Below are 72,089 nucleotides of genomic sequence, written 5' to 3' on the forward strand. Positions count from 1 at the left end.
TTGTAATGTGTGCAGCAGGTGATTTTGCATCGTCTTGTTGAAAAATACTGGACGTCCCTGGAAAAGACGACGTCTTGAAGGCAGCACATGTTGCTCTAAGATCTCAATGTACTTTTCTGTATTAATGCTGCATAACAGAGTGTAAATGACCTTTACCAAGGGCACTGACACACCCCCATACCATGACAGACCCTGGTACTGACACACCCCCATACCATGAAAGACTCTGGTACTGACACACCCCCATACCATGACAGACCCTGGTACTGACACACCCCCATACCATGAAAGACCCTGGTACTGACACCCCCCCATACCATGGCAGACCGTGGCACTGACACACCCCATACCATGGCAGACCCTGGTACTGACACACCCCCATACCATGACAGACCCTGGTACTGACACACCCCCATACCATGAGAGACCCTGGTACTGACACACCCAATACCAAGACAGACCCTGGTACTGACACACCCCCATACCATGAGAGACCCTGGTACTGACACACCCCCATACCATGACACACCCTGGTACTGACACACCCCCATACCATGACAGATCCTGGTACTGACACACCCCCATACCATGGCAGACCGTGGCACTGACACACCCCATACCATGACAGACCCTGGTACTGACACACCCCCATACCATGAAAGACTCTGGTACTGACACACCCCCATACCATGACAGACCCTGGTACTGACACACCCCCATACCATGGCAGACCGTGGCACTGACACACCCCATACCATGACAGACCCTGGTTCTGACACACCCCATACCATGACCGACCCTGGCTGTCTTCTTTTTTTCACACAGTAAAGTTTTAAGTATCATTTGTGCAGTAACGCTGTATTGTAGAGCTTGATAAAGGTTTGATAAACTAATCTCTCACCCATGTGGTTATATCCTCCCGATTTCTTGAATGGTTTAATGATATTCTGCACTGTAGAGGAGAAATATGCAAATCCCTTCCAATCTTTCTTTGAGGTTCATTGTTTTTAAACATTTCAATCATTTTCTCACACATTTGTGGACAAACTGGATCCTCTGATCATCTTTACTCATCAGAGACTCTCAGCCTTTCCTGGATGCTGCTTTTGTACCAAACCATGATTACAATCACCTGTTTGGAATCACATCATTATTTAATTTTTACACCTCATTATTAGCCCTAAATTGCCCCCGTCCCAACTTTTTTTGGAATGTGTTGCAGGCCTGAAATGCAGGAATGTTTTTGTTCCCTCAACTAAATGACACAAATGTTTGGAGGATTAATAGATGATGTAGAAAGTAGAAAGGTTCCAGTCAGCAGATTGTTGAGGAGGACATTTATTAAAGAAAACACAGGAGTCGAACCCTGAAATGCAAAGTGACACTAAACGTCACTGAGCAGGATTTGTTAGGCTAATGAATCTCTGGCTTTGGAGATTTGCTTAAACTTACTGCATGGACGCTTTACTGCATCACAGCATCTTACAACAAGTCAAGTGTAACAAAGTTAGTGGCTTTAGCACCACACACAGATCTAACTGCCTTAATAATCTTTACTTTAATAATTCAAGAAGTAAAAAACCTGTGTATAAAATTAATTTGGTATAAAATTGGATTTAATTAGACTAGACACACACAGACTGGATTACTACAGTACTGTTAAATCTAAACATCACTTTAATAAAACCTTACTGGCAAGCTGACGTAGCTAAAAGATCGTTACAAGATCAAAACATGAAGACTTTGAGGTCTGGGGGGTATTCCAGAAAGCGGGTTAAGTGATTAAACCGGTAAGTTAACTCAGAATTAATGAAAACTCTGGTTTTCCGTTCCAGAAACTGAGGTTAAAGAGAACCTGTGTCAGTTTCTATAGCAACTTACGCTCAGAAGCTAACCTGCTCGCTGGCAGGTTAACTTAAACCTAACCCGGAGTTACTCGCACTTTTCTCATGTAAACCTGGCGTGTTCTTGCATCCAAGATCCAGTGGATACAGACGCGCTAATTATTCGAACAGATCTTAGTTGGGAACGAGTCATTAAACTCAGATTTATTTGCAAACCTTTCCGTTTTTATCACAGTCAATCAATTTGGGGAGAGTGGGGACGGTTGCCACAAGGGGCAGCTGCAACATTATTATTCACAATAATCACAATAAGTATTTTTACAGCCAGATTAATGAGTGAAAAAGTCTTTGCAAAATTATGTTTAAGAATGATTTTACTACATATCAATAAATGTTGCAACTGCCCTGTTATGGGTCTATTCAAGTATTATTTTTTACACATATTATCATATGTATATATGTTACCGCTGTGTGTGGGTGGGTAGCTGACAGATGTGGATTTTATTTTATTAAAATGTTGTCTTTTATTATTTGAACAGCAGACAGAATATCCCTCCACATACAGGTAGTGACCATTATCTTAAAAAATGAACAAATGTCAAATAAAACAGTGTAACATTTAATACATGTTCTGCAACCTACTGTTCTCCATCTTATGGAGATGCTTTCATTAAGATCTTATGTGATGCTCCCCACATTACAAATATTGAAGCCAAATGGCCAGGCACTGAAAATAAAACAATGCAACAAGTTCATTTCCTTATCCTTATTCTTTAGTGAGAACATTTATATTTATACACCCTTAGCACCGACACCCATCTTAAATTCAAGCAACTGAATTTCTAGCCTTGTCTGTTTTATATGCTCCACCTGAGGATCACACTTTGCAGTTTGTTTCTCCAGATAGACCTTGTATAGGCCATCTTATTTAAATCCCAACTTGAAAGAAAGAGACAAATCATGAAAATCAGAAAGAGAGCATGTTATGATCAAACATAGCTTTTTGTGTTCTACATATTTCAGATATTTGGTAAGACATTTTTACTGTTCTAAGCTGAGCTTTGGATGTGGATGGTCCCTCATTTGATTCAGAACTGCCCATCACATTCTGTTAGAGGACAGTCCTACACATTATCATGGTAGATCAAATGAAATGCCATGCTCTATGTTCAACATATACTGTACCTCTGTAGGCCTCCCAGTATCATCCCACTCTGAGGCAGCTGAGATGGTTTCTTTATCGTCCTTCAACAGTGTTTTTTTTTTTTTTGATTAAATAACATTATTTATATTCATTAGGATCTATAGGGACATTTAGGTCACTAACAATTGCAGGAGGCTCAAAACCACACCACCAATCACTGGAGAGATGGCAATAAAGTGTTCAGACTGCACCAATGCAGTTCTTAATATTCCACAGTTTATGCACTACAGACTAATGATTCACATGTAATGAACAGCCTTGAACACAGACAGTTTTTGTATTTCATTTTTATCTGCTGCCTTGTGCATCTGATTCCACTTGGATTACACCTAGATTGCGTAAATGAAAGAAAAAAACGTTTAAAATCGAGACAAATATTACAACTGACATATTAAACAATTTTACCCTATCCTTCTGCTAAATGTTGAATTATGGTTACGTTTTTTTTTATTAATTTAAACTTACGCACTAACTCTGTAAGCATTTTTTTTCCATTTGCAACGTCTTTTTTTTTTTTACAGACGCTGCTGTATTACTTTCTCGTCTAAAACAATTTCATGATCTGCACATGCAAACATTAAAATGAACAGTTCTATTGGTGTAAAATATGACGGACTACTTTTTCTTTCATTCACATTAGTGGTGAATCGATTTATCGCCACTCCATTGAGAATTCCTGTTTATAGGTAACCATGAACGCGCTTCTGCTGGGTTTAATCTACTCAGGCTTGAGTAATCTAATGCTGAACCGCTTTTGTGGAACTGAAAACTCCGGCTATGACCTGGTGAGATAAGTCAACTCGGAGTTCAGGTTTAAGTTTGAAGTTTGTTAAACCCGCTTTCTGGAATACCCCCCAGAACAGAGGAAGCTGCCCATCAGATGAGGAAGACTTTGATGTCACACCTCAGTAAAGTCAGCTATGTCACCACCACTACAGATTGTTGGACAGCACACCATCAAAGTTACATAGGGGTCACAACTCGCTGGATAGATGAGGAAACCTTGGAGAGGAAATCTGCTGCCCTTGATGACATTAAACCCCTGATTAAAAAACCTAATCTTGATCCACATGTACTAGCTAATTATAGGCCAATTTCAAACCTTCATTTTGTCTCCAAAATATTAGAAAAAGTCGTTTCCAAACAATTATGTTCTTATTTGAATGAAAATTGTATTCATGAAAAATTTCAATCAGGATTTAGACCCAACCATAGTACCGAAACCGCATTAATTAGAGTAGTTAACGAGTTGTTAATGTCTTCTGATAATGGATGTGTCTCTTTTCTTGTTCTATTAGATCTTAGTGCAGCGTTTGATACGGTCGATCAGAACATTTTACTGGAGAGGCTAGAAAATACAGTAGGTGTTAAAGGACTCGCACTCTCTTGGTTTCATTCATATTTGACTGACCACTCGCAATTTGTTTATGTAAATAATAAATGCTCGGAAACTACAAAAGTAAAGTGTGGTGTTCCACAGCGGTCGGTACTGGGACCGCTATTATTTACACTCTATATGCTTCCACTAGGTGAAATTATTCATAAACATGGCATAAAATTTGCAGATGACACACAGCTGTATATATCAGCCAAACCAAATGATACTGAAACAATCAGTAAGATAGAAGATTGTGTAAACGACATAAACAAATTGGATTTTGTGTAATTTTCTTTTACTTAATTCAGATAAGACTGAGGTTTTACTTGTTGGCTCTGAAGCTGCAAGAGACAAGTTGTCTAACCTGGTGCTAAACTTAAACACGTTCTCTGTTACTCCCAGCCCAGATGTAAAAAACTTGGGTGTCACAATAGATTCAGATCTCTCCTTTGATACACACATTAATAATATTACTAGAGTTGCTTTCTATCATTTGCGTAATATCTCTAAAATAAGAAATATACTATCTGTTAATGACGCTGAAAAACTGATCCATGCGTTTATAACTTCTCGGTTAGATTATTGTAATGCTCTTCTAACTGGATGCTCTGGTAGATCCATAAACAAACTCCAGTTAGTTCAAAATGCAGCAGCTCGAGTGCTAACTAGAACTAAAAAATTTGATCATATTAGTCCTGTTCTATCATCTCTACACTGGCTGCCAGTTAAATTCCGCATTGATTACAAAATACTTTTACTAACCTATAAAGCGCTACATGGTCTGGCTCCACAGTATCTGAGTGAACTTATTAATCACTACAATCCAGCACGTCCACTTCGTTCACAAGATGCAGGGTTACTTATAGTTCCTAAAATTAAAAAGACCAAAGCTGGTAGAAGAGCATTTTCTTACAAAGCTCCACAACTCTGGAATAATCTTCCTGCCTCTGTTCGGGATTCGGACACAGTCTCAATGTTTAAGTCTAGACTGAAAACATATTTATTTTCTCAGGCTTTTGATTAATATAGACAAAGGCGCAGAGCTTGGGGGTTCTTGGTGATAGAATCTTGTGGTGATCAGGGATGTTGGGTTGCTGTCGTCCTGCCTTTCTTATCCGATCACTCAGGTTTGATGACGGTGGGGAGATGGGCGCTGATGTCCTGTGAAAGCCTTCATGACCTTGTTACCTGCTCGCTCTCCCTTTTAGTTCTGCTGTAATAATTAGGGCTGCCGGAGTCTAAAACTCTCTGTAAAACTGTTTTACTCAACTAGCATTGTACATTATTAACTACATTCTTTGTTGTTTTACTCCAAAGGCATTCTGATGGAAACCTGTTTACCCGCCGAGGTTAAGGATTAAAGTCGAGACTGCCGTGACAACTATGCTGCTCCTGCCGGATGTGACGGGTCTGGAGTAATTGCGCCAAGAATGACAAGAACTCACTACAGACTTTATTGGCTTTACCAGAAGCCGTGGGTGGATAAAACCGTCCGCGGCGCTCTGAACTCTCGCACCGCTGCCTACAACGTGGGGCTCATCAGCGGTAACATGGAGGAGTATAAAGCTGCGTCTTACCGAGAAAATAGAGACACAGTTCCAGCAGAGTGACTCTAGAACCCTGTGGCAGGGACTACGGACCATCACGGACTACAGAAGCCCACCCTCCAGACTGGTGAGTGCGGACGCGTCTCTGGCAACCGAACTGAACACTTTCTACGCTCGCTTCGAGGCTTCAGCCGGCAACGCCAACAGCGCTAACGATGCTAACAGCGCTACCGGTGTGACCAGCATGCAGACGGAGCTCGTCAGACCCCTCATCATCAGGGAGAGTGATGTACGGAGAGCTTTCAGGAGAAGGAACACCAGGAAAGCAGCAGGACCGGACGGGATCGCCGGCCGAGTCATCAAAGCCTGCGCGGATCAGCTAGCACCGGTGTTCACGGTGATCTTCAACCTATCCCTGACCCAGTGCATCGTACCAGCGTGCTTCAAACAGTCCGTCATCGTTCCAGTCCCGAAGAAGAACCAGCCAGCCTGCCTCAATGACTTTCGCCCAGTGGCCCTGACATCAGTCGTGATGAAGTGCTTCGAGAGGATCATCAGAGACTTCATCACCTCATCACTTCCGGACTCTATGGACCTTCTACAATTTGCATACCGCCACAACCGCTCCACAGATGATGCCATCACCAACACACCATCATCATCATCACTAACACACCTGGATGCTGGGAGGGGTAATTATGTTAAAATGCTGTTTGTTGACTACAGCTCAGCATTTAACACGATCATCCCCTCTAAACTAAACATCAAGTTGGAGAACCTGGAACTTCATCCATCCTTGTGTCACTGGATCTCTAACTTTTTGACGGACAGAACACAAGCTGTGCGGGTAGGAAAACACATCTCACCCACACTCACCCTTAGCACTGGTGCCCCTCAGGGCTGTGTCCTGAGCCCCCTGCTGTACTCACTGTACACATATGACTGTGTGGCCACTTCCAGCTCTACCACCATTGTCAAGTTTGCTGACGACACTGTTGTGGTGGGCCTGATCTCTAACAACGATGAGAGGGCCTACCTAGAGGAGATTAAACACCTGGAGGACTGGTGCCAGGACAACAATCTACTCCTTAACGTCAGCAAGACAAAGGAGCTGATAGTGGACTGCAGCATAAAGCAGGAGAGGAACTATCACCTCGTTATGATCAGTGGCACCGCAGTGGAAAGAGTAGACAGTTTCAAGTACCTTGGAGTTCACATCTCTGAGGACCTGTCATGGTCCTGCCACACCACTGCGCTGGCAAAGAAGGCCCGTCAGCGTCTTTATCACCTCAGACGCTTAAGGGACTTCAAACTACCATCCAAGGAGCTTTGTAACTTCTACACCTGCACCATTGAATCCATCATAACGGGAAACATCACAACCTGGTTCGGAAACAGCACCAAGCAGGACGGGCGGCTCTACGGACTGAGCTTCCTGACCTGCAGTCCATATACAGGAAACGGTGCTGGACAAGGGCCAGGAGGATAGTAAAGGACGCCAGTCATCCCAGTAATGGACTGTTTTCTTTGTTACAATCTGGGAAGCGTTTTCGTGCTCTAAAAGCCAAAACGGAGAGGATGAGAAGAAGCTTTTTCCCACAAGCTATTCGAGTCCTCAACTAAAATAGCATTTAGGACCAATTTACACAACTTGCACAATCTATTTTATACGTATATGTATGTGTATATATCTGGACATATGTATGTGTATATAAGTATATGTATATGAGTAAATAAGTGTATGTATATGTATAGATTAGCATTTGTGTATTTATTATTTAGCACATCTGTATAGCATTATGTAGCATTATGTTGCACAGTTTCTGCACTACTTGTCACGTTAAATTGCCCTTTTTAATTATATTGATATTTTTTCTAATGTTTACTTTACTTTAAATTGCTCTTTTTAATTATATAGTTAATTTTTTATTTTATATTGTTTTTATATTGGTAATTTTATTCTTGCCTTTAAAAACATTCTATATTTTTTGTATAATATATTTTTTAACTATTTTGTAGTTTTTGTAATGACTGTGGCGGAGCAGTCACTAAAGCATTTCACTGCCAGTTGTACTGTGTACCATGTATGTGACAAATAAACCTTGATTTGATTTGATTCATCAGTCCACCCTTAATACCCAACGTACACAAAATCAGACCAACCAACATGTTCATGAAGGCACTTTATTGTTATTTTGATGTTGGAAAAGTCGGCGTGTGATTGGATGATCTCCGGATCGTCACCACCTCAGTTTCAGACGTTGAAGAACTGGAACCGTTTGGTTCTCAGGCTGGTTCTCCTCGACTTCGGCATCGGGACACCTACACAGCAACACAGAGCCGACATGCACACGTGTTAGAGGAAACTCCAGCGTTACTCCACCTAGCGTGTATAACGTGTATTTCTGAATCTAAACCAGACCTTCATCTTCACACGCGCTCTCCATCAGAGCCCCGGACTCTTCAGGTTGGGCTTCGACGATGGGAACAAGAACGTCGTCCTGCAGCTGCTGGGGGTCTGGTTTGTTTGAAGACACCTTGGAGACGTTCTTCAGTGGATCTGATGGAGAAATGAAACCTAATTCCATTTTTAATGTTCACCTTTATTAGATCACCACCATCTATCTATACAATCCTTCAAACGTACCTTCAGTGCTTCCTCTATCCAGGTTCTGTTCTTTCAGTTTCCACATTTTGTCCTCCAAAGCTGCTGGATCCTTCTTCATGTCCTGGTCTGGTTGTTCCACCAGGTTCAGCGGGGCCACCTGCCTCTCCTCCTTCTTCACGAACTGGTCTGTTTTATTCACTGGGTCCACCTGCCTCTCCTCCTTCTTTAGCTTATACTCTATAAAACTAACCCTATTTTTTACCTGTCCCTTCCCCTGCTCCTTTAGGATGACCAGCTCTGGTTCTTCCACCAGGTTTAGGGGGTCCACCTGCCTCTCCTCCTTCTTCATCTCATTCTCTATAAAACTAACCCTATTTTTTACCTGTCCCTTCCCCTGGTCCTTTAGGATGACCAGCTCTGGTTCTTCCACCAGGTTTAGCGGGTCCACCTGCCTCTCCTCCTTCTTCATCTCATTCTCTATAAAACTAACCCTATTTTTTACCTGTCCCTTCCCCTGCTCCTTTAGGATGACCAGCTCTGGTTCTTCCACCAGGTTTAGCGGGTCCATCTGCCTCTCCTCCTTCTTTATCTTATTCTCTATGCAATGAATCTTATTTTTTACATGTCCCATCCACTGGTTCTTCAGGATGACCTGCTCTGTTTCTTCAACCTGCTCCACTGGGTCCACCTGCTCCACTGGGTCCACCTGCTCCACTGGGTCCACCTGCTCTAACTTCTTCATCTCAATCTCACAAACCAAAACCACCTTGTTTACTGGTTTCCTCCTCTGGTCCTTTACAACGACCTGTTCTGGTTCTTCCACCAGGTCCCGTGGGGCCACCTGCATCTCTACCTTTGGTGTTTGGTCTGCCTGGTCCTCTAAAACCTTCTGCCCCACTCCTTGCCCCATCTCTTCACCCTTTACCTCATTTCCCTTCTCACCCTCCACGTCCTGCATCTCTACCTTCTGGCGTCTCTGCCACCATTTTGTCTTCTTTACTTTCTTCTCAGGTTTGTTTTTTCCCAGAACCCCCTGCTTCTCCATCTTTGGTGTTTGGTCTGCCTGGTCCTCTAAAACCTTCTGCTCCACTCCTTGCCCCATCTCTTCACCCTTTACCCCGTTTCCCTTCTCACCCTCCACGTCCTGCATCTCTACCTTCTGGCGTCTCTGCCACCATTTTGTCTTCTTTACTTTCTTCTCAGGTTTGTTTTTTCCCAGAACCCCCTGCTTCTCCATCTTTGGTGTTTGGTCTGCCTGGTCCTCTAAAACCTTCTGCTCCACTCCTTGCCCCATCTCTTCACCCTTTACCCCGTTTCCCTCCTCACCCTCCCCGTCCTGCATCTCTACCTTCTGGTGTCTCTGCCACCATTTTATCTTCTTTACCTTCTTCTCCGGTTCGTTTACCCGCCTGTGCGGCTCGTCTTGGTCAGATGGAAGAGTCCAACAGGAGAACATGTTCATGCTGCTTACTGTCTCGGCGTCTCAGATCAAATGAGCACAAACACATGAAACGCAGCAACTTATACCAGAGGTGTGGAGTGTGGTGATGTCATCATGATGATGTCACAATGTGTGCATGTAGCTGAGAGTGGTGCTGATCATCATCACTGCTGCTCTCAGCATCATTAACCTCTAGTGTAGAGTGGGACAGTGGTGGCCTAGTGGGAGGAGCTTCGGGCTATAACCCAAAGGTTGAGGGTTCGAATCCCAGTTCTGCCTTTTAGCAAGACCTTTAACCCTGTTTGCTCCAGGGGCGTAACAGCTGGAATACTGCACACCTGTACATGTAATACATGACAAATAAAGGCAATCTATTCTATTACCATATACGTATTTACACACACACACACACACCGACCAGGCATAACATTATGACCACTGACAGCTGAAGTGAATAACACTGATTATCTCTTCATCACAGCACCTGTTAGTTGGGGGAAGGGGGGGGGGTATATTAGGCAGCAAGTGAACATTTTATCCTCAAAGTTGATGTTAGAAGCAGTTAGTGAGCGTGAGGATCTGATCGAGTTTGACGAGGGCCAAATTGTGATGGCTAGACGACCGGGTCAGAGCATCTCCAAAACTGCAGCTCTTGTGGGGTGTGTCCCGGTCTGCAGTGGTCAGTATCTATCAAAAGTGGTCCAAGGAGGGAACAGTGGTAAACCGGTGTCAGGGTCATGAGCGGCCAAGGCTCATTGATGGCCCGTGTAATCCGATCCAACAGACGAGCTCCTGTAGCTCAAACTGCTGAAGAAGTTCATGCTGGTTCTGATAGAAAGGTGTCAGAATACACAGAGCAGCACAGTTTGTTGCTGCAGATCAGTCAGGGTGCCCATGCTGACCCCTGTCCACCACTGAAAGCACCAACAATGGGCATGTGCACATCAGAATTGGACCACGGAGCAATGGAAGGTGGTCTGGTCTGATGAATCACGTGGACGGCCGGGTGTGTGTGTGTGTCGCTTACCTGAGGAAGACACGGCACCAGGATGCACTATGGGAAGAAGGCGAGCCGGCGGTGGCAGTGTGATGCTTTGGGCGACGTTCTGCTGGGAAACCTCGGGTTCTGCCATCCATGTGGATGTTACTTTGACACGTAGCTCCTACCTAAGCATTGTTGTAGACCATGTTCACCCTTTCATGGAGACAGTTCCCTGATATCTGTGGCCTCTTTCAGCACAAAACTAAAATGCTTCAGGAACGGTTTGAGGAGCAAAACAACCAGTTTGAGGTGTCGACCTGGCCTCCAAATTCCCCAGATCTCGATCCGATCCAGCATCTGTGGGACGTGCTGGACAAACAAGTCCGATCCATGGAGGCTCCACCTCACAACTTACAGGAGTTAAAGGAGCTGCTGCTGACATTGTGGTGCCAGGTGGTGTGGAGTCCATGCCTTGACGGGTCAGGGCTGTTTTGGCAGCAAAAGCGGGGGACCAACACAATATTAGGAAGGTGGTCATAATGTTATACCTGATCAGTGGATTATTATTACTATATTTGTATTAGCCCCAGTCCCTGCCACTGAGAAGCACCTTTATATACTGATGCTGCCACCACCATGTTTCACAGTAAGGATGATATTAGCCTCAATCAAGTACAAGCCAAGCTTTTTTATTTCTATTTTGTCACAATTAGCACAAATTCCAACAGACACACTGCAAAATCTTATGGAAACAAGGGTGGAGGTATTTGTATATTTGTATATTTATGGCATTGGTATCGGAATGGGATGTCCATCAATCTGATGCTCGTCCACACCCTGTACAGTCCCAGATTTGGCAGTATTAATGACCCTGATCTCTCCGGTCCAGGATCAATTCAAGCTCAGTGTGTGGGGCTTTAAATCAGCAAGTTAGCATCAATTATATCAGTCATGGGTGAGACGGCGGCGCCTGATAGCCCAACGCGTTTTACGGCTGATGATAAAAGCTAAAGAGCCGAAAAGAAAACGTGCACCCTGACATGAAAAATGCGGCACGTCCTTCTCTCGTGCCCTTGAGGGGCATTTAGGACGGAGCTTGTGGATGGGGGGCAATAAATCAGGAAGCAAAATTGTTAGCTCACTAAGCTAACACAGTTAGCATCAGGATGTTCAAACCGATGGGCTCAGGCTGCACAACCCGCTAGCATGCTGGCAACGTCTCCCTCCATGTACCGAAAACAGTTAAACTGTCCCTGATGAGCCTGAATTTACAACCCGAAATCAGTGCAATAAAGAAGCATTATGTTGATTGGCAGTATTTGTGCTTTTATATATAAAACTGATGATGTATATATGTAAAGTACTTTATTATAGTATTTTTTGAATAGATTTTATTGCAATATGACTAATATTCTAATATTTCAGAAACAATGATTTATGTTTAAACTTTAAACAATTTGTAAAAAATGCTAAATTAAAATTAGTGCATGTAATTTGACTTTGGTAATTATGCATTTTTAGGCATTTATTCTTTTTTTATTTATATATTTATTTATATTTGCAGTAAGAGCTCAGTACCTGGCTAGGAGAAGACAAAGGTTATGTTAAACATGAAGCATAAATAAACAAACATAAAGTACACATACTTGTGTGTATTTTAGTTATTTCTATTACCTGGAGAAAAATAGATTTTTCATTAACATGCTCTTCTGCTGTCTGTCATTAGTCCAAAATAAAATGCACCCTATAATTAAGGCATAACACTATTCACCGACCAGGTATAACATTATGAGCACTGACAGGTAAAGTGAATAACACTGATTATCCCTTCATTACGGCACCTGTTAGTGGGGGGGGGTATATTAGGCAGCAAATGAACATTTTATCCTCAAAGTTAATGTTAGAAGCAGGAAAAAGTTTGACGAGGGCCAAATAGTGATGGCTAGATGACTGGGTCAGAGCATCTCCAAAACTGCAGCTCTTGTGGGGTGTTCCTGGTCTGCAGTGGTCAGTATCTATCAACATGGTCCAAGCAAGGAACAGTGGTAAACCGGCGACAGGGTCATGGTCGGCCAAGGCTCATTGATGTACGTGGGGAGTGAAGGCTGGTCCGTGTGGTCCGATCCAACAGATGAGCTACTGTAGCTTAAACTGCTGAAGAAATTAATGCTGGTGCTGATAGAAAGGTGTCAGAATACACAGAGCATCACAGTTTGTTATGTATGGGGCAGCATAGCCGCAGACCAATCAGGGTGCCCATGCTGACCCCTGTCCACCACCGAAAGTGCCAACAATGGGCACATAAGCATTGGAACTGGTCCATGAAGCAATGGAAGAAGGTGGCCTGGTCTGATGAAGCACGTTTTCTTTTACATCACGTGGATGGCCGGGTGCTGGTGTGTGTGTGTTGCTTACCTGGGGAACACATAGCACCAGGATGCACTATGGGAAGAAGGCGAGCCAGCGGAGGCAGTGTGATGCTTTGGGCAACATTGTGCTGGGAAATCTTGGGTCCTGCCATTCTTATGGATGTTTCTCTGACACGTAGCACCTACCTAAGCGTTGTTGCAGACCATGTACACCTTTTCATGGAAAGTTTGTGAAACATTTCTATTCATGTCAGTTCGATAAAATGTAAATAAAATCTGGTTTAAATCTATTGTTTATTGATCTCTTCAAATAGATTTTTAACAATAGGAGGTCTTAATGTCATTTGGGGCGACCACTTATCATGTGGTGCAACCAATAACAGAAGTAACTAAATTAAATTATAAATAATAAATCTTACTTATGTTGCTGAAATATTAATCACTGATGCAGTATGCCTAAGTTAATGGTAATTGTAAAACATTTTAATGTGTTTGTGATTTACAAGAAAAATAAGTCTGTTAAGTACATTTAAGGAAGTGAATTTGATGTTATACAACAAAAAATACAAGTACAGTGGAACCTCGGTATACGTCTGCTTTGGTATAAGTCGAACTTGGTATACGTCCTGTTTGGAGGCGAAAAATTTAGCTTGGTATACGACCTTTATTTGGAATACGACTCGGATGCTAGAACTTGTACGGGTCAAAATCAGTCACGACACCGCCTGCTACTCTTGTTTAACTCTCGCGAGATAAAGCCACGAGCATCATTACGCCAGTTGCTACCATTCAGTAAACAACCCGCGCTATAACTCTATAGCTATAACGCGTTATATAATGTTCAGGTCCCGTTAATGGTGCGCCGTGTTGCTAGGCAACATGAGGGCGAACATAACATTCGCAAACTATTACACTATTTCTTGGGCGAAACATCCGCTTAATGATTAAGATTACTGTTTATATTAATCTGGACATTTCCGTGTATAGTACATGACTTAAAATAGTGTTCAAGCAAGTTTGTACTTGTTCTTTTCAGTGGTGTATTAATATGGAATGATGTGAGGTGGTGACAGGTGCGCTTTTATCAGGAGTTTTACAACGGCTTTAAACGCTGCTCAGCCAATCAGATTTTAGGACCGGAACTATCCGTTTTATAAATTATTTTATACAACCCCATCAACGTATAATATGCCAATAACAATAGGATTTTTTTCATGGGAACGGATTAATCATTTTCCCTTTATTTCCTATGGGAAAATTTGTTTGGTATACGTCCTGTTTGGTATAAGTCCAAGGTTCTGGAACGGATTAAGGACGTATACCGAGGTTCCACTGTACATTATTTACAAAACTCAAAGTAATAACAATGTGTTTCTAAACACATTATATTATGAAGTACTTGCAAAAAAAAAACCTCTTAAGCATGTTGATTTAATTAATTTTAAAATAAATCACAGTCGCACCACATGACATTTTGTTAGGCCACAGCCAATTAATCTGGATAAAAAAAACACTAAAATTACTTAAGTGTTTTAGTAATCAAAATTTTAATAGGAATTTACATGTACACAACATTCTAAATGTGTGAACAATTGCAAGAAACACTCTTATTTTTAGTATTTTAAAATTGGCCTGTTGAAATTCGTTATACGTCATATATACATAGTGTTATTTAGGTATAAACAAAATGGCATCTAAAAGGTTTTGGGAGTCAGACAACGCAATGATCCTATTTTTAAAGTTTTCCAACAATTGTCTCACAACGAGCAAACAGTTTGTCTAAACGACGAGTATGCGACTGCTATGGTGGAGCTGGAAAGCCTTATGCAAAATAAGATGCTCCAGCCACAGACATGAACTCATACATATCCTATATGTACACAGTACACTATCAGAAATGTTGTTGTTCTCCAGGGTGTTGGCTGGTGATGGTGGTATTATTGACATCACCCTAAGAGGCGGTAGTTTAACATCTGATGTTAATACTGTGTTGTCAGATGCTATTGAAAGGGTTATGCAGAGTAACAAAAGTATTAATACAGACGATAGACTGTCTCAATAGTCATGAGTAAAAATGGTGGTGTTCGTCGTAAGGTGCGTGACCTAGCACACAATCAGGTGATCGATAGGAACAGACTGAATCTTTTCTGTTCAACAAATACCTCAAATAACTTGTGTTTTGTAATTTGTATTGCTCATATTCTAAACCCGAATATCCCACATAACACATTAGAAATTATAGCTGAACAGATACAGACAAATGTTGGCTTTACACGGGTCCACAGAGTCGGGTTTAATGACATTGGTCGTTTTGAATATAAGTTTGATGTTAAAATAGTCGTTTTCCACAGAAGTAGTTCGGGTGATTTAGAGAAGTACCAAACTAATTACAAGCCACATACCAAGACTGTGTTTCTGTACCTCCACGATGGTCATTACTACAAAAAAAAAAAAAAAGTGAAAGCATTCATGGGTGTGCTGTATGTTTGTACGTTTTGTTATAAGGGTCACACCAATGCCAGAGATCATAGCTGTAAATGCTGCTGTGATGTGTGTCAAGATGCGTTTTGTCAGAAGTATCCCATACTTATTAAATATTGCGATGACTGTTTACACTACTGCAAGTCCACCAACTGTTATGAAGAGCATAATAAACAAAAACAACAGCCTCAGGAGTGATGACGCCCTTATGCAATCGAATCAAGTATTGTAAAAAATGTGGACGTCCTTATCATGTTAGTTTAACAAAGCCAAAACCACACAGGTGTGCATCACTGTGGTGAAGATTTAATATCAGACACCACACGGGTGTTACATACAACCAATCAAATTAAAAGAACCCAGCAATTAAGACATCTTTTTTGACTCAGATAGGATTTGAAAATGGTAAGCATGAAGCTAATTTTGTCTGTACAATTACATTTGATGGTGCAGAATTCACAGCTGAAGGATCTAACTGTATAAAACAGCTCATCAAAAAGTTTAGACTCCCTAAATATCAGAGTTACACATGGTTAGAGCACAATGCAAAATCACCATGATGGGGTGTAGACTGATCTCCATGTATGATAAAACATACAAACAACGCTACATAGACTCGTACTCATTCATTCCTATGTGCAACATCACAACATCAGCCTTCAATCTAACATGCTCAGATAAAGGGGATTTTCCACATGAATGTAATTTAAAGCAAAATGAGGATTTATGTGGGTTTATACCCAGCATTACTAGCATTGCTGTTGTTAGCAGGTGTAATGTGTTAGGAAGAAGAAGATTGTGTGATTATGCAACACTTCACACATATGAAAGAATAGAGCTGATAATGTAAGATTTAGTTTTTAGCAGTTGTGCCTCAGCTCCAACACAACCAGTAAAACCAGTACACACAATAATGAAGCAAATGGTGGAGAACATACTGAACCTCCTTATTTACTCTCATAAGATTTTAGGTTTAGAATAATCAGCACTAAATCTATAAAGATTCATGTTATTCTCATCTATTTATTTTTACTGTGGTTGTAACTTGTAACTCCTCAATTCACCAGAGGGTCACAAACCAACTGAAGCAAACAGCACATGGAGATAAAGTAGTTTCTACTAGATGAGCTCCAGCTGCTGATTGTTAGCTGTAATAAGGTGAAGTTCAATCCTATTGGTTGGGTATGAAGGTGTGCACCAATCAATGCAGGAGTTACCACCTCCAGACCCGCCCCCAATCCCAACCAAAGCCAGCAGCTCTGTTCAAAATGTCCTACTGCCCCAGTATATACTGCATACTAATCCTATAGTAGTGTGTACTATAGTATGATTAAACTGAACCATCTTCTGATTTACTGCTTCATCTTGGAACTTGCTGTCAGTTCAATTCTCTTTTAAGAGTTCTTCTAAACTCAAGTCCTCTCAGTGTTGTAACATCTTTAATTAACATGAGCTAAATAAATAATAAAAGGTCGTTCCTTTCTCTTGCCAGTTTCGGCATAATTTTACTATTTCATTATATGAAATAATTCAACACCTTCTGTAATGCAAAAGGTGGATTGGCTGCTCTGAAATGCATCCTCCTGGGACTAAATGAACAAGTAAATGTGGCTGTGGTCTATACCAGCTTTACACCACTGTGACCCTGATCAGGATGAAGTGGTTGTTATTATGTTAATAATAAAGCTTGTATTTAGGAGAAGTAGTGAGTGAGTGAGGTGTTTCCTGTACAGAGTGAATGATTGTACTGTATCACATCCTCCCCCTCAGCACCTGCAGTCGGTCCCAGCTGCAGCAGTGCAGTTACTGTACACTTCCACTCACCCAGGTTTTTGTACCACCATATAACACTGTGTGAAGATCCAGCTACCACTGATCTCATGTTCACTCTGACAGTAATAATCTCCTGCATCTCCAGTCTCAATTCTACTGATGGTCAGAGTGAAGTCAGATCCAGATCCACTGCCACTGAAACGATCTAGAATACCTGATGCTCTGCTGTTAGCCAAGTAGATCAGGAGTTTAGGAGCTTCTCCAGGTTTCTGCTGATACCAGGCTAAACGATTAGCACCATAATAACTATAAACATCAGAACTGGTTTTACAGCTGATGGTGACTGAAGCTCCTGGATCAACATGTTTTACTGCAGGACTCTGAGTCACAGTCACCTGACCTCTGGATCCTGAAAACAATAAGAAGAATAAAGACGTTCACTACATGAATAACCATGTGGGGTTTGAAGTTCATCAGTGGATCTTCTCAACATGGCAGAGCCTCCTCACCAGTAGAACAAAAAGCATCGTGTTACCTTGAGTGCAGAGAGCCAGCGTGCAGATGAAGATGGAGATGAAGGTCATGGTTGATGTGGGTGAAGATGCTGGTCAGCAGCTCTCAGTCATGAAGTGTTAAACTCACAGAGCTTTAAACACTGACAGAGCACTGAAGCATGTAGTGTGTGTGTGTGTGTGTGTGTGTGTGTGTGTGTGTGTGTGTGTGTGTGTGTGTGTAGAATCACTGTAGTGGAACAGTGTGAATGTGTCACTCAGAGATGCAATACTGCCACCTTATGGTGAAAGAACAATCAGCTGCTACATATGGAAGTATCTCCTGTACTGTCTCTTATTCTCCCTTTATTTACTATAGTAATTGTGACCTGCACTCATGTACTCAGTATTTAGGAGGGGTGTCCACATAATTTAAAATACTCCATATGATCTAAATAAAGACAGATGATAGTTTGATATAAAAGTTGTAATAAATGATCAGAAAGAGTTACAAGGTTTAGCTGAACTGAGCTGGAACTGAGATGCTGGTCTGTGGAACAAACAGACCATTTTAACCATCAACAGCAGAAACTGGAACCAGTCAGTATTTCATCTTAAATATTCTGTAGAATCCTCATGATCATCTGATCATCAGCTCTCATTTTATATTGGTGAGAACTGGTTATGTTTAAAACCACATCAAATGATGATCAGCTTTTATTTTCAGAGTACAGAGAGTGTAGATGAAGATCCTCCTCCTCCTCCTCATATCCACTATTATGTGTATCTACCATATGTTCACATTGTAGGTATACTGTTACTGACTGTAGCTCATCTGTAATTCTGCACAGTGTTACGTGTTCAGTGATTTATGGGGTAGAAAGGAATCGATTCAATCATGAAACGACCAATCAGGAGATTTGATCTAAGTGATGAATCGTTCTCAGCACATTTTATTGTTTGTATGAACTGATACTTGAATTGATCAGATCATACACTATATGACCAAAAGTATGTGGACACCCCTCCTAATTATTAGGTTCATGTGTTTCAGCCACACTTGTGGCAGCAGTTTAGGGAAGGCCCCTTCCTGTTTGAGCATGACTATGTCCTTGTGCACAAAGAAAGGACCATAAATAGTGGAACATGCTCAGTACTGTAGTGCTTTGTAGATGATGATGTTCAGTGGAGTGCAGCTTTATCAGCTCTGCAGATGTTCTCAGATCAGTGTGTGTTTCAGGGAGGTTTTTGTACCAGTAAATAACACTGTGTGAAGGGAGTGCTGTAATGCTTCTGACAGTAATAATCTCTGGCATCTTCATCCTGGACTCCAGTGATTGTTAGAGTAAATTCTGTACCAGAGTAACTTCCACTAAAACGTCCAGGAATCCCAGACTGACGACTAGTTGCATAATAAATCAGGAGTTTAGGAGCTTCTCCAGGTTTCTGCAGGTACCAGCCATGTTCGTAGTTAATGCCCTGACTGGCTCTGCAGTTGATGGTAACAGTTTGTCCTGGAGAAACCGAGTGAGATCCTGGAGTCTGAGTCATGATGATTTCTCCAAACGACTGTAAATAGAAGAAGAAAGAAAAGTTGAAGGTGATAAAGAGACGGTGATGGTGAGCGGTGATGTTGGAGGACTGATATGAAGATAGTAAATAAACAGTGAATCTCACGTTGAGTGAGGAGGCCGAGTGTATTCAGCAGTAGAATCAGAACCTTCATCATTGTGCTGCGTCTCAGTGACTCTGAAAGTCCTGAACCCAGTCTGATCAGAACTACAGCTCTTATAGTGTGTGTGTGTGTGTGTGTGTGTGTGTGTGTGTGTGTGGAATCACTGGAGTGGAACAGAGGTTTTTGTACGACGGCTTCATTGGAATGTATCACTGTGCTACACTTTTGGTGGAGGAACCAAACTCAGTGTCAGTAAGTAGTTTTATTTCTTCTACATTAAAAACATTTTTATTATTAATAATAAATATCCAGTAACTAATATTTAGTAATTTTGTGTCTGTTGACGAGTGAATATTAAAGACTGAATAAATGTGCAGGTGTTTTTGATGGTAAATATAAAGCTGGTCTCTGGTTGATGAAGTTTGGTGTAAACTGGTACGAGTGACTGGTGCTGATGTAAAATCCAGACGAATGCTGCTGTGTGTTTGTGCTAAACAATGAATATTTCTGTAATCAGCTACAGTCATGTGAAAAAGTTAGGACACCTCATGAGAACTTTTGTCTTTTCGAAAATATTTAAACATAATGAACATTTGAGCTTTATGTGAACAGTACTGAGAGATTGAGGTTATATAACTAAACAAATAAAAATGGAAAAAAAAATTCTTTAACACATAAATGGAAATTGATTGTGAGGAAAAAGTTAGGACACCCTGTGCCCTAATAGCTGGTATTTTCTCCTTTGGCTAAAATAACCTCAGTTAGACGTTTCCTATAACCACCTACCATCTGACATCGACTGGGAGAAAGTTTTCCCCACTCCTCCATGCAGAATTTCTTCAGCTGTGTGAGGTTGGAGGGGTTTCCTGCATGTACAGCCCGTTTTAAATCACCCCACAGCATCTCAATAGCATCAAGATCCGGGCTTTAACTTGACCATTCCAGAGCTTTCCATTTCTTTCTTTTGATTCATTCCTTGGTGGATTTACTGGAATGTTTTGGGTTGTTGTCATGTCGCATGGTCCACCTTCGCTTCAGCTTCAGTTTTTGGGCAAATGGTCTCCATAAAAACTGGTGTGAAGACGTCCCTCTGGAGCGCATGAAGCAGAAGTTTCCTCATTCTCACTGTTGCTCACCCAAATTAGTTTTTTTTATTGGACTTGAAATGTTGAGTGAACACAGTTGTACTCGTTTACTAAACCTAACATTTTAAGTTGAAGAGTGAAACTACTACAGCTGACGGCACAACACATTTTTTGATTTTGGACCAACTATTTCCATAATTCATGTTATGCCAACATCTATTTTTACATTCTCAGAACATAACCAAACAAGGATTTTTTTTTACAGTGTAGGAGTTTTGAGTCGAGTTAAGGTTTCATCATCACTGGAATCATCTGATGAGGATGAAACATCTTTTATTCTTTTTCTTCTTCGCTTCACAGGTCTCTCTACAGATGGCTCATCTAGTGTACGCATCTGTGTAAATGAGTAAGTGAAACAGTTTTGCCCCCGATTCCATTTTTGTTATTACCTTTTGTGATTCTGGAACAATTTTTGGTAAGGGTGAGTACAGCAGATGCATAAGCTCATCTTCACTTTTATGAGGCCAAACAGCTGACTCTTCTGCCCCAGAACCCTCATGTGACTCTTCCATGAGCCCTTCTCCTGCAGATCCTTCGTTGGCCAGAATCTGCTGGGTGTGGGTCTGCTTCTCACTCATTATGCTCGGATGACCACCGTTTACCCGTTTATATATGTATAGATTAGTATTTGTGTATTTATTATTTAGCACATCTGTATAGCATTAGGTAGCATTATGCTGCACAGTTTCTGCACTACTTGTCACTTTACACACTTGTTCACTTTAAATTGCCCTTTTAAATTATATTGATAATTTTTCTAATGTTTACTTTACTTAAAATTGCTCTTTTTAATTTTATTGATAATTTTTCTAATGTTTACTTTAAATTGCTTTTTTTAATTATATAGTTAATTTTTAATTTTATATTGTTTTTATATTGGTAATTTTATATTGTAAATTTTTCTAATGTTTCTAAATTCTTACCTTTAAAAACATTCAATATTTTTTGTATAATATATTTTTTAACTATTTTGTAGTTTTTGTAATGACTGTGGTGGAGCAGTCACTAAAGCATTTCACTGCCAGTTGTACTGTGTACCATGTATGTGACAAATAAACCTTGATTTGATTTGATTCATCGGTCCACCCTCAATACCCAACGTACACAAAATCAAACCAACCAACATGTTCATGAAGGCACTTTATTGTTATTTTGATGTTGGAAAAGTCGGCGTGTGATTGGATGATCTCCGGACCGTCACCACCTCAGCTTCAGACGTTGAAGAACTGGAACCGTTTGGTTCTCAGGCTGGTTCTCCTTGAATTCGGCATCGGGACACCTACACAGCAACACAGAGCCGTCATGCACACGTGTTAGAGGAAACTCCAGCGTTACTCCACCTTGCGTGTATAACGTGTATTTCTGAATCTAAACCAGACCTTCATCTTCACACGCGCTCTCCATCAGAGCCCCGGACTCTTCAGGTTGGGCTTCGACGATGGGAACAAGAACGTCGTCCTGCAGCTGCTGGGGGTCTGGTTTGTTTGAAGACACCTTGGAGACGTTCTTCAGTGGATCTGATGGAGACATGAAACCTAATTCCATTTTTAATGTTCACCTTTATTAGATCACCACCATCTATCTATACAATCCTTCAAACAAACCTTCAGTGCATCCTCTATCCAGGTTCTGCTCCTTCAGTTTCCATATTTTGTCCTCCAAAGCTGCTGGATCCTTCTTCATGTCCTGGTCTGGTTGTTCCACCAGGTTCAGCGGGGCCACCTGCCTCTCCTCCTTCTTCACGAACTGGTCTGTTTTATTCACTGGGTCCACCTGCCTCTCCTCCTTCTTCACGAACTGGTCTGTTTTATTCACTGGGTCCACCTGCCTCTCCTCCTTCTTTAGCTTATTCTCTATAACACTAACCCTATTTTTTACCTGTCCCTTCCCCTGCTCCTTTAGGATGACCAGCTCTGGTTCTTCCACCAGGTTTAGCGGGTCCACCTGCCTCTCCTCCTTCTTCATCTCATTCTCTATAAAACTAACCCTATTTTTTACATGTCCCTTCCCCTGCTCCTTTAGGATGACCAGCTCTGGTTCTTCCACCAGGTTTAGCGGGTCCACCTGCCTCTCCTCCTTCTTCATCTCATTCTCTATAAAACTAACCCTATTTTTTACCTGTCCCTTCCCCTGCTCCTTTAGGATGACCAGCTCTGGTTCTTCCACCAGGTTTAGCGGGTCCACCTGCCTCTCCTCCTTCTTTATCTCATTCTCTATGCAATGAATCTTATTTTTTACATGTCCCATCCACTGGTTCTTCAGGATGACCTGCTCTGGTTCTTCAACCAGGTTCAGCGGGGCCACCTGTTTCTCTACCCTTTTCACGACCTGGTCAGGTTTTTCCACTGGGTCCACCTGCTCCACCTGCTCTAACTTCTTCATCTCAATCTCACAAACCAGAACCACCTTGTTTACTGGTTTCCTCCTCTGGTCCTTTACAACGACCTGTTCTGGTTCTTCCACCAGGTCCCGTGGGGCCACCTGCATCTCTACCTTCTCAGGTTTGTTTTTTCCCAGAACCACCTGCTTCTCCATCATTGGTATTTTGTCTGCCTGGTCCTCTAAAACCTTCTGCTCCACTCCTTGCCCCATCTCTTCACCCTTTACCCCGTTTCCCTTCTCACCCTCCCTGTCCTGCATCTCTACCTTCTGGCGTCTCTGCCACCATTTTCTCTTATTTACTTTCTTCTCAGGTTTGTTTTTTCCCAGAACCCCCTGCTTCTCCATCTTTGGTGTTTGGTCTGCCTGGTCCTCTAAAACCTTCTGCTCCACTCCTTGCTCCATCTCTTCACCCTTTACCTCATTTCCCTTCTCACCCTCCACGTCCTGCATCTCTACCTTCTGGCGTCTCTGCCACCATTTTCTCTTCTTTACTTTCTTCTCAGGTTTGTTTTTTCCCAGAACCCCCTGCTTCTCCACCTTTGGTGTTTGGTCTGCCTGGTCCTCTAAAACCTTCTGCTCCACTCCTTGCCCCATCTCTTCACCCTTTACCTCGTTTCCCTTCTCACCCTCCACGTCCTGCATCTCTACCTTCTGGCGTCTCTGCCACCATTTTCTCTTCTTTACCTTCTTCTCCGGTTGGTTTACCCGCCTGTGCGGCTCGTCTTCGTCAGATGGAAGAGTCCAACAGGAGAACATGTTCATGCTGCTTACTGTTACAATCCTTAATATCTATTGTGGCTTCTTCTGGGGATCCACCAAAGAGCACATGCAGGATTGCTGGGCTTAATCCACCTAGGCATGGCCCACCATGTAGAAATGAATGACCAATCATTCGGCCAGCAACAACAAAGAAGTCACTCTCCAAAAGGAAATGGGAAGTGGAGGGAATCAAGTGGTCTTTTTCAGCCTCAAAAAGAAGAGTTCCTCCTGGCACTTAACATAAAACTAAATTCTAAACACATAGGTAGTAATCTAAAGGACACTGATATTCTGCTTCCATACTAGGGCTGCACAATACTGGAAAAACTTACATTGCAATATTCACTATAATGCCAAAAGTATTTGCTCGTCTGCCTTCGCACGCATATGAACTTGAGTGACTCCCATTCTTAATCCATAGGCATTAATATACAGGTGGTTCCCTTTTTGCAGCTCTAACAGCAGGTTTGGAACTCTGCAGTTATTGAGTCAGCAGAGCGTTCCAGACTTTTATGCAGTACGAGCCGCCTCAGCACTTGGAGACCACGCTCTGTAACTTTACGTGGTCTATCACTTCGTGGCTGAGTTGCTGTCGTTCCCAATCACTTCCACTCTGTTATAATAGCACTGACAGTTGACTGTGGAATATTTAGTAGTGAGGAAATTTCACGACTGGACTTGTTGTACAGGTGGTGAAACAAAATATAGTGCAGCCCAGAGCCGTAGATAGAGAGAGTTGCGACACTCCTTGATCTCGCCGCTACGCGGTCACGTGGTTCATGTAACCCTCCAATAGTTCCAAACAAACCCGGCGCTGTCATGTTCTCATATGGGACCGGCAGCAGTGACTGAAATATTAAACAGTAAATAATAAACATTTGTACAATTTCTGGGTATTTTCAACTGCCTTCACATTTACTGCATCTGTTAAAAGTAAATTTGGTATATGAAGTGGAAGATTGATGTTTATAATGACTTGTTAATAGGTCGTTCTTGTTAACACACAGTACATTATATTAGCATACATTACATAATGGGCCAGTGATAGCTCAGTGGTTAAGGTACTGGACTAGTAAACAGAAGGTTGCCGGTTCAAGCCCCACCACCACCAAGTTGCCACTGTTGGGTCCCTGAGCAAGGCCCTTAACCCTCAATTGCTCATTGTGTTCAGCTCATTGTGTAAGTCGCTTTGGATAAAAGCGTCTGCTAAATGCTGAAAATGTAAATGTAAAAATAATGTGATATCATTAAGTAGTAGAGACAATATACAGTATAGAGATTAGAGAGTTTTTATGTTTTGTTTTTTTACATAAACTAATCTCCCTTCACTTTCCTGAGGATTCATAATAATAATCATGAGTGTTTGTTGGTTAAACACTAAGTCATGTGGCTGGATTCATAAGGTATACCTGCACTGAATGAACAGATTCATAAACACACTACCGTACCTTTAACATTATAGTGCAGGTACATGAAATAGCTTCATTCATCTCTTATTTCATGAGTGATTAATAATTGATTCCTACATGTAATACATGAATGAATTCATTAAGAATATGCACAAGTTCATTTTGTCTAATGTAAGTGGTGGACAAGGTACACAAACCATGTAGGTGAGTTGAAGTAGAGATATCCAAGGTAACATATTACTCCAGTAAAAGTACTAGTAAAAGTAAAAATACTCTTTACCTCCACTAAAGTACTAAACTAAATTTACCTTCAAATGTACTTAAGTATGAAAGTAAAAGTAGCATGTTTTATTATCATTTCTGTAACAAAACTCTTGATTAATCAACTTTTAATTAATCAATTTTAGGTGAAAAGACTCTAGTAACTGAAGCTAAATTCAGTTATACCTATTAATTACGATAAAAATATAACATTTAGTGCTGAGCAAAAGCTAAACAATAACAGTATTAAGTATATTGATGACATTAAATTCATTATTTTTTTTAAAACAAAGCAACATACAGCTGAAAATGCTTGATAAGTACTGTAGTGGAAATGAATGGAGCTCTATGGGATGTTTGGAACTATTCAGAGCTCCACAACCCGGAAGCTGTGCAGAAAAAATGTCCCGCCCCCTTTCCAACGGTTCCCTATGGGAGTGTCGCCACTCTGTTCTCTCTACCGCTCTGGTGCAGCCCTATTCCATAAAGCAGTAATAAAGGAAATATCAGTCAGCCACAGGTTAAAAACAGCTACATTCACATGTATGTGTTAGGAATCAGGCAGGGTTAGTGTACGGGTCTGCGACTGTTGATCATTTCTTTTTTTTTTTAGCCTGGAATTTGCGTGAATCACATAACATGATAAAACACGTACTGACAGATAAACAGTGATTTAAAATGAGAAATCATAAAAGCATCTGTGAAATAAATGGAGAAAAAAAATATTTTTTTACTTACCAAAACAAAAATCAAAACCATTCTGAAGTTTGGACATGGCTGTTGCAAAGCAATGACGAATCACACCATCACCAGTTGCTGGATCACCTGAACAAACAAAATAAAATGCATACAACAGTAAACAGAAAATAGAGCTATTAAAATAGAATTTGTTAGTCTCTACCTTTATCTTGCTGTAACTTCAAACATTCCCAGTAACCGTTTTATACCCCCCCCCCCCCCCCCCCCCCGTTTCATTTAACCATAAACATTGTGTTGCTATAAACAAGCATATATGTTTTGATATCATACCCTGTATAAAATGTCTTCTTTGAATATCCTTGCTGCCTCTGTGGGATCTGGCTCTATTTTCCAATCTTCCAACAGTTAAAAAATAAAGACTGAATTCATATTTAAGCAATATTTTGCCCTGTCTCTAAAGTTTTGTTATACATTTTGCCCTACATGGTTAGTCCTACATTCACATGCACAGACTATCAAGCATGCCTTTTGGCTGGGGATGGACTCACTATGCCTCATGCCACATGTCCGATGTATGACAACACATGCAGTGTACTAACAGATGTGATGTTTTAGCTGTGTAGAGCAATACCTCATGCATTCATCACTGTGAGCCTTGATTTGTGAAAAAGGGAATTCTTCTCCACATGTCACACATTTCTGAGGTGGTGGAGATATCTACAGAGGAGATCATGTAACAATTAAATACAAGAAATAATGACCTGATTTTCAGAAGGGAAGAGCAGTTTTAAAGAGAAACTTACAGGCTCCAGATTCAGGTTCCTCTGAAGTGGTCGAATGAAAATGGTAGCATGACCAATCTGGGTCTGTGGATCTTTCAGATGTCTGACATGGTAGCCCTCATTGGGACAGGGGATGAGGTTCAGTTTGCGACTTCCAGTTGTTCCAGAAACTTTGAGCAATTCAAATCCGCCCCCTTGTCTGAGTTTTGGAAATGCAGCTAAAAGGAATTCTTTGAATTCATGTGGATTTGTCTGACTACCTAAAAAGACGACAGATAACAACATGCAAAAAAGTGCGATTTCTAAAGTTTCACTAAAACCTGAGTGTGCATGGTAACCGTGATGCCGTATGTAGCTTTAAACGTAAGACGTTTCTCCCCTAATCCTGCAGCAACAAGCCTCTGTTTGGAAAATCGACTGGGGACTAAATCCTCATTTTTGTCCTCAAGACAACAGAAGACATGAGTGTAAGAATTAAGTTGTGCGGGCACAGCAAGGCATCGCTGACTTGTTGACCTTCTCCCCCCATGTGTGTATGGCCCGAACAGTCTTGAAACCTCGGCTAAGTGAGGAGCAAAGGGTAGCATCAAACGTTAGACAATAAAGAAAAACAGCTAAACTAGATACATCACCGGCGATGGTGTATATTAGTCTAATATCTAATCACATATCTAATTTTTTTTTTACAATTGTTTGGTTAAATTTTTTCGTATTTAGCTAATGTGTAAATTCTACAGGGTGTATCACAGTCTGGCATTTAGCATCACAAACTGTTCACTGCAGAAACCTACCGTCCACTGGATGACTTGGTGTCATGGTATGTGACGGCGTAGCAGGCAAACTTGGCGCGTTTGTGGTACCCGGTGGTGCTGCACAAGAAATATTGAACACCACATTGTTAGCTAGTTCAGTTTATGTTAATACAGTACCGATATATCAGTAAGTGAATCTGGTCACACTGATTATTTCATCTATCTGAGAAATATGAACTTACTGTTTTCAAGCTGGTCAGCTACATCCCGCAACAAGTCTGCCAGCGGCCTCCCACTCGAAGCCATTGCATAGTCAATTGAAGGTTAGCCTAGCTAGTGTTCATGTAACGTTAAGGTTGTTAGAAATCGGCTGCTTCTGCCTAGTTCGCCGACCTGACCAATCCTGCTGTAGAGTGAGGATAGGACCGCCTACCTTATTAACATAGACACAAAAATACAGAAATAAATAAATGCAGAAATGTGGAAATATAGAAATAAATAAATGTATAAATAAAAAAATAAATAAATGTAGAAATAAATAAATACATGTAGAAATACAGAAACATCCCAAATAAAATCGGATGTAAGGAAATATAAAAATAGATTCAAGCCATTTATTTAAATGTCCTTTTTCATGACGAAAATGTATTTAGTAGTTTATTTATTTTTTTATTGCATTATTTATTTGTGCATTTATTTATTTATATTTATGTCATTTTTCGTCCTCCATGATTTACAACTAGTCAAGCCCTCTGGGTAATCTGTTCATGAGGAGGAACAACACTTTAAAACATGGAGCAGGTTTGTGTTGAGCTAAAATCACACGGCTTAGTGAACAGTGGAGACGTGACTGTAAATCATGTTTAATGTTATTACATCACAATCATCAGAAAATCACTTGTTTCATTAGTGTAGCAGTGAAATCAGGATACGAGCTCAGTACACTTCAGCTTTATTACCTTCATCACATTAACAGGAATGCTACAAAGCGACAACTACTGACTGTAGAACCCCATCTGCTGGTTGAGGAACCACAACTGCTGGCTAGGAAGCCACAACTACTGACTGTAGAGCCACAACTGCTGACTGTAGAGCCACAACTGCTGGTTGTAGAACCACAGCACTGCTGTGTCTGATCCACTCATACACACTAAAAAACAGAGGTACGATATAAGTACTGTCTTGTACTCAGAGGTACACTTTTCACAAATGTACCCTTAAAGGTATAATATTGTACTTTTTAGGGTCACATGTGAACCTTTTGGTTTTCTGATAAGGTACAAAGTCTTTCATTACAGCAAAAGGTACAGATTTGTGCCTTTTAACCACCAACTAAAGGTACTTTCAGGATAGACTGCAGCATTAGCACAGAATTAAGACACTGCAGCAAATTATCCCACAAGATATATTTAACGATTGTATAGGTTTGAAGTCATGTTTATTAATATTTTGTATTTTATAATATTTATATAATTAGCAGTATATAAATTAATTAGGAAGATGTGTTATATATACTTATTTCTCTGTACTTTTAGCCCTGTTTATCCCACTGTTCTTCTTTGATCAGGTCAGCCACAGGACCACCACAGCTATTATTTGGGTGGCAGATCATTGTCAGTAATAATCAACTACACCTAATAAAATAATCAAAACACCTTAAATTAAGATTTTCCTTAAGGCTTATTTTTAAACTTACTTAAAATGAAATCAGAAGACAACATTAAGTTTTCTCTTTAAGGTTTCTTTATGCTTTAAAATAAGCCCTAATGAAAACAGTCCTCCGGTGTTGCCAGATTGGGTGGTTTTTGACCAAATAATAATAAATACATTAAAAACCTAATATGGTGTACATGTTTAAGATATCAGCAGTTTATTATCAGGCCATATTGTTTTAACTTGTTTAATACTGATGAAATACTGAACATCGGTAGTTTTATGTGTATTTTTGGGCATTTTTAATGCACCTCTGCATTTTTGCTGGAAACCACTGTAGCACTCTGGCAACCCTGATCTTCCCCCTCAAATTTTAATTTTTAACGGTCGCTCACCTGCGCGAGAGGTTAATTAAGAACGGCGTTGAGGGAGCTTACAACAGAGGAGCTTTTAAAAAAAGCTGGTGGCTGCAGACATTAATATAACATCGGAGGAAGCGCAGAAATTTAGAGGTAAGTGCTCTATACTGTTCATAAATTACTTTAATATTGGCTAGCTAATCCAATGGTAGTGAATTAGTTAAATTTAACGTTAGCTAATTTACCTCGTCAGTGAAGGTTTAGAGATAATTGTTAGCACCGTCAATTTTAATCAAATTCTCTTTACTTAATACGTAAGCTTATTGTAACACACAAAGCCAGAATTGTTCATGTAACGTGAGAGTTGTAGTCACATTAGTGTGCTCCCATGTTCTAAGACGTGGTTGAGGGAAATTGAAAAACTGAGCAAATAGGTGAGTAAACACGATAAATACTGATGTGAGTTAGGAAGGAATGTTTTGGCCGTTGAACAGCGAACGCTGGCTGGCTGGCTGGCTAACGTAGTAGCGTAGCCTAGTTAGTTTTATGCACCTGAATGGTAAGCAGCCTCATTAATGTTACAGAATTCGCGCATGTGAACATGGTTTGTATTTTACATTTCCATAACTTGTATGCCAATAGTTTAATATCATAACACCACATGGTGTTAAGGTGCTTGATAGCTGTCTTGTTACTTTGAGTGCTGGAGTAGCTAACGTTAGCTCAATATGTGCAATTGTAAACATTGTGCAGAGATGAAAAGAATCATTTAACTGAATCGGTTCTGTTTTAATGTCCGGTTCACCGAATTTATTTTGTTGTGGAATCACTGTTACCTATTCGAATCTTTGTGAACTCAAAAGAATAGCTGAGCGATGGTTCAGCAGAACTTCGATTTAACACAATATTTTAATTTACTTGCATATGATGTTACATGTCTTGCTGTAATGTCCACTTTAGTGTAAGTTAACCTAATTTAAGCTGCAAGAGTAAACCAAAAAACAGACTCTGTATTTTAAACCTTCTGTGACTGGTCTCATTTAAACCTGTTTTATCAGAGAAGTAAAGTGTTATCATGCCAGTATTCAGAGGCAGGATTTGAAAATATTCCTGTTTGAAAATTGCTGAACTATAGCCCTTTATTTTAGCGTATTTGCTTGCTTTGTGTTTACTCAGTTTTTTATTGGTTTAAAAAATATTTAAGGTCTAAAATTAAACACAAGCCGTACTCGATGAACAGTCGAATTTTTGGATCCATCCCTTGTACTGTACTTTTGAGTTGCAAAAGTACTATAGTTTTGTACATCACTGTACATTCTAAACTGCATTAAAATTGTATGATTATGTTTAAATAGCAAAACTACCTGCCAATTGTAAAGTTATTTAGCTTTTGACTTTTACCTACAAGAGTAATGTAATGCCAATCTTTTTTCACCCATTTTAGACAACGATGTGGACGGAGAGACTGTAGATCGTGAACTTACAGAAGCCATGATTGCCTTTCTTTTTGACAAGTCTTTCAAAAAAACAATTAAAATTTAGAGACTTTGTGTGTCAGTACAAGAAGATAACTCTTAATTTGGAAGAAGTCACAACAGAAGTACACCTGATTCAGAATTAATGGTAAGCATCTTTATTAATTGATACTATTTTTCAAAAATGTACTGTATTAACCATCTGTTTGCAGTGCCTTATTTTTTTATTTCCTTATCAAGTTAAATGTGATTAAACCAGCCTCTGTTCTTCCAGTTGGCACCAGTTGTTTTTAGTTTTGAGTTTAACAATCAACCTATATCTGTAGTTGGAGACAGTTATTTCTTTCTTATTTTGCAGAAAAGAGACAGTTTGCCAATGACTGCCTGCCATCATATCCATTTCACGTTTTCCTAAAGATGTTCACAGCTGCCTGGATGCCAAAGAGCATTGTGAAAAGGTTCCAAGAGATTGGAACAAAATTATTAGAACGCTCTATGAAATTATTGCACAGTACACAACACTACGTTCTAATCTTGTGAGATCTTGTTACACTCCTAGAAAGGGGTGTTTAATAAATGAGTAATCCACAGCATTTTTACTGGTAACTTGTGTTTTTGTTAAAGAAATCATTGTTGGAGAGGATGCTGCATCTGTTGAGGCCCACGTTAAGGTAATACATGACCAGTATAGGAAGACACAACCTGATTTGTTGACCATGAAGGACCGCATGAAGAAGACCTTTGCATGGTGGCATCGAGAAATAGCAGAATGAATGGCTATTGAAAACATCTTGACCAAATACCCCTTTTTAAGAACAATGTAAGTGAAATAACATTAACCTAACATAATTGTATGCTGTTGGTAGGCAAATGATGGATTTTATATTTTAGCATTTTGCTATATGATGCATCCCTTTGTCTAATGGGCTTTTCCGATTCTAGTTTTTTATTCTTAAGTTTGTCTATTGATACATTTTGTTGCAATATTCAAATGAAGCTTGTGTTCTCAACAAAATATTTGTATATTTTCTGCTTTTATCTTAGTTGTGTGATTAGGTTGATTCAATCCATCCTTTGATGGTGAACATATGTTGGCGCTTCAGTGAAGGATTTATAGCTGTACTCTCTAATTTGTTGAACTAGTCAAGAGGACGTTACCGTTGAAAAAAAATATACATGGAAGTGAGAGAGGAAGCCCTGACTGAGGACCTCCCAGGTTGTGTTTTTGACCCAAATCCTAGTTGCTTCTGTGCTTTTGAATTTAAGTTGTTTCTGTGGGATTGTTATTAAAGCACATTTTTCTTCATGATGTAGGCATTGACTTTAGGGGTGGATTTGTTCCTTTACCATCCATCTTCAGGAAGAACACTGACCACCTCATTACTTTTAAAGAGGTAAGAAACTGGTGCCACAAAAACTGACATAGCCACACTTGATAAAGTCTGGATGGCCTTTTATTGCATGTTACCTGATCTAATTAGTTGTCATGCATTTTAATCCATGCCCACTGACTTAATTTTTTAGTAGGCTGAATAGTCTCCATAAGTGGGTGCCATTAGCTTTCAGGTGATTTGGATGCAGTATTAAGACTCCATGTTAGCTGACTCCTATAAATGCATTTGTTTTGCAGTTTGTTGCTACAGGCATCACATTATGACTTTTTAGTAATATCAGAAATGTTCACTCAGAACATTGTGACAGTGCACTGTCTTTGTTTCTCTATAGGGTGAACCTACAACACCATATCCAACAATTCAGCTGAAAGACCAGGACTGGAAAACCACCATTTGTAGACGAAGTCAGAGTGTGGTGAAGGTTAATGGAGTTGAGGTTTGCTCATGTGCTCCAATAGATGAGGCCTTTATCACAACCATCTGTACATATTTTGCCTTCAACATTGCATACCCTGCACACCTGAAAAGCACAATGATGTTTCTCCAAAGGTGCATTCTAAATGTTAAGGAGGACAGAAAAGCCAATGCCAGTAACTGTGACTCGAGTGATCAACCTTCTGTACTGAACCAGCCATGTGTCCAATGCACCAGTGCACAAAATGTCCACATAGAACGTTTACCCTTGTGACTGTACAAAGTCCAGGAACGGAACTGGATCATCAAGCTCTTGATACATATTCAGTTGATGATCTTTTTGTGTCAATGAAGTATTCGGTCTAAGCGCATAGGAATACAGCATTGTCAATGTTTTTAGTAAAACCTTTTTCATTCATATAAAAACTGTTGGCATAATATCAACTTTTATATGTGATGCCATATGTGAAGCTGTTCTAGATGTCAGGTTTTTTTTTTTATTGCAGAAGAGGGTGCAGGTTTGGTGGTTGAAATGGGTTTTTTCTGTGTACATTTTAATTCTACCATGTTTGGATGAAATACACTTTTAAAATTGCAATAATGACATTTCACTATTTTACTTTTAATTTGTTCTGTATGCTGTTGACATTTTAATCAATGGTTAAAATAACAGTGAAGGTGGGCAGGTCTTTGTTTTAAATCTCACTTTCATAAACGATCTATGAATTTGTCTTTGTAATGATCTCGAATTGTTTATTTGCCACTAAATAAACAGCCTTGACAGACATTGAAAAAGTGGGTATGTTTCTGGTACATTTTAGTCACTATAAGGTCCAAAATGGCTTGTCGCTGGGGTGGTACCTCTAAAAGAACATGTTGGTACCTTTTGGAAAAGGGTACACATTTGTACCATAGTTTAAAGGTACATTTTAGCCTCTTGGGGTACCTAATAGTACCTTGAGGGGTACCAAAGACATGGGTACAAAATAGGACCAGCATTGAAGGGTACTGTATTGTACTTAAAGAGGGTACAGCCCCAGCGACAAGCCTTTGTACTCTTAAGTACAAATTTAGACTTCATTTTCTTAGTGTGTACCAGCACAACACACACTAACACACCACCACCATGTCAGTGTCACTGCAGTGCTGAGAATCATCCAGCACCTAAATAATACCTGCTCTGTGGGGGTCCTGACCATTGAAGAACAGCATGAAAGGAGCTAACAAAGTATGTAGAGAAACAGATGGACTACAGTCAGTAATTGTAGAACTACAAAGTGCTTCTATATGGTAAGTGGAGCTGATAACGTGGACAGTGAGTGTAGAAACAAGGAGGTGGTTTTAATGTTATGGCTGATCAGTGTATAAATCTGACAATTGTAAACCATACTACCCATCAGGCTTTCGGGTCAGCACAGCATATTTGTGAAGGAATTTTTGCCACGTTTTTCTACTGCAGAAGATTTAATAACACAATGGATGAAACATTTTTCATTGTGGTTGTTTTTTATAAAACCTTGTAAAACTGCATTGATCTTTAATTGATTTGCATGTTTAGTTTTGATGTTTCATATCACATTTTTAGGGGCTCGGTGTTTAGTTGTATTAACTGTCAAAAAGACGTTTCACACTCTGATGGTTAAACAGCGCTGACATGAGCGGTAAATTAATTCTAGCATTTATATTTCTCACTAAGAAATATACACTGCTCAAAAAAAATAAAGGAAACACTAAAATAACACAATCAATTAATGAAATATTCCAGTTGAAAATCTTTATTTATCACATAGTGGAATGCGTTGAGAACAAAACAACATAAAAATGATCAATGTAAATCAAAATTATTATCCCATGGAGGTCTGGATTTGGAATCATACTCAGTGGAAAATCCAATTACAGGCTCATCCAACTTCAGTGGAAATTCCTCAAGACAAGTTAAAATGAGGCTCAGTAGTGTGTGTGGCCTCCACGTGCTAGAGGTAGCATGAGACGGTGTCTACAACCCACAGAAGTTGCTCAGGTAGTGCAGCTCATCCAGGATGGCACATCAATGCGAGCTGTGGCAAAGAAGGTTTGCTGTGTCTGTCAGCACAGTGTCCAGAGCATGAAGCAGATACCAGGAGACAGGCCAGTACACCAGGAGACATGGAGGGGGCCGTAGGAGGGCAACAATCCAGCAGCAGGACCGCTACCTCCTCCTTTGTGCCAGGAGGAACAGGAGGAGCAGTGTCAGAGCCCTGCAAAATGACCTCCAGCAGACCACTAATATCCATGTTTCTGTTCAAACTGTCAGAAACAGACTGAAGGTGAAGATACCATGAAGGTGGTATAAGGGCCTGACGTCCACAAGTGGGGCTTGTGCTTACAGTCCAACCCCGTGCAGGGCGATTGGCATTTGGCAGAGAACACCAAGATTGGCAGATTCGCCATTGGTGCCCTGTGCTTTTGATGGATGAGAGCAGGTTCACAGTGAGCACGTGACAGACTTGACAGAGTCTGGAGACGCCGTGGAGAACGTTCTGCTGCCTGCAACATCCTCCAGCATGACCGGTTTGGCAGTGGGTCAGTAATGGTGTGGGGAGGCATTTCATTGGAGGGCCGCACAGCCCTCCATGGGCTAACCAGGGGTACCCTGACTGCTATTAGGTACCGGGATGAGATCCTCAGACCCATTGTGAGACCATATGCTGGTGCAGTGGACCCTGGGTTCCTTCTGATGCATGACAATGCTAGGCCTCATGTGGCTGAAGTGTGTCAGCAGTTCCTGCATGATGAAGGCATTGATGCTATGTACCGGCCTGCCCGTTCCCCAGACCTGAATCCAATCGAGCACATCTGGGACATCATCCACCAATGCCACGTTGCACCACAGACTGTCCAGGAGTTGACTGATGCTTTAATCCAGGTCTGGGAGGAAATCCCTCAGAAGAACATCCGCTGCCTCATCAGGAGCATGCCCAGGCATTGTAGGGAGGTCATACAAGTACGTGGAGGCCACACACACTACTGAGCCTCATTTTAACTTGTCTTGAGGAATTTCCACTGAAGTTGGATCAGCCTGTAATTGGATTTTCCACTTTGATTTTGAGTATGATTCCAAATCCAGACCTCCATGGGATAATAATTTTGATTTACATTGATCATTTTTATGTTGTTTTGTTCTCAATGCATTCCACTATGTGATGAATAAAGATTTTCAACAGGAATATTTCATTAATTGAGATCTAGGATGTGTTATTTTAGTGTTCCCTTTATTTTTTTGAGCAGTGTATAAGCACTATAAAATTATTACTGCTAACACTGTCGTTTTTTATTTAACTCTACACAAGATATAACCTACACTGGGTTAGTGTTAAAATAACTGTACACTTTAAAAAAAAAAAAAAGAGTAAAAAACGGTATTTTTCTGGCAGCAGGGGCGCCAGAAAATGCCTGTAAAAAAACGGGAAAAAACTGTAAAATTTAAAACAGAGATAAACTGTAAAAAAATGGTAATTATATTTACCATAATTTACATCTATCACTGTAATTTTACAGGAAATTGTCCTATAATTTCATGAAATCTTCTACTTTCAACATATATTAATTGTTAGAACAGTGTCATACACCTCTAAAAAACAGAATAATTATCTTTATAAATGATAAAGAAAAGTTTAAGTACAGATAATTACTTCTGTTATCACACAAAAATAAGCATATAAAACAAAAAAAACATGTAATTTTACTTAGCAAAAGCCCAATTTTAAATTAACTGTCAGAGGTATTGCAAAAAATATCTGTTAAATTGTCTTTTTTTATTATCTAAATACATTAATAAACTGTCAAAATAAAAGCATTTTCTTTCTCTAAAACATAAGTTGTATTTATTTCATAAATTGTTATTCTTCATTTAAAAAAAATATACAAAATACAAAAATTGGAAGTAGGTCAAGATTTGTCTGCATAATACTTACTGTGAAATTTTGCAGCTGTTACATGTTATATAGAACTTTAGAACATATAGAGAACTTTATAAATGCAGTATATAAATAGCTTTTGTTAATTTCAGCTTCAAAATGGATCAAAATCCACCACAGTTCAGGTATTTTTGACCCAAATAATTTTCACACAAATGAACAGTAAGTGTAGAAACAAGGAGGTTTTAAAGTTATGGCTGATCAGTGTAAGAATCAGATGTCTAACACAATACAACATACAATAAGTGCAATCAGAATTCATTTCAATGGAAAATGTTTAACAAAGCAGCATACAGTAAAGTGAAATATCTGCAAAACAAGGGCATGAAACACTTATAAATCTGAATTATGTACAAAAGTCAGTGCCAACATTAAAGTTTTCAGAAAGTGCAACCACAGTGGAATTCGATAAACAGTACGTCACAAGTGTAATACTCAGTATGGACTACATCTCACTGAACAGCTTGATATTTAGTAATTGAGCTTTATGAGACAGTTTGTTAGCATCGAGTTCCAGAAACAGTTTTTGGAGTACATCAAAAGTGTATCTGAATGTAGGAGGGTAACTCAAGTTATAAATCATAAGGTTATAAATATACAGTATAAGGCATAAATCAGCCCGAACTGCAAAGGCAAGGAACACACTGCCCAGGTCTTCTAGAACCACACCACCTTCTGATACCACTCCAGTATTGGCAGGGGGGTCCATGGCTTCAGCTCCCTCAACTCTAGTCACATAGATCCCCAGAACAGTCTCCTCAATCACCAGTTTAGTTGCAGCCATATCACCATCCTACAATGGAACAGAGGGGAAAATCACTTTCTTAAACTTAACAGTACACAAATTTCCATTTAGGACTTAACATGTCTGACATCTCACTTCAACCTTTATTTTAACTCAGACGTATGTTGGCCCGAAAAGATGGGGTGGTCGCTGTAACAACTCAGAGGAAACTTGTGCTTACCTTCACCCTCCTAGCGCTGATGGTATTGTGTGATTGGGGGAATCCTAAATTGTAGATGAAATTGGATACTATTAAAATTATATATAAATAAAAAAATACTAAAAAAACTAAAGGAAATCAAAATCAGCAAGACAAATATTTATAAAGAAATACCAGCTTAAATAAGAAAAGACATAAAATACATAAAACAAAAAAGTAAGTAAAAGAACCAAACAGGATAAATAATAAGAATTTCCATATTTTTTCTTCTTCACTTAATCTAAACTTAGTGTTCAGTCAAAAGTAGCTCAATATTCTTCAATTTAGCATAAAATGTAGGAAAAAATTACCAGTAAAAGGTCAGTCCAACTGCAACTACACATTTCCAACCATCTGTAAACAGAAGATACAAGACATCAATTATTTAATTGTAAATAACTAAAATATTATTTCTATAGTAACATTACAAATTAACTGATTATCCAATACTGTTTACATGTGTGCGCTTTCCAGGATAACAGTCACAACTCAGGTTTGTAATGATATTAAAGTTACAGAATCACTTTGTTTTTATGTGCATAATGTGAGCGCCAAACGAAAAGCCGTTCCCCTCAGGCTCAAGCTGCCTGCTCACATCTTAGCTAGCTAGGTTGTGTGTCCATGTTTTTTAATGCAAATATTACACATCTTTTTATTTTCTACCTTCTTCTAATATACTTCCGCATTAAGTAATTTAAGCCATTTTTACCTTTCGGGAAAGAACCTTACTGCCACAAGTTGAGAATACTGGCTGTTGAACTTGACTAGCTTAGCACTAGCTAGCACCACGGCAGTGCAACGTTATCACACACAGCGTAACCGGACTTAATATACAGTCAGCAAACGGCAATCTATTAAAATCTGCCTCAAGACTTTAATATGATTCACAGAATCCCTGGAAAGATGTTAATAAATAAATCACTATAAGCAGATCCGCTGTTAGCATAAGCATTAGCACGCGCGAATTAGCGTTAGCATTTTTAAACAAATAAAGCATGCAGAGCAATAAAACTTGAATATTATTCAACTAAAGAGCTATATTAAACAATATAATAAGATAAACATCATGATTAGCATACAATTAGAAAGATGGAAAAAGATTTTGTAAAGCTTCACATTACCTGAGACGCCACTGAAACACTATGTGCCATCTATATCCACCTGCTCAGACTCCTTTTTGTTATGTTTGGTGATGCAATGAACTACAATGGCTGTCCACTCGTCCTCTGGTTTATTTAGCAGTCCTACTACATCGTCTAGTTTGTCCTGCATAGCAGTTGGGAGTGCTTTGACAACTTGCGTCTTAAATAACAACGAGTTTACTGAATTGTGGTCATGTCGCTCTCCCGTACACTGTCTCCAGGTTTTCTGAGCTCGCCTCAAAAATTCACCTCCCTCTTCACCCTTATTCATTGTCATGCCCTCTAACGCCTGTAGGTTCTTTTGTGTGGGGTACATGCTGCGTAATGCATCCCAGACATCTCCTCTATGGCGTGAGAAAGGGGTACGAGATGACAATGCGGTCGTTCCTAGCTGTGTTTCTATTCGCCCAAAGGGTTCCTTGTAATCCATCCTTAGCATTATGGCTCTAAGGTCGCCCATACATAAATTGTCAGCTGCGGTCAGCTGTTCAAAATCCTCTATCCAAGGTTCGGCTCCTTTAATCAGGGGAGGTAAGCTATTCACTAGCGATTGCATATCGCGGTGAGACCATGGGACAAAAATCTGACCCCCGGAGACAGTTTCAATCAGTGGGAATTGCAGGTCCACAGTTGGTGGAGTTACAGTCATTGGAAGCGCCTTATAGTCTGTACTAGGTGGTTTACGTGGTGTAGTGGACATGGCTACAGGGTGGGTCTGTGTGACGGTCAGTGTGGTGGGGTGACAGTCCTGCTGGTTTACCTGTGGGTATGTCATTGGGTTGGGGCCAGCTGATGTCAGGTGATAACCAGTCACTTATCTGTTCAGGGGGTCCAGGTGGCTTGGATATGGGGGATATAGTTGGGAGAGCTTGAAAAGAGGATCTGGTCTGGTCAGAGCCTACACTATATTGTTCTGACTCACCACAATCACTACGATTGCCTTGAGGTGAGTGTGTAGGTATCTGTTCGGGGAATCTTAACGTGTTATTTTCTGGTCTCTGTTGTATTGTGCCAGTTGGTGGCTGTTGTAAAACCGCCACTCTATCTGCGGTTTGTTTGTGTTTTTGCCTTAGGGTGGCCATTTCGGCGTTTAAGTCGTCCAACATGGCCAGGTGCACACTTAACTGCCCCCCAGTCACTACCATAGTAGTCTCTTGGGCTTCCGGACGGTGATGTGTGGGTGAAGCAACATCCTGCTTAGTGGGATCTGAATGCTTCCCATCTCTCAGCGGCATCTGCTGGAGGGCTTTCAACATTTTATTTGCACTTTCATATGGAGGAGGGGCCTTAGGTAGGGATACTGCATCAGAATTCAAAACTGATGGATCAGGGACTGGTATTTTGGGCTGAGGTGCGTCAATGTCTGGAGTCACAAGTCCTTTGTTTATTTCTCTATCTGCTTTGTTTATTACAACTTTCATATGTTGCAAAGCCACCTTAGTTCTAACTAGTTGGTCCTGCAGCTTTATCAGCTGTCTTCTGCAGGCTAAAGACTTCAGTAGCCCTCCTCGATTTAATTTCTCCTGCTGTGCCCCAACTTCTCCCTGCTGGTGTTCTAGGATTTGTAATCTCTGTGCAGCTGGAGGAACAGGCTCACTTGAAATTGGATACAATCCCCTAGTTACCCAACTACTAAATAATTTTTTTATATTTCTCCCCGTCCTTGTCTCTACCTTTTGTTGGAGTGGTGTCTTTAATCCTATTAATAACTACCTGCTGCAATTGTCCTGCTGTTAGATCTCCCACTTTAGGTTACACTACTGTTATATATTGTTATCAGAGCGGTTAAAATCAAAGAGTGTGACGGACTGAATAAAGTGTCAAGCTGAAAGGCAATACACACCAAGTTATTCTCCTGAGGAGGAAATGGTCTTACTCAGAGATGGGGAGTCGCAGATAATGATAGTCACTCGTGACGTCACCTTAGCTCCGCCTCTTGAAGATCGTCCAGGGCTTCCTGGTTGGACTCCTCCAGTTCACTACTTACTGTAAAAAGGGAGCACATACATTATTTCTAAAGTTTATTATCAACATTTGTAATGGAAGCCTTAAACCTTTTGGACCACGTAGACGCGTGTTTCCAAGCTCCTCAACCCCCACACTAGGGTTGGGTGATATGGCTAAAATTCATATCACGACACAACTCCCAATTTCGGTCGACACGACACAATTCCGACATCGACACGAATAGTACAAATCTCAGAAAAATTGCCAAAAACATCAACACCGAAAGGCCTCACCTGCAAACCTCTGAATCCTACAACAGTCTATGAAACCACACCTTTTACAACTACACAATATTTCAGAAACAGTAATAATATATTAGCTTTTACCTGCATTCAGCATCTGTACACAGAGAAAAATACGACATCATTCTCAAACAAACACAAGCCTTGACAATATATAATCCAATATATTAACATACATTTTAACCAGAGGTGGAAAGAGTACCAAAAAACTGTATTCAAGTAAAAGTACTATTGCTTTGATGAATCTTTCATTTAAAAATGTACTCACAGTAAACAGCAGGGGGTTCTTCGGTGTAATCCCAACAGGAGTGGATATAAAACTCACAATAGTTGTTTTTAATTCAAATGTAATAGAAGAAACATGTTGATACAACATTTAAAACGGTTAGGTATGTGTAATGTGTTATTTCAAATGAAATAAAACTTTTTCGAACTGTGTAGCCACTAGTGATGTGTCGCAAAATGATTCGAATCCATGAAATGGCTCTTCAAACTGAAACAAAGGAACTGACGCGATTTTTTTTAGCGGTTTTGATTTTGCTCAGTAACGGATATCATCCAAAACGTAGTAACTACCAATACAAAACATACTTACGCAAAAGCAAAATTATAGTCTGTGAAATGAGCTTTAAAAACTACTTTGTTACAGTAATCAGTGTAATCCGAGCGGTAACACTGATTACTGGCTTCGTGTATGTATGCGTATTGATCGAATTCGTTTAAAAATCATATCCACGTTATTGACACATTTTCCACAGCTATACCTCGACATCGAATCATTGTCCAGCACTACTCCACACATTAAAACAAAGAAACAATACCACAATCTCTCAACGATACATCCAGCAAAAGCTCCTAACACGATTAACAAGTGCTGTTATTCAAAAAATCTCAATTCTATTCACTATAACAACTCTGATCAAAAAGATTTTCCTTAATTATTTGTGAAGCTGTCCTATTCTTCTCGGTTGAGAGGGATAACATTTTTCACACATGGATGAATTCCACTCTAGGCGCCCCCTTTCCTAGTTTAAAAACCTTAATGTTTAAGAACGTCACTTACCTTAATACACACTTGATAAGGTGCCATATCATATACTTCGTCTCAACTCATAATTATCCTTAAGATCATGAAATTAAATTAAATTATAAAATTATTTGCCACGACTCACACATCCCAGGCATCCGAAGACAACATGGCCGATGTACAAAATACGGCAAGCGGCGCGTTCAGAATTAAAATGGCGGACAGACAGGAAAATACGCAGTGCATTTAGAGCCAAGATGGCGCCGACGAACAAAAGCCACACGTTGCACTCCCAGGGCCAAGATGGCGGACAGATAGAAAACACACATGGACGAACAAAGTAAACTGCTCACTCACGGTTTCACCCGCGGTTCGCAGACGAATATACACAGAAACACTGACAAACAAACTCCTGATGTACTATTTTCGAACCGAATTTAGAATTTAGAGTAATCTAATCGACCGGACTCCGTTACCAAAACAGACAAGTCCGAATTTTAGGACAATCTCTTTATAGAGTCCCGTTCTTGGAACTGCCAGACTCTAAGATTTCCATAGGATGATCTAAATCATAGAATCCCGTTCTTGGAACTGCCAGACTCTAAGATTTCCATAGGACGATCTTAATCATAGAATCCCGTTCTTGGAACTGCCAGACTCTAGGATTTCCTGCACTCTAATTAAACGAATTCCGTTGCCAAAACAGACGAATCCGTTTAGAATTTAGATCTATAGAATTAACCCAGTCCCAGACTCGTTAAAACTTAGACCATTCGAATCACGCACCCCTGTTTTTTAAACAGACAGACACGTTTTGTTCCAATCGTGTTCCGGGCCCAGCCACAGCCAAACACATGGCGCCCTCAACAGTTTTTCTAACCGGTCTGGTTCGAACTCAGCAATCAGGAAACATACATTTTTTAGCTCCAGCATATATTCACAGTGTTAAACTATCTAATGATACTTCAGTAATTTAATCAGACACTTACGGATTCTGAGATTCAATTTTACACTCAATACACTAAATAATAAATGCAGCTAATATATATACCGGTCTTAGCTTAGTCAGCTAAATCAATTCTGGTGCTATTTTCAGGCCTCTTGAACCATCCTCTGCTACCATCTGTTGTGACGAATCTTTTTGTCAAAAGGCCCTGAAGAAGCAGCCAGTGAGTCCAGAAAGTACTCTTCAAAAACACTTCATTAAGTGTAAAAAGGATCTGTGTAAATATGCCAGAGCTAAGCCGATCGACGTTCCTTTCTCCTGCAAGCTGGAAAACCACCAACCAAGAAAAGAGACCGAGCGTCTGGTAATGTAGCCTTTTAAACTAGACTAGGCTCCTCCTCCTCCGCTACTGGTGGAGCCAATGAAACGTGCTGGAAAAGCCCTAGCTCCGCCCACCCCTTCGGCAGGGGCCGGGGAGACCCCTCGCTAGGATGTCATGGCAGCCGCCATTTTGCACAAAGAAACATGCGGCATGTTTGCCGTAAAGCAGGGACATGTGTCGCAAAATGCCGTAAAACTCCCCGTATTGAATTTATGTTTAATAATGATGTTTAATAATGATATTAAGTTCCAAAAACCCTAACACATGCAATTAGACATATGGAAAAAGATTTTGTAAAGCTTCACATTACCTGAGATGCCATTGAAACACAATGTGCCTTCACGATGTATTGCGTAATCCCCGGTGCGTCATATCCGGTTTCACCTGATAAACTCATTGCATTAAGTAGTTCCAGGGAAATAAAGCAACTAAGTAAAGTTGAGTCCACTAGAAAACATCGAATGTTATGAATGGTTCATTTATTTGAGTTAAATAAACACAATGCAGTCATGTTTAAATCTAAAATGTAATTGATTTGTGTCACACCAGCAGATATTCTTTATGCAAAACCAACAGGCACTCAAAACCCTTTTTTGAGTGTGTAACTGGTAGGTTAGAGCATCATTTTATATCTGTGGTGCTCTGGTTGGAATGTGCACCCAACATGTTGCACAGATGGACTGTAATACCTCTTTCTGTTTATTGGGGAATGTGGGGATGGGTAAATTATGCTTGATTTAAATATTATGAATGTAAGAATAAATCACAGTTAATAACGTTTTAAATTTGACTATGGTTTTACACAGTTTGTATAAATGCACTTATTTAACAATTCAATCTTTAAATTAATTCAAATGCATGAATAAAGTAAAAGTTAAAATCTGTTTAAATTGTATTGTTTCCTGTCTCATAAGGTAGGCAATACCTTTGTTTTTCCAATTTATGTATATAAAGTAGTGGTTAAGAAATGCAAAATTACAAAATATTTCTTTCTTTGCTCACATATTTTCTTGCAATTGTACATTTTTAAATGCATTATTAACAGTATTTTTATGTATTTGACAGTGATATATCGGCATAACAAAAGGTTTCTTTTTGAAAATTATAGAAGATTCTGCTATTTTTGTCAATGAAGATAACTTTATTTTTACAGTTAGTTTTGTTAAAAGTGTCATCTAAAAACTGTTAAAAAACAGATTTTTTATGTATTTCATTTATACAGATTTTTTTTGGTAAATCACATGACACTTTTCAATATACAGTTTATTCTTGTAATTTTACTAAAATTTTCTGTCTTTTAAAAATACAGGGAAAACCTGTAAAAAAATGTTTATTTTTTACAGTGCATTGTTTTTGATAAAGAAAGATGAGGGATTCTTTTGGCAGAAGCATCCTTTTTCCAGATGCACTTCCTTATAAACACAGTTTGGCGTGTCAGTGTTATTTCGAAACAGTTCCTGTATCGGTCACGTGACTTGCTGAACGCAATACGCGCACCGACACGGGGTTCGCTCTATGCGCTCGACGCATGCGCCGACGCATCGGTGTTGACGGACCCATCACTACTTTATAGATTTAGTGCTGATTATTCTGAGCCTAAAATCTCATGAGAGTAAATAAGGAGGTTCAGTATGTTCTCCACCATTTGCTTCATTATTGTGTGTACTGGTTTTACTGGTTGTGTTGGCGCTGAGGCACAACTGCTAAAAACTAAATCTTACATTATCAGCTCTATTCTTTCATATTTGTGAAGTGTTGCATAATCAAACAATCTTCTTCTTCCTAACACATTACACCTGCTAACAACAGCAATGCTAGTAATGCTAGCTACATTTATTTGAAAACAAAAAAATTCAGTATTTTTATGACTGGTGTTTGGATGAAAAGTATCAAGTGTAAGAATCTCCATCCATTTAGCTTTAAACTCACCTTGTTCTTTGGACATTATGGTTTAAACACTAAAACTTGGTGGTGGTACTCACCTGTGTACTGCTGAGTTGTGAGTGTGTTAAAGAAATGAGGAAAATATCATGTCACTTTAGAAATAAAACTAAGCTTCATCAGTAAGAATGAGAAACTATGAAAGTTTGATTGAACTCGTCATTATAAAAAGATCAAATTTTGCCGCCTTAAGCTATGATGCTCAGCATCACTCCTTCTTTAACAAGATGATTTAACATATCAAGTCAACCAGTTTAACCTCTTACCTGTACCACCACAACCTCGGGCTGCCCCAGGGGCTCCTGTGGTTCCTTTAAAGCTAGCTCTGCTTAATATTAGATCTCTAGCCAACAAATCATTTTTAGTGAATGACATAATTCTATCCTACAGTTTAGATTTTCTGTTTCTAACTGAGACATGGTTAGCAGAAGGCAGCAGTGCTACTGTTCTTAACGAAACAGCACCAGCAAACTTCAGTTACATGAATGTGTGTGGAAGTGGTAGGAAAGGTGGAGGAGTAGCTGCCTTATTTAAAGATGGATTCCAGTGCAAAGAGACTGTGCTTGGCAATTTTATGTCTTTTGAATACCTCTGTTTTATTTTAAAAGGTACTCCCAAAATGTTATTTTTAACCATTTATAAACCTCCAAGATACTCTGCACATTTTATAGATGAATTTGCTGAACTACTGTCAGTTATCTCCACTGAGTACATCTTTTTTATCATAACTGGGGATTTTAACATCCACTTAGATAATAACAAGGACAATAACACCAAAGAACTTTTTGGACTTTTTGACACGTTTGGTCTCTTGCAACATGTGAAAGGGCCTACACATACTCGAGGGCACACTCTGGATCTAGTTATTTCTAAAGGTCTTAACATTTCTTCTGTTATGGTCAAGGACTTGGCCCTCTCTGATCATTTTTGTGTCTTCTTTGAAATGCTGATCACTCCAGATGCTCAAACTAGCTCTGTTTCTGTTAAGAAAAGGTACATAAATGAAAGCACTAGTTCTCAGTTTATGGAGGCCATAGCTATATCACCAACTTTAATTGCAGTGTCGGTTGATGAACTCCTGGATATCTTTAACGTGAAAATATTGACTGTCATGGATGTGGTTGCCCCGGTAAAAGTCATGAAAACGTTGAGCAAACAGAAAGCACCATGGCATAACACAATGATGGTAATAGCTCTGAAAAGAGAATGCAGGAGAGCTGAACGTAAGTGGAGGAAAACTAAACTTCAAATCCACTATGATCTCTATAAGCAAAGCCTTTGTAGTTTTAACTCGGAGTTATGCAGGGCTAGGCAGCTGCACTTCTCTAAGATCATTAACAGGAACATCAACAACACCCACACTCTATTCAACGTGGTCGACAAGCTTACAAATCCTCCAAAACAGATCACACCAGAACTTCTGTCCACAAAGAAATGTAATGAATTTGCTCATTTCTTCTGTGAAAAAATCAAAACTATTAGACTGACCATCAACGCCACTCAGTCAAACGATGAAACCATGCTGCCCCTACAGACACCTAAAAATAACATGACTATTATGTCACAATTTAATACAATAGACCAAAACACACTGGAGAAAACAGTTCAGCATCTTAAATCATCGACATGTTGTCTTGACATGCTGCCATCTGAATTTTTTAAAACAATTTTTAACTCTGTAAAAACTGATTTGCAACAAATAGTTAATGGCTCACTAGAATCAGGCGTCTTCCCAATGTCACTGAAAACAGCTGCCATTAAGCCACTCCTAAAAAAGAGAACTCTGGATGCGTCTGTGTTAAACAACTACAGGCCGGTCTCAAATCTTCCTTTCATAGCTAAGATCATTGAGAAAGTTGTTTACAGTCAAGTCAGCAGTTTTTTGAACTGCAATGGTTATTTTGACAAATTTCAGTCAGGCTTTCGAGCTCACCACAGCACTGAAACGGCTCTCATAAAAGTGTTAAATGATCTACGGCTGAATAATGACTCGGGTAAAATATCGGTTCTGGTTTTACTGGATCTTAGTGCTGCCTTTGACACTGTAGATCATAGAATACTGCTGGACAGGTTGGAAAACTGGGTTGGACTTTCCGGAACAGTCCTTAATTGGTTCAGGTCTTATTTAGAAGACCGGAGTTACTTCGTCACTATTGGCAGCTATGAGTCTGACAGGGTGTCTATGACATGTGGAATCCCCCAGGGATCAGTTCTCGGACCTCTTCTGTTCAATCTTTATATGCTGCCATTAGGCCAAATGCTACAGGCTAACAATATTGATTACCATAGTTATGCAGATGACACACAGATATATCTGGCTCTCTCACCAGATGATTACAGCCCAATAGATAGTGTCTGGAGGACATCAATAACTGGATGAGCCAGAACTTTTTACAGTTAAATAAGGACAAAACAGAGATTGTCGTGTTTGGCAGCAAAGAGAAGAGGATTTGTGTCAGTGAGCACCTCAGTTCCCGGGCTCTAAAAACCAAAGACCAAGTCCGAAATCTTGGCGTTCTAATAGACTCAGATCTTACATTCACCAGCCATATTAAAACCATCACCAAAACAGCCTTCTACCATCTTAGAAATATTGCCAAAATCAAGGGTTTAGTGTGCCAACAAGACCTAGAGAAGCTCATCCATGCTTTTATCTCCAGTAGGGTGGACTATTGTAATGGTCTCTTAACTGGAATTCCCAAAAAGACCATTAAACAGTTACAGCTCATTCAGAACGCTGCTGCTAGAGTTTTAACTAAGACGAAGAGAACTGAGCACATTACTCCAGTTCTAAAATCTCTACACTGGCTTCCAGTTAGTTACAGAATAGAATTTAAAGTGCTGCTACTGGTCTATAAATCACTGAATGGGTTCGGCCCAGAATACATCTCAGAAATGTTTAGAGAATATAAACCCAGTAGATCTCTTAGATCGATGGACTCAGGTCAGCTAGTTGAGCCCAGAGTCCAAACTAAACACGGTGAAGCAGCATTTAGCTGTTGGGCTGCATATAACTGGAACAGACTGCCAGGAGATATTAGATGGTCCGCAAATGTAGAAATCTTTAAATCCAGGTTAAAAACTTTTCTTTTTTCTTGTGCATATGATTGAGCTCGAAATTTTTACTATTACCCTAATTTTACCATATTTCTTTTAGTTTTTCATCTCTCTTGTTTTAATTTTACATTCTCTAAACTGTAGGGTATATTTTACTATCATTTCCTTTAGTTTTAATGTTCTTAATTCCTTATCTCTCTTGTTTTAATTTCATATTTCATAAATTGTTTTAATTTTTTAATGCTCTTCATTTTTATCTCTTATTTGTAACTAAATGTTTGCAAGAAGTCTTTCTGAGGTTCTAGATCTCAGGAATGTTTTAATGCTTTTATTTTTTCTTTATGTAAAGCACTTTGAATTGCCACTGTGTATGAAAGGTGCTATACAAATAAACTTGCCTTGCCTTGCCTTGCCTTAACAGAAGTAGGAATTACAGTGTATCACAAAAGTGAGTACACCCCTCACATTTCTGCAAATATTTTATTATATCTTTTCATGGGACAACACTATAGAAATAAAACTTGGATATAACTTAGAGTAGTCAGTGTACAACTTGTATAGCAGTGTAGATTTACTGTCTTCTGAAAATAACTCAACACACAGCCACTAATGTCTAAATGGCTGCAACATAAGTGAGTACACCCCACAGTGAACATGTCCAAATTGTGCCCAAAGTGTCAATATTTTGTGTGACCACCATTATTATCCAGCACTGCCTTAACCCTCCTGGGCATGGAATTCACCAGAGCTGCACAGGTTGCTACTGGAATCCTCTTCCACTCCTCCATGATGACATCACGGAGCTGGTGGATGTTAGACACCTTGAACTCCTCCACCTTCCACTTGAGGATGCGCCACAGGTGCTCAATTGGGTTTAGTCCATCACCTTTACCTTCAGCTTCCTCAGCAAGGCAGTTGTCATCTTGGAGGTTGTGTTTGGGGTCGTTATCCTGTTGGAAAACTGCCATGAGGCCCAGTTTCTGAAGGGAGGGGATCATGCTCTGTTTCAGAATGTCACAGTACATGTTGGAATTCATGTTTCCCTCAATGAACTGCAGCTCCCCAGTGCCAGCAACACTCATGCAGCCCAAGACCATGATGCTACCACCACCATGCTTGACTGTAGGCAAGATACAGTTGTCTTGGTACTTCTCACCAGGGCGCCGCCACACATGCTGGACACCATCTGAGCCAAACAAGTTTATCTTGGTCTCGTCAGACCACAGGGCATTCCAGTAATCCATGTTCTTGGACTGCTTGTTTTCAGCAAACTGTTTGCTGGCTTTCTTGTGCGTCAGCTTCCTTCTGGGACGACGACCATGCAGACCGAGTTGATGCAGTGTGCTGCATATGGTCTGAGCACTGACAGGCTGACCTCCCACGTCTTCAACCTCTGCAGCAATGCTGGCAGCACTCATGTGTCTATTTTTTAAAGCCAACCTCTGGATATGATGCCGAACACGTGGACTCAACTTCTTTGGTCGACCCTGGCGAAACCTGTTCCGAGTGGAACCTGTCCTGGAAAACCGCTGTATGACCTTGGCCATCATGCTGTAGCTCAGTTTCAGGGTGTTAGCAATCTTCTTATAGCCCAGGCCATCTTTGTGGAGAGCAACAATTATATTTCTCACATCCTCAGAGAGTTCTTTGCCATGAGGTGCCATGTTGAATATCCAGTGGCCAGTATGAGAGAATTGTACCCAAAACACCAAATTTAACAGCCCTGCTCCCCATTTACACCTGGGACCTTGACACATGACACCAGGGAGGGACAACGACACATTTGGGCACAATTTGGACATGTTCACTGTGGGGTGTACTCACTTATGTTGCCAGCTATTTAGACATTAATGGCTGTGTGTTGAGTTATTTTCAGAAGACAGTAAATCTACACTGCTATACAAGCTGTACACTGACTACTCTAAGTTATATCCAAGTTTCATGTCTATAGTGTTGTCCCATGAAAAGATATAATGAAATATTTGCAGAAATGTGAGGGGTGTACTCACTTTTGTGATACACTGTATATCTCCCAGCATTATGAGCTATAAATCTGTAACCAGCATATTTCCGGCAGTGAACCATCACCAGCAGAAGTTCATTTGTTGTTTTAAAAGTCAATGTAACATAAAATTTGCTGTGTACTCACTCACCACCTGTCTCACTTCAAAATCATAAAACTCTTGGTTGAATGATTGGATAAAACACTCATGACAGATTCTCATTACAGAGATGTCTAGCTGTGTAACAGAAATGATTATTTGGAGTGAATGGATCATGATGTAGCACTAGATTGTATTTAGGATGGTAAAATTCTGGGTCACACAGGGTATATGGGGGTGTCAGATGATGGATCAACGTAAGCTTTGTGATGATTGTAACAATATTGAGATCTGCAGAATCTTTAACAATCTGGCTACGGCACTATTTTTGGTGGATTTTTGTGACAATCGTCATCCAAACACTGTCACATGCTGAAATGAGATTCGAATCATCACTTTCATCACAGGGTCATGTAAACAGTGGTCAGAAGAAATTCAGAGTAAGGACCAAGTTTTATCAAATAAAGATTTATTGTCTATGTCAGCAACAAAGACTTCAAATGAGTTTGTTATAGGAGTTAATTTTACAGTAAGACCTATGTCTTTGTCATAAATTGTGGCTATTCCTCCACCACGACCGCTAAGACGTGGCTTATGTTCATAACTGTAACCCGGAGGAGATGCTTCATTTAAACCTAGATACTCATCAGGTCTAGTCCAGGTCTCAGTTAAACAAAGTGCGCTAAGACAGTTATTTGTTATAATCTCATTTACAATTACAGTTTTACATGCAAGTGATCTGATGTTTAGTCCTAACTTCAATCTAACTTTATTATTGTTATTATGAGGCTAAATTAGATTAATTTTAATTAATTAATTAATTAATTACATACTTTTTGATAATGTCTTTGCTTACAACTGACACGGTAAACACACAGTCTCAATGGTTTGTGACCTAAAGATTACTGGTGACGTCCGATTGCGACTCGCAGACAGTCGGTTAGGCCTGTTTGTTTGTTACCTGGTCTCGACTCTGGATAGTCAGATATGCCACTATCTGCCGCTACACTAACGCGGTGGTAAAGCCTGTCACCTATGCTGCAAGTAATGCGAGCAGCACCCTCCAGCGAGGGGTGGACACCATCCCGCTTTAAAAGACCAGGCCTTCCCTTAAAATTGGACCAGTCATCTACAAAAGCAATGTTGTTTTCTGAGCACCATTTAGACATCCAGCAGTTCAGCAACAATAACCTACTGTAGGTTTCACCACTGGGTGGAATCGATAAGGGGCCAGAGCACACTACTGCCTCAGACATCGACCTAGCTAACTCACACACCTCTATAACATTACTCTTAGTAACCTCAGACTGCCATAAACAAACATCATTAGTGCCAACGTGGATAACAATCTTAGAAAATCTACGATTAGCATTAGCCAGCACTTTTAGATTTGCTGTGATGTTGGGCGCCCTGGCCCCCGGAATACAAGTGACTATGGTCACTGGTGTCTCTGTGGGGGTTGCAATACACACGTGTCAGAGCTGAGAGTCACCTATAACCAGAGCACTTACATTAACAGGCTTCTCAGTGGGTGAGACTTTAAAGTAGGAAACATCTGTTGGACACGTGGACCTAAAAAGTTTGGTGCCTAACCCTACGACTATGTCACCGAGACGTCCCTGCTGTGAGGGCTCTAATGTGGCTAAAGCTGTATCTAAGCTTTAGGGTCTCCGATGGTAGGAAGCTGTGTACCAATGATACATTGAGCAGTCCTTACCCCCATATGAAGGGCCTTCCTTTCAGCCACAGTGGAGCTGTCGTACCACACTGTCACACAGTTGGACAGTACACTCTCGATGGTGCAGCGGTAAAAGTTTGGTAAAGAAGGAGCAGCAGCATCTTTACTTTTTAAGGGGAGATTAAAAAAGGACTATCTGTCTCCTCAAATTCTCACAGACAGGAGGTGTTGTGGGTTCAGGAAAGATCCTCAGAGAAGTGGATGCCCAAAAACTCAGAAACTGGAGACAAGCTCCACCTCGTCACTGTTGATAAGAACAGGAGAGTGTGTGCAGTAAAACACCACTCCACCAGGTGCTGGATCTCCTCCCTGTAGGGTTCGTCATTGTCTTTGATGCAGCCAACCACTGTGGTGTCATATGTAGTTTGTTTAAAAGTGCCGTTATTAAACCCCTGATTAAAAAATCTAATCTTGATCCACATGTACTAGCTAATTATAGGCCAATTTCAAACCTTCCTTTTGTCTCTAAAATATCAGAAAAAGTCGTTTCCAAACAATTATGTTCTTATTTGAATGAAAATTGTATTCATGAAAAATTTCAATCAGGATTCAGAACCAATCATAGTACCGAAACCGCATTAATTAGAGTAGTTAACGAGTTGTTAATGTCATCTGATAATGGATGTGTCTCTTTTCTTGTTCTATTAGATCTTAGTGCAGCGTTTGATACGGTCGATCATAACATTTTACTGGAGAGGCTAGAAAATACAGTAGGTGTTAAAGGACTCGCACTCTCTTGGTTTCAATCATATCTGACTGACCGCTCGCAATTTGTTTATGTAAATAATAAATGCTCGGAAACTACAAAAGTAAAGTGTGGTGTTCCACAGGGGTCGGTACTTGGACCGCTATTATTTACACTCTATATGCTTCCACTAGGTGAAATTATTCATAAACATGGCATAAAATTTCACTGCTATGTAGATGACACACAGCTGTATATATCAGCCAAACCAAATGATACTGACACAATCAGTAAGATAAAAGATTGTGTAAACGACATAAAAAACTGGATGTCGTGTAACTTTCTTTTACTTAATTCAGATAAAACTGAGGTTTTATTTGTTGGCTCTAAAGCTGCAAGAGACAAGTTGTCTAACCTGGTGCTAAACCTAAACACTTTCTCTGTTACTCCCAGCCCAGATGTAAAAAACTTGGGTGTCACAATAGATTCAGATCTCTCCTTTGATGCACACGTTAATAATATTACTAGAGTTGCTTTCTATCATTTGCGTAATATCTCTAAAATAAGAAATATACTATCTGTTAATGACGCTGAAAAACTGATCCATGCGTTTATAACTTCTCGGTTAGATTATTGTAATGCTCTTCTAACTGGATGCTCTGGTAGATCCATAAACAAACTCCAGTTAGTTCAAAATGCAGCAGCTCGAGTGCTAACTAGAACTAAAAAATTTGATCATATTGCTCCTGTTCTATCATCTCTACACTGGCTGCCAGTTAAATTCCGCATTGATTACAAAATACTTTTACTAACCTATAAAGCGCTACATGGTCTGGCTCCACAGTATCTGAGTGAACTTATTAATCACTACAACCCAGCGCGTCCACTTCGTTCACAAGATGCAGTGTTACTTATAGTTCCTAAAATTAAAAAGACCACAGCTGGTGGAAGAGCATTTTCTTACAAAGCTCCACAACTTTGGAATAATCTTCCTGCCTCTGTTCGGGATTCGGACACAGTCTCAATGTTTAAGTCTAGACTGAAAACGTATTTATTTTCTCAGGCTTTTGATTAATATAGACAAAGGCGCAGAGCTTGGGGGTTCTTGGTCATAGAAACTTGTGGTGATCAGGGATGTTGGGTTGCTGTCGTCCTGCCTCTCTTATCCGATCACTCAGGTTTGATGACGGTGGGGAGATGGGCGCTGATGTCCTATGAAAGCCTTCATGACCTTGTTACCTGCTCGCTCGCCCTTTTAGTTCTGCTGTAATAATTAGGGCTGCCGGAGTCTAAAACTCTCTGTAAAACTGTTTTACTCAACTAGCATTGTACATTATTAACTACATTCTCTGTTGTTTTACTCCAAAGGCATTCTGATGGAAACCTGTTTACCCGCCGAGGTTAAGGATTAAAGTCGAGACTGCCGTGACAACTATGCTGCTCGTGCCGGATGTGACGGGTCTGGAGTAATTGCACCAAGAATGACAAGAAATCACTACAGACTTTATTGAAGACTAGAGCGAAGAACAACTCTATTATTATTTATCTATTTATCTATTTATTACCAGTTATAACTTTTAGATCATTTAATTCTGTGTTTGTATGCTCTGTGTAAATCGTGTATTTATTTAAAGTATCCTCCAGACCACCCAAGAAGGACGGGCCCTGCTGAGTCTGGTTCCTCTCAAGGTTTCTTCCTGTAATTGTCAGGGAGTTTTTCCTTGCCACAGTCGCCCTTGGCTTGCTCAACAGGGGTTTTTTGTATCTGTTGGTCCTGGATTTTGTAAAGTTGCTTTGAGACAATGTCTACTGTAAAAAGCGCTATATAAATAAAGTTGACTTGACTTGATTTGACTTGTGTGAGTGCAGGATTTCACCGAGTGTCTTTCTTCTTACCATAGCCACGTGCAGACAATGTGGCTTTCCATTCAGCCAGACACCATGGCTGTTTCCTCACAGGTTTCCTCTCTTTCTGGCATTTTTTGCACCTCACAATGTCAGTGTGGCGAACAGTGTACACCAGTGCGTATGCCAGTCTTCTTCCTCTGCATATTCCTTTTGTGGTACCACTGTGTATTGTAAGGAACAACTGGCACCGGGGTTGCTGACGACATCACCTGAGAGGGTCTAGCTGTAGCCGGGTTGACTGCAGCAGGCAGAATCTAGATGGAGCAACTGGTCCAGTTAAAAGATAAACCCTTTTTTTGAGGTAGCAACAGTGGAAGAGAAGCGATGCTTGTGGAGACTGGTGAGCCCTGGAGAGTTGGAGGAAGGAGTTTCTGAGGAGTAGTAGACGATGGTAGGCTGGAGTCAAAGTTTAGTCGCTTTTTGGTCTTTGCCATCCCAGCAGTATCTGGAGGGAGAACAAGGACACTGATGCTTCTGAAGGTGTTGTGCCCTGCTGAAGCACACCAGCCTCCTGAGAGCAAAGACACACAAACAAATCAGTTAGAATTTTAATAAAGTAGTTCCAACAATTCCTTACATTTAATAATCGCTTGCCTCACCACTGACAATGTGACCGTATTAACTTCAGTCTCCTGCATCACATGCACATTACTAAGAATGCACTCTCTAATGTGCTTGTAAGCACGAGTGATGAGGGTCCATCTTCCAAGCTTCACCCCCTTGACACACTTCAGGTGTGGAAAATCCATGCAAAGCTTTACTTTACAAAAATGGCTTACACAACCCTGTTGCAGTCTGGCCACTGTGCTGGGCTGTTTGATCCGAGAAAACACCTACAGAGAGAAAAAATAAAAAAATAAATATGGGAGGTGATTGGAGGCCTTTATTTCCTCCAATCTGCTCAGGTCATCTTAAGCGTAGACCTGCATCAGCCAGCGATGCTTCGGGACTGAAAGCAACCCTGGCAGCTCTCCCACAGCAACAGGTGTAATCAGTCCAGATGATGCAGCCCTCGTGAACCCTCTGCAGTCGGTGAGAAGCTGGATCTGTTTCTGCAGCCAGGCCTCCGAGTACTGCTCCTCCAGCTGCTTCTGGATCTGTCTGCTGCTGTTCCCCAAACCCCTCTGCCGCATCTGGCGCACTACCTGGATGTCGCATCCCAGTCTGGAGGTAAGGAGGCAGAGAAACTGGACGCGATGACCGATGTCTAGCTGAGTCGATGTTGTGGCTCCAGCTGATGACCTTCCTTTTGCAGCTCTTGCAGGCAAGATATTCTTCTGCCATAAAATATGAGCTGCAGACACCAACCACCTGCCTGATCCTCTGGTGCATTCCAGCAGATGTGAGCTCCTCCTTGCCACAGTCTGGGTAAGGACAAAACAGCTGCACACACCAAAGCTTCCTCGGCATCCAGAGGAACAAGGTGTGTCCGAAGTACTTGTCCATCTGTGAGATACCGCTTGAAGAAAGTGAAGGTTGCAGGGAGTACCACCACATCCTGTCCACTCTGGCATGGTCCAGCTCCGGTTGCCTAAAGCGTGACCACTTGAATAAGGCATTGAAGATCCACTGCTGATCTACCAAGGGAAGAGCAGGTTTCCAGCCAGCATAAAGACACAAATTCCACTTTCTAAATAGAAACAAAAGTGGGAGAAAGAGAGGAAAACAGAAGGTTAAATACTGTTGTAATCGTTCTTGCAAATCTGAATAAAGGCATTAAAAAATGTACATACATGTAACCTAACTACACAACACACAACTATAATTACATCACCAACATACATACACTAACATAACCCACACAAAAGTATGGCTGACATTAGAGTTAACAATGCATTGAGCCCTTTTACAACAGATATGTGATTAAAATCTAAAACTTGCGTTTTGATTCCACCTGGTCAGCTACCATCACCAGCTCACTGTCATCAACATGGATGGTCTCAACCAAAGCAGGGGATGCAGCTGGAACAGCTAACAAAAAAAGCAACAACAAAAAAAAAAAACATCTTGGCACAGCAGCTGAACAGCAGCTGCAATGTTGCAGTTCAGCCACGTCTCCGTCAGAATTATGATGTTACATTCCATGATCCACTTGTGTTGCAGCTCATCCATTTTGTTAGACAGAGATCATACATTGGTGAGAAAAATGCTGGAAACTGGTGTACGATGCGGGTTTAGCGTCAGCTTAGCCTGTAGCCCAAAGCCCTCCGCGTTTTCCTCGCCTTTGTTTAGGTTCTTTGTGCTTGCGCCGGCTTCGTTCAGCTGAGTAAGTCCACGGCGATCTGGAGATTTCCCGAGGAAGTTGCAGATCAAATTTAGCGTTTGTTATTTAAACCAATATTAATCAGTGTCTGTCGGTTATATGAGATGCTCGCCTGGCAGTATGAAACGCAAAATCTAAAAAACAGTAAAGTAATAACTACTAATAAGCAAGTTCTGGAGAGATGCTGAGCCTCGCGTTGTGCACATGTCCGCGCTGCAATTTATGCTGTTGCACTATAATTTTTTAACCTGTTTAATCAGGTAACAATTTCAAGCTATTTAAAATGCACTATCCAAATATAATTATGCCCAAACAAATTACAAAAATGTATCTTTAGATAATTGTTGGTTTTGCGCTCAAAATGTATATGACTTAAAACATAGCGCTTTATTTACTCGCAACATTCGTTGTTTTTTTTTTAAATACACTTTTTCAAACTTTTACACACATGCAAGCATTCGCATACAGGCTAAACTTCTACACGTACAAGTGCTCTAAGTACATACATACATACAGTGTATCACAAAAGTGAGTACACCCCTCACATTTCTGCAGATATTTAAGTATATATTTTCATGGGACAACACTGACAAAATGACACTTTGACACAATGAAAAGTAGTCTGTGTGCAGCTTATATAACAGTGTAAATTTATTCTTCTCTCAAAATAACTCAATATACAGCCATTAATGTCTAAACCACCGGCAACAAAAGTGAGTACACCCCTAAGAGACTACACCCCTAAATGTCCAAATTGAGCACTGCTTGTCATTTTCCCTCCAAAATGTCATGTGATTTGTTAGTGTTACTAGGTCTCAGGTGTGCATAGGGAGCAGGTGTGTTCAATTTAGTAGTACAGCTCTCACACTCTCTCATACTGGTCACTGAAAGTTCCAACATGGCACCTCATGGCAAAGAACTCGCTGAGGATCTTAAAAGACGAATTGTTGCGCTACATGAAGATGGCCAAGGCTACAAGAAGATTGCCAACACCCTGAAACTGAGCTGCAGCACAGTGGCCAAGATCATCCAGCGTTTTAAAAGAGCAGGGTCCACTCAAAACAGACCTCGCGTTTGTCGTCCAAAGAAGCTGAGTGCACGTGCTCAGCGTCACATCCAACTGCTGTCTTTGAAAGATAGGCGCAGGAGTGCTGTCAGCATTGCTGCAGAGATTGAAAAGGTGGGGGGTCAGCCTGTCAGTGCTCAGACCATACGCCGCACACTACATCAAATTGGTCTGCATGGCTGTCACCCCAGAAGGAAGCCTCTTCTGAAGTCTCTACACAAGAAAGCCCGCAAACAGTTTGCTGAAGACATGTCAACAAAGGACATGGATTACTGGAACCATGTCCTATGGTCTGATGAGACCAAGATTAATTTGTTTGGTTCAGATGGTCTCAAGCATGTGTGGCGGCAATCAGGTGAGGAGTACAAAGATAAGTGTGTCATGCCTACAGTCAAGCATGGTGGTGGGAATGCCATGGTCTGGGGCTGCATGGGTGCAGCAGGTGTTGGGGAGTTACATTTCATTGAGGGACACATGAACTCCAATATGTACTGTGAAATACTGAAGCAGAGCATGATCCCCTCCCTCCGGAAACTGGGTCGCAGGGCAGTGTTCCAGCATGATAATGACCCCAAACACACCTCTAAGACGACCACTGCTTTATTGAAGAGGCTGAGGGTAAAGGTGATGGACTGGCCAAGCATGTCTCCAGACCTAAACCCAATAGAACATCTTTGGGGCATCCTCAAGCGGAAGGTGGAGGAGTGCAAAGTCTCGAATATCCGCCAGCTCCGTGATGTCGTCATGGAGGAGTGGAAAAGCATTCCAGTGGCAACCTGTGAAGCTCTGGTAAACTCCATGCCCAGGAGAGTTAAGGCAGTTCTGGGAAATAATGGTGGCCACACAAAATATTGACACTTCAGGAACTTTCACTAAGGGGTGTACTCACTTTTGTTGCCGGTGGTTTAGACATTAATGGCTGTATATTGAGTTATTTTGAGGGAAGAATAAATTTACACTGTTATATAAGCTGCACACAGACTACTTTTCATTGTGTCAAAGTGTCATTTTGTCAGTGTTGTCCCATGAAAAGATATACTTAAATATCTGCAGAAATGTGAGGGGTGTACTCACTTTTGTGATACACTGTACATATACAGTAGTGTTCAAAAAACTAGCAGTGATTTTAAAAAAGCGAATAAAGCACAAATTCATTATAATCACTTTTATTTCCAAAAATGCAAATGCACTGAAAATACTACACTTTCAATTCTAAATCAAAACATTAACAAAATTTAGCCAGTTTGTGTTAATCCTTTACAGAAAATTAAGAAAAATGAATATTAGGCTGTTCAAAAAAATAGCAGTGCCAGAATTTTTTTTTAAAAACTCAAAAAAAATTATCTATAAACTGAAAATGTTTAAGGTTTCACTTTACTTTAAATTACTGAACTAATATTTAGTGGCATAACAATTGTTTCCGAGATCTGTGTTGCATGGAGTCAACCAACCTCTGCACAGGTATTCCAGTCCAGGATGATTAGGCTACATTCCACAGTTCTTCTGCATTTTTGGGTTTTGCCTCAAAAGAATGCATTTCAGATATCAGCCCACAAGTTCTCTGTGGGATTGAAGTCAGGGGATTGTGCTGGTTACTCTATTACCTCAATCTTGTTTGTCTGTAACCAAGATGTTTTGGGTCATTGTCATGTTGAAACACCCATTTTAAGGACATTTCTTCTTCGACATAGGGCAACATGATCTGCTCAAGTATTCTGATATATTTAAACTGATCCATGATTCCTCGTATGCCATAAATAGGTGTAACACCATGGTATGAAAAACATCCCCATATCATCATTTTGTACCACTGTGCTTTACTGTCTTCACAGTGTACTGTGGCTTGAATTCAGTGCTTGGGGGTCGTCTGACATACTGTCTACGGCCACTAGACCCAAAAAGAACAATTTTGCTTTCACCAGTCCACAAAATGTTGAGCCATTTCTCTTTGGACCAGTCAATGTGTTCCTTGGCAAATGTTAACCCATTCAGGACGTCTTTTTCTTAACAACGGGACTCTGCAAGGAGTTCTTGCTGGTAAATTGGCTTCACTTAATCATCTTCTGTACTTACTGGTAACTTCAGATGTTCCTTGATCTTTCTGGAGGTGATCACTGGCTGAGTATTTGCCATTTTGGCTATTCTTCGATCCATTCGAACAGTAGTTCCACGCTTCCTTCTGCATCTTTCAGGTTTTGGTTGTCACTTCAAGGCATTTGAGATCATTTTAGCTGAGCAGTATAATTTGCTGCACTTCTCTGTATGTTTTTTCCTCTACAATCAACTTTTTAATCAAAGTACGCTGTTCATCAGAACAATGTCTGGAACAACCCATTTTACCCAGTATTTCAGAAGGAAATGCGCTATGACCAACATGTGCAACATTTGCCCCCTCCTACCTTAAATAAGGGCCAAAATTGACACCCGTTCTTCTGCAGAATGAATGACTTCACCAACGGAACTCCTCACTGCTATTATTTTGAACAAGCCCCTTTCAATCAATGCTTCAATTACTCAGAATGAGCAGCATGCATGTCCTAATTGTTGGGTTTGTTTTGTTTTCATTACTCTACTACACTATCAAGTAATTTTTTTGCTATGTAGAAATAGCATTTTTACTAAAAACAGGGATTTATCAGGTTAATGGTGTTGGACTGCTATTTTTTTTTAACACCACTGTACATACATCAATGTACATTAGCTACTTAGTTCGGTTCCTCTGACTACTTTTTTCAGTAAGTCCTTCAAATTCTTTTTCTGAAACTCCTTTTTATTTTATTTTTTTCTGCCTTGGACTTTTACAAATGCAGATTACATGCAAAATGCTCCACAACTTTTGCTATGCACCTGTATTTCCAGCTTTCCTGGAAGAGTCTTCACACTGTCCTTGGTGACCTAACTATTGAACACTTATTTGGCTCTTCATTTGGCACAAACTTATCCTATTAGGCTGTTCTAAAACTGTTTCAGCATCACCATGGTACTTTAACAAACAGACACAGCCTTTACATTTGGGTCAGTGACCTCTCCCCCTTCCAGGTGCAGTTTTCTCCATGCTAGAGGTTCAGTACTCAGCCTGATGTCTTTTTGCCCCGGAGGCTAACACCTGTACTTCCTAGGTGGTGAAGGTGCAATAGTGTGACTCCCCTAACAAACTGTTATCTCTACTGAGCACACCCTGCTCCTAACTGTCTCTAACCTGTTACCCAGCGCTAAGCTACAGTATTTTCACTTTTTTTCCTTATATCATTTCATTACTTTTCAAACTTAAAACCTGAAACCATGACATATATACATTTACATTTTCAGCATTTAGCAGACGCCTTTATCCAAATTGACTTACATTACAGTTACAGTATACAATCTGAGCAACCGAGGGTTAAGGGTCTTGCTCAAGGGCCCAACAGCAGCAACCTAGCAGTGGTGGGGCTTAAACCAGCAACCTTTGGATCACTAGTCCTGTGCCTTAACCACTAGGCTACGGCTTGCCCGTATACTTTTACAAGATCAAACACAATGCTAATCAGATTACCACCAATCTGTGCAAACAGTTTATACCTTATCATGCAAACAATAAATAGTCATTAAAATAAAATAAAAATATGTTACTATGTACTTTTTGGGTTCGAAGGCTGTCAGGAATCAGTTCCCCCAACCAATGGACAAGCCTGACTTCCCACTAATTAGCAGAATTCGATTAAACAGGTTTCTGCTCATCTTAACTGCTTGGGCCCTTGGTAACATCTGGCCTTGTCCACAGGTCATCTGGGTCTCGGCTCCCCATCCCCCGAACCTCCTGATGCTGGCTCACCAATTTATCTACTCCTATTTCATGGACAAACATACAGACCTCATTCCATCATCCTGTTTATGACATGGACCCTCTTTCCCACACTTTACACCATTTGGTTTTCATTATTACCCATGTTGAAAAACAATTCACAGTGATTGACAGGTCCCCTTACCATTTGGTTCCAATATTTCCTTAAGCTGAAAAAACAATCACCTACTTCCACAATGACTGACTGAAGGTCCAACTGTGTGGAAATGTCTCTCTCACATGTATACAAAAGCAGTACAGAATATAACCAGAGATAAACGCAACTGACAATTATATTGGTGATTTACTAAACAGGATATTATTTACTTATATTGATTAAATGTTTAACTGAAAAGTCAGTTCAGTCCTCATCAGCTGAGAAGGATTCCGAACCATCAGAGCAGTCAGTTTCATTACCCAAGGAGACTGCAGCTAATTCTGGATACAACCTATTTGATGCTGGATTTTCATCCTCTGGCAGCTCAGGCAGAGGAGCTACAGGTGGGGGGCAGCACTGATGTTTTGGTTTAGATTTACATTTAACATGTTGCTGCTCGATATCTATCAGTGAGCGCTGAAGTTTCTCACATTTTCCCTGGACATTTATATATTAGCTGTTTAGTGCTTTTAACGCTCACTGATTCTTTTAACTTGTCATCCATATATTTAAACCTGCATTCCCAGTATTGTTTATTAACAAAAAGACATTTCTTAACTGAGTCATGCTTAAGGTCAAAGCCTAAAGCTTTTCTTTATCAATTCTTTATCAGCAGAGAAACATTTAGATAAAGTACTGACCTCTCTTTTGCTCATGAATATGTTTCTTCACTGTGTCATTGATTAACTTTTCTAAATCCGACTCTTTACATGTTCCTGACACCTCAAACAGAGCTGTGGCTAAACTGATAAACCTAGCTGTCAGTAAGTAAATGAATGGGTGAATGTTTCATGGCCTGCAATGAAGGGAAGCCCAACCTGGGTCCTGACCAGAATTAGCTGGCTACTGAATATATTGTTTTAAAAGACCATTTTATTATCTGCAAAATGAACAAATCATGTGTGTTGATTCTGGTTGTGTTGAAAAACGTGACTGAAAGCAGGGTTCATACCCAAGTCCCCAGAGCCCTGAAGCTGTGTGGACTGCAGATTAGCTGCTCCAACATATAAGAAGTGTTTATTCACTTTTCTAAAGGGGTGCAGCCTTAATTTTAAAAAGTAAAACCAGCCCCCCAACGACCAACCAAAATCAGCTAATTATAATGAGTAGAAGCTAAAGTGAGAGAACATGGGGGTGAAAGTGAGATTTGCATGAAGACGGCTGAGTGATCTGCTTTCTCCCAAAATAGAGCAGCACTTTCACCAGATGTTCAACTTCCTTCATCCAAACTCACTGAAGCACAACACACAGCACTGAATCTCCAGCTAAAGATCTTCTCTCCTAACACTCATCATGATGATGAACTAGAAGAAAAGACCAGACAATGTCCAAAATCAAGCTTTATTTCAGCACAGCAAAACTACAGGAAGAGCAACAGGACACTGAACAGAGGAAAGACAGAAATGCAGCATTGTGTAGAACTGAAACTCCATTGTAGAAGCATGTGGAAGTGTCTCCATGTTCAGTTCTATCTGGGAGCTGCTAGCCTTCACACTGGTTCTTTCTGAATACGACGGGATGATCGACGCCACCGTGAGAGACCATACAGCCAAACTCCTCCCCCTTTTCCCACTGTGCTTTGGTGAGGGTCAGGGTGCTGCCACGCCTCCAACTGCCCCCTTTCTGTTCTTCTACTCCGGTCACCACCCCGTCCTGCAGCACTCTGCCGTCCACCGTCCAGCTCACCAGCGCCCCCTGTGGAGAGTAACCAGACAGCAGGCAGAGCAGCGAGGCCGATCCCTCAGACAGCTGCAGAGAGGAGGGAGGGAGCAGAGACACAGACGGCTTCACCGTGGTACCGGCTGTACAGGAGAAACAGAACAAAAAGTCCCATTTAGAAACGTTTCCACATCATTTCCTCCTTACTGCTTATTAAGCCTCCAGACTGGAAACCTTCATCTGTGTTCAATCATCAATGCAGTGCTGCTGCACACTGTTCTCACATCACTGCAGTTCAGTAGAAACATCTGCAAGCTTCTGTTAGCACAGATTCAATATCAACTCTTATTACTTTAGCATTCAACACAACTGACTGCAGCACATCCAGATGTAGCTGATTACAGAAATATTCATTGTTTAGCACAAACACACAGCAGCATTCGTCTGGATTTTACATCAGCACCAGTCACTCGTACCAGTTTACACCAAACTTCATCAACCAGAGACCAGCTTTATATTTACCATCAAAAACACCTGCACATTTATTCAGTCTTTAATATTCAGAAACTGTAAGTATTTAGTAAAGGTTGAATATTTAGTAATTGTATATACAGTGGTACCTTGAATTAATGTTATTTGGTTCTGGGCGTGGCACTGAGTTTCAAGGTATTTTCCCCATAAGGATGTTTGTGAAACCTGTTAATGTGTTTCATGGTTCTGTGGAACTGCATATATTTCATTATGTGAAAATTTTATTATATATATTAAAAATTATATTATAATATTATATTCCATTACCAACAATTTATTTCTGTAGCAAATGTTGTTTACAATCACCATATTATATTTTTAGCTTCTAACTAATTCTGATCTGGAGTTATAGAAGTAAAAAGAGTCCATGTTGGTCTCCAAAAGTCTCCAAGGATAAAAACAAGTGGATTAAATCCCTGATGTAACAAAACACTGATGTAGATTTGGTCTCAATTTGAAGAAGAGAAGCTCAGGTAAGCAGCGGTTATGATTTTATGATGCTCTGTGGTTGATCTGGGTCGCGGTGCTGCGGTTTATTGTGCACGTTCCTTTTGCAGTGATAGCAAAGCATTATCATGATCACGGACAGCATTAATGTGAACAAAGCGACAGTCCCACACAGTTCGAGTTTAAGCTAAAAGTCGAGTTTAAAGGTACAAATTTCTCCATGAAGGGCGTCAAGTTTCAAAGATTTCAAGTTTAGGGGACGTCGAGTTACAAGGTACCACAGTATTTCTTAAAGGTTAAATATTCAGTTACTGTTTATTTATTGTTATTAATACTTATTTTGTCTCTTGTTCATATGAAGATTAATAAATTATATTAAAAATAAAAATGTTTTTAATGTAGAAGAAATAAAACTACTTACTGACGCTGAGTTTGGTTCCTCCACCAAAAGTGTAGCACAGTGATACATTCCAATGAAGCCGTCGTACAAAAACCTCTGTTCCACTCCAGTGATTCCACACACACACACACACACACACACACACACACACACACACACACACACACTACATGCTTCAGTGCTCTGTCAGTGTTTAAAGCTCTGTGAGTTTAACACTTCATGACAGAGCTGCTGACCAGCATCTTCACCCACATCAACCATGACCTTCATCTCCATCTTCATCTGCACACTGGCTCTCTGTACTCAAGGTAACACGATGCTTTATGTTCTACTGGTGAGGAGGCTCTGCCATGTGGAGAAGATCCACTAGATGATCTTCAAACTCCACATGGTTCTTCATGTAGTGAACGTCTTTATTCTTCTTATTGTTTTCAGGATCCAGAGGTCAGGTGACTGTGACTCAGAGTCCTGCAGTAAAACATGTTGATCCAGGAGCTTCAGTCACCATCAACTGTAAAACCAGTTCTGAAGTTTACTATGCTAGTTGGTGTAGCTGTTATCTTTTAGCCTGGTATCAGCAGAAACCTGGAGAAGCTCCTAAACTCCTGATCTACTACACTAGCAGCAGAGCATCAGGTATTCCAGATCGTTTCAGTGGCAGTGGATCTGGATCTGACTTCACTCTGACCATCAGTAGAATTGAGACTGGAGATGCAGGAGATTATTACTGTCAGAGTTACCATAATGGTGCTGTCTTCACACAGTGTTATATGGTGGTACAAAAACCTGGGTGAGTGGAAGTGTACAGTAACTGCACTGCTGCAGCTGGGACCGACTGCAGGTGCTGAGGGGGAGGATGTGATACAGTACAATCATTCACTCTGTACAGGAAACACCTCACTCACTCACTACTTCTCCTAAATACAAGCTTTATTATTATTAACATAATAACAACCACTTCATCATGATCAGGGTCACAGTGGTGTACAGCTGGTGTAAACCACAGACACATTTACTTGCTCATTTAGTCCCTTATGATGTCAATAATCTATTGGTGGACAGATGGAGACACGTTGAGCTGCATTAGTTTATCTGAGAGTCGTTCAGGGATGACGATGTAGAGAGCAAAGCTGAAGTCCACATACAGAATACAGGTGAACATGTGAGAGCTCCAGATGCTGTAGGATGTAGTTCAGGACCAAATTAATGGTACTCAGTAATGGGTGGAGTGGGTCATGCAGAGCATCAGTCATGGACTTAACTGTTTTTTTGTGATTTTTCCTTTGGTTATTAATTAGTTAAAATTCAGGACAGAACTTTAGGTTAAATAGAAAATACTTTATTATCATAATAAATGTTTTTGTTCAGAAACAACAAAACAGTAACAAAAGAATTGTTCCCCATACATTGTTAAATTATTTTTTTCAGGTAGTGTGTTCAGAAACTACAATACAAAAAATAAATTAAGTATAAAATAACTAAACAACCCCCAAAGCCTTGAGTTTTAAGAAATATTCCCAGAAGTCCCCATGTGCAGAACAGAGGTTTTGGTTAGAGGTTTTTGTTCAGGAAGAGTATCATGTTCACATTTTTTGCTTTTATTGCACATCGCCTGTAACTGTCCTGCCTTTAAAAAAATCCTCTCGGCTGGCACTGATGTTGCCACCACTCCCACTTGGTTCTTGGCAAGTTTGGTGGAAAAACAATGCACCAACATTCTCCTCTCTAAGCAAAGTAGTGGATCCTGAGAAATTCTGAATTCTCTTCTGAGTACCTGCACATTTCAGGTGATGCAAGGACTTGAGCGTCAAATTCTGTCCATATCCCACCTGGCGCCGCTGAGTCACGTGACGGTACATAAAAAAAATTACAAGAGGGGGGAGGAGAAACTCAATGTGCCAGCTCCGCAGGAAAGAAACTGAAAGTATCGATCTCATTACACTGTTATTGATCATTATCAATACCAACACTGGTATCTGTATTATCAATATTTGGATTGATCCACCCACCACTAGGCTAATATTCACACCTGGCTATACACCATGTATAGTGAGGATGGTAATCACAGACTCCCTTAGAAAAAGGATGCACACACTCCTGTACACCTAACAAGCCACACACAATGGTATTCAAAGGAGTACAAAGTGGGTGACCTCTGTTGGAAGGGAAACGTATCACAGCCGTGATGAAAACATCTAAAAAACTTTACATGACCATCTTCATAATATCCATCTACTGCTCTTCACCTTTGTTAAGTGCCTTGTAAGGCTATTTCAAATCCCATAGTCCTTTTCAAAACCAAGTACTTTACAGGCCACAGGTGAGTACCGTCATCCTGAGTTGTGAGTGCATTAAAGAAATTAGGAAAATATAATTTTTTACCTCATTTTCAAATGTCATTGAATGAAAATAAGCTTCATTGGTGAGAATGATAAACTATCTATGAAAGTTTGATTGAACTCATCATGAAAAGATACAATTTTGCCACCTCGAGCTACGATGCTCGCCATCAATCCTTCTTTAAGATGATTTAACAAGAAGTAGGAATCGTATCTCCAACCATTATGCACTATAAATCTGTATTAGGCATATTCCAGCAGCAAAACCTTTTTTTTTTTTTTTTTTTGCATGAAGTGGGTCCCGTGGTAACGCATCATGCTGTCTGACTGCAGCCGCGTTCCAATTTTGTTATATGTTAGCTGGGTTGCCCTGCAGCTGTGCCCATTTCAGTCCAAAAATTCTCAAAGATTCTAGTCCATTCATCTTTTGTTAGCTTCCAGGTGTCATCCAGTTGTTGCAAGTCCCCAATGCATCTTTCCACTGTGTTCTGAGAACTGCAAACGTACTTTATCATAGCGTCCATCTCAGCAATGTCCAATGGACGATGCACACACAACATATTATTGTACACACAAAATATTATATATATCCACCACATTGGTTTTACGCCATTGACATTTAGTAAGAGAGTTGACCGAGCACATGGTCTAACTCTTCCAGGTTGCTGTCTAGGGTACAGCTCTGCATCAACACATCATCCACGTATATAAGAGTGCCCCACTCGCAAGTTTTTGTATTGGCACATGTAGGTTGGTGGAGCGTTTGGGACTGTGGGAATATGTACTGTGTGTATTGTGTGTGTATAGGTTCAAGTCTAAAGAGTCTTTGGCAAACGAGGTCCGATATTTAAGGAGAATCACACGTTCCTTGTCATTCTGCAAAGCTTGCCCTCGCAGAGCACTTGCTCAACCTGGGCCATGATTTCGGGATATGGTTTATATTCCAGCTCAGAAAATGCCTTTGCAGACCCCCTGTTGGGTTTCGGGTAATGTCTGTAGTGGGGACATTTACCGTTTGCATTGTCATCTGTATGCTACTTTCAACTCGGGTTGGTTGAGGAGCAGTGGTGGTGGGATAGGTCCTGTAATTGGGACTCAGACCTCAAAGTCATGAAACTTTGTGCTGATAAGCCGACCCAGAGCAGTCACTTTAGGTATCATTTTGTCCTCTGAGGTGTAATTACGGACCAGCAGCTGGTAAGCTGATCTAGCCCGCAATTCCAGTAGCTACGTGACTCCTAAACTAAAGAAGGTGGGTGATTCGTGGAAGGAGTGGTTAAGTCACTGGCCCGGCCTGATGGTCAGATTTACAGACACATCCTTAGTTTTGGCCAGAGCCTCCACATGGGTTATTTGGGGTGTTGAGAGACTCTGTTTCTTCATCATTTGCGACTATAACTGTTGTGCAAAGGGGTCCTTGAGGAGTTCAAACAATAGCCAGGAATACGTGACACAGGGGTTCCGAGTGCCTAGTTCGTGGAAGTTGAAGTGGCTCACGAACCTGTGCCCAAATCTTTAGTCATTCTGTTGAGGAGGTCCTTACCAAGTAGGGGTGGAATTGTCTCATGTGTAGACACATGGACCAGGTGGACAACTGTGGACAATTGTAAGATAGACTAGGGCCATGGATTTTAGAGTTATGCCAGTGTGAGTATGGCTGGATACTGAGCGAACATGGTTGTAGCTGCAGTTGCAGATCAATGTGCAGGGTTGGTATGATGGTCCAATGTATAGGGTCACCAGGGTCCACCTTGAACCTAAAGGGACTCAGCTCCTGTAAGATATTCCCATGATTCCAAATATAGTTATTTAGGAGTTTCAGGTTCCTTTCAGCTCTTTCAGATAATAAATCTGAAAAGTGAATGAGTGGTGTGTATATGGTTGCATTGGGGAATGCGAAATCCGCATCTCTCCACAGTTCCTGTAATTGTTTTTTGGCAGTTTTTTTTCAAAATGTTGTTCCTTGTTGTTGATTCCTAGAGACAAAATTACCTTTTGTGTCTTAGGATTGGGGGCCAACTTGGCAGAATGTTAGCCATATGTAGGAAATTTGCCCCTGTGAAGCTGTCTATTTGGATATTGGTTTGTTTTTATAGTGTGGGATTCTCGCCAAATTTGAGTCTCCTAAGAAAACTACTGGATGTGTTATTGTTATCTGCCACTCTCCAGTTCTTCTGTTGGTTCTGGGGTGATTTGTAGAGGTTCAGATTATTGTTTGTATAATTGAGATGTCTTTAGGTTTGCTAAGAGAAAGAACTCAGTAAGAACATTTAAATATACAAGAATTTTGGTGGGTTCTTGACCCATAGGCCCAGACTCAACACACTACGAGGTTCCGCTTGTTTGCCTGAAGCTTGCTGATGCCCTTTCAGAGTCAAATCCCACAATTCCATGCTGATTAACCTGCACGGATACGCTTAGGTAATGACTAGTGGTGAAATGAAAGTTTTGGATAAACAATAATTGTAATATTGTAATTGTTATAATAATATTGTTTGGGTGACTCCTGTCTACCTTGTTTAACTAACAGGGCTGCAGTCAAGCTAGTTTGCGACACAGGGTTGGAGAACTCGTCCTCCAGTGCCTTACAGAGTAAATAATTATTGTGGAAATAGTTGGGTTGGTGCTCGATAAAACTACTGACTTCTCTATTTGAGGTTACCTTGATCAGATATATCCTGTCATCTACTGTAGCATGAGGGACTTTCAGCAAGTTATAATCAATATCCTGAAGATAAGTGTTTACGTCACTGGACCAATCATGTTTTGGCTTAAATCGGGCTGTTACATGTGATTTTGTCTCAGTCCCGATCGGTTAAACCTTGGGCGTGGTAGAGACTGGGAATTGGGTCACTCCTTTTGAGGAGAAGCTTCCCTAACCTGGTTTGGATACGCCTTGTTGATCCGAGTGGGATGGGGAGGCTCAGGATAAACCGATGTCAGGAGGGCATGCTTTTGGGAGCCTAGGAGCTGGTTCCTGATTCCCATTGTCTCAAAGAGCATCTTCCCAGCCGGTCAGTCGCCTACATTAGACGAGTAATGCGGTTCCCCTGGGAAATCGGTGGGTTTCTTCTGCTGGTTGTCCCACAACTCTTCCTCTGCCTCGATTAACTTATGCTCTACTATTAATCGCTGATGTTGGGAGGTTGATAACTCTGCTTTGATTAGCATGGGTCTTGCATCAGGGTTAGTGAGAATGTATTTCCAAATTTAAAAATGCAATTTTACATAAATTACTTCAACTTGTCAGGAAACCCATTTTGTCACACAGCTCCATGACACCTGTTATCATGATTATAAGGACACGTAAGAGTGACTACAGTGGGAGAGACCCAACAATGGGAGAGACCCAACAATCAGTTAGAGAATCAAACTGTTGTTTTAACATTTAGACACCCAGTTAAGGTGGCACTAGGCTCAGTATTCACCTTTGAAAATGATTTAAAAGTTATTGTGCTCAAGCTTGTCCACTTTAGGATTGAGCACTTTGGAGATCGGCCCCTTGTATTTTATATTGTTTGTCAGTGTAAGTTCAATATGTGATACCGGCCTGGTGCTTTAATGGTTGCACACGACTCTTCATTCACTAAATGCAGAAATAATATAAGTTTGTACCTGTCAAAGTGTTTCACATTTCACTTTTAGAGGGGTGCAGCACTAAATTCAGGTAAAACCAACTAACCAAACTAGTAGAAGCTAAAATGAGAGAACATGGGGGTGAAAGCAGATCACTCAGTCGTCTTCATGCAAATCTCACTGTCTCCCAGAATAGAGACAGAGAAGCATGATTAAAATCCCCAGAGATCAGGATGAGAGCCTGTGGATGCTGTGTCTGCAGTCTGCTTGTGACTGAGTGGATGATGTCACATGCCAAATTTGTGTCAACAGAGGGGGAATGTAGACAGTTATCGCGATGACATGCGCAAAATAATAAGGCCTCATGCTAACGGCTAACAGTTCAATATCCATACTGCAGATATGATCTTTAATAGTGATGTGCCCAGGGTTACAACA

The 72,089-nt window shown here is 40.5% G+C and overlaps 2 protein-coding genes, 2 long non-coding RNA genes and 2 gene segments (V, D, J or C); 3 read left to right on the forward strand and 3 right to left on the reverse strand.

Moving 5' to 3' along the window:
- Positions 1-8,143: 8,143 nt before the first annotated feature.
- On the reverse strand, positions 8,144-10,316 carry LOC134317057 (cilia- and flagella-associated protein 251-like). Its single transcript, XM_062997728.1, has 3 exons — positions 8,621-10,316; positions 8,396-8,533; positions 8,144-8,295 (listed from the first exon to the last, which is right to left on the reverse strand). Exons 1-3 carry the CDS (start codon positions 10,041-10,043, stop codon positions 8,228-8,230), a joined length of 1,629 nt encoding a protein of 542 aa, XP_062853798.1. The 5' UTR covers positions 10,044-10,316; the 3' UTR covers positions 8,144-8,227.
- A 4,751-nt stretch (positions 10,317-15,067) lies between these two features.
- On the reverse strand, positions 15,068-18,211 carry LOC134317812 (Ig kappa chain V region 3381-like). The segment is given in 3 exon segments: positions 15,068-15,102; positions 17,743-18,036; positions 18,163-18,211. Coding segments are annotated over 3 exon segments (378 nt in total).
- Positions 18,212-22,083: 3,872 nt separating this feature from the next.
- LOC134317259 (cilia- and flagella-associated protein 251-like) lies at positions 22,084-23,891 on the reverse strand. Its single transcript, XM_062998075.1, has 4 exons — positions 23,858-23,891; positions 22,543-23,431; positions 22,318-22,455; positions 22,084-22,217 (listed from the first exon to the last, which is right to left on the reverse strand). The coding sequence occupies exons 2-4, from the start codon at positions 23,423-23,425 to the stop codon at positions 22,150-22,152; spliced, it is 1,089 nt and encodes a 362-aa protein (XP_062854145.1). The 5' UTR covers positions 23,426-23,431; positions 23,858-23,891; the 3' UTR covers positions 22,084-22,149.
- A 7,630-nt stretch (positions 23,892-31,521) lies between these two features.
- Positions 31,522-32,564, forward strand: LOC134318068 (uncharacterized). Its single transcript, XR_010013332.1, has 3 exons — positions 31,522-31,617; positions 32,094-32,289; positions 32,514-32,564. It is a non-coding gene; the product is annotated as an uncharacterized LOC134318068 (long non-coding RNA).
- On the forward strand, positions 32,561-34,058 carry LOC134318047 (uncharacterized). Its single transcript, XR_010013327.1, has 3 exons — positions 32,561-32,685; positions 32,784-32,863; positions 33,195-34,058. It is a non-coding gene; the product is annotated as an uncharacterized LOC134318047 (long non-coding RNA).
- Positions 34,059-65,989: 31,931 nt separating this feature from the next.
- Positions 65,990-66,530, forward strand: LOC134300031 (Ig kappa chain V region 3381-like). The segment is given in 2 exon segments: positions 65,990-66,044; positions 66,172-66,530. Coding segments are annotated over 2 exon segments (408 nt in total).
- Positions 66,531-72,089: the final 5,559 nt, after the last annotated feature.

Source organism: Trichomycterus rosablanca, chromosome 1 (assembly GCF_030014385.1).
Source record: "Trichomycterus rosablanca isolate fTriRos1 chromosome 1, fTriRos1.hap1, whole genome shotgun sequence".
NCBI lineage: Eukaryota > Metazoa > Chordata > Actinopteri > Siluriformes > Trichomycteridae > Trichomycterus > Trichomycterus rosablanca.

What these genes read in the sequence shown, in the direction of transcription:
- LOC134317057 (XM_062997728.1), bottom strand. Translation starts at nt 10,043, where the DNA reads ATGAACATGTTCTCCTGTTGGACTCTTCCATCTGACCAAGACGAGCCG. An exon ending in GGATAGAGGAAGCACTGAAG is followed by an intron (nt 8,534 to 8,620) that starts GTACGTTTGAAG and finishes TTTCTCCATCAG; the next exon opens with ATCCACTGAAGAACGTCTCC. An exon ending in GAGCGCGTGTGAAGATGAAG is followed by an intron (nt 8,296 to 8,395) that starts GTCTGGTTTAGA and finishes GTTGCTGTGTAG; the next exon opens with GTGTCCCGATGCCGAAGTCG.
- LOC134317259 (XM_062998075.1), bottom strand. Translation starts at nt 23,425, where the DNA reads ATGCAGGTGGCCCCACGGGACCTGGTGGAAGAACCAGAACAGGTCGTT. An exon ending in GGATAGAGGATGCACTGAAG is followed by an intron (nt 22,456 to 22,542) that starts GTTTGTTTGAAG and finishes TGTCTCCATCAG; the next exon opens with ATCCACTGAAGAACGTCTCC. An exon ending in GAGCGCGTGTGAAGATGAAG is followed by an intron (nt 22,218 to 22,317) that starts GTCTGGTTTAGA and finishes GTTGCTGTGTAG; the next exon opens with GTGTCCCGATGCCGAATTCA.